The following is a 72,089-nucleotide window of genomic DNA, read 5'->3' as shown; positions in this document are numbered from 1 at the left end:
ATGCACTTTGGTAGAAGAAATAGATGAGCAGACTATTATTTAGATGGATGAAAATTCAAAATTCCAAGGTGCAAAGGGACTTGGGAGTCCTTGTGCAGGATACCCTAAAATTTGACCTCCAGCTTGAGTCAGTAGAAGGTGAATGCCATGTTGTCATTCATTTATAGAGAAATAGCATGTTAGAATAGGGATGCAATGCTGAGTCTCTATAAAGCACTGGTGATACCCCACTTCAAGTACTGTGCAGAGTTTTGGGCACCTTACTTGAGAAAATATGTGCTGGGATTGGAGAGGGTTCAGAGAAGATTTGCTAGAATGATACCAGGAATGAAAGATTAGGATATAGGAAATGATTGTGTTCTGTTGGACTGTACTAGTTTGAGTACAGAAGGATGAGCGAGGGACTTATAGAGGCATTTCAAATGCTGAAAGACCTGGTCAGAGTAGATGTGGCAAGGATGTTTCCCATGGTAGGAGATTCTCAGACAAGAAGGCATAACTTCAGGATAAAAGGGAGTCAATTTAAAAAAGGGATGCAGAAGCATCTCTTTGGTCAGAAGGCCATGTGTCTATGGAACTTGTTGTGGAAGCAACGTCGGTGGGTGTAGAGATTGACAGGTAATTGATTAGTCACGGCATCAAGGGTCATGGGGAAAAAGCTATGGATTGGGGCTGAGTGGATGGATGGCTCAGCTCATGATTAGAATGGTGGAGCAGACTCAATGTGCCAATGGGCCTACGTCTGTTCTTATATCTTGTGATCTAGGGCAGAAGTTTTGTTCACTTGGAGGAAAGTGGATTAATAAAGGCATCGAAGATTTATTTAGGACAAATAACATTTTTAATCAATTTGATAGGATTTTTTTGATGAGGTAACAATAGAGTTGATGAGGGGATTGTAGTCAATGTAATATATGGACTTCCAGAAGGCATTTGATAAGATACTGCATCAGAGGCTTATCAGGAAAGTTGAAGCACATGGATAAAAGTGGCATTGGCAGCATGGATTAAATCACAGGGAACAAAGGATTATAATGAATGGATGTTTTTTTCAGACGGGAGGAAAGTTAATCATGACCTCAACCCCCTGCCACACCCCCCACCCACACCGCCACTCTTGCAATTGAATTCCTGCATCAATATTAATAATTTGGACATGGATTGCAGGCCACAACTTTTGAAAGATGAGTTTGTAGATTTATAGGTGATACAAAACCTGGCAAGGTTATGAACTGTGAAGAGGACGATGATACACTTTGGCAGGATATGCACAGGCTGATAAAATAGGCAGATGAAATTTAAATTGTAGAAATGTGAGGTCATGCATTTGAGTAGAATAAAATGGAGACAATTTAGTACTGTTCTAAATGGAATGTAGTAGCAGAGCAACCAATGGCGGATTAACCATTAGGTTTAGTCGGCTGAAGCCCCTAGGCTTTGGCCTACTTGGTGAAGGGTAGCCTGGTCTTGGTTTATTGTTTCACACTTACTGCGGATCTGTGCGGGTGAAGCTGGTGGCTAGAGTTGGCGACGCACACGGTGGTTTCTGGGAGCCGATAGCAGCGGCATGAAGATTTGCCACTGTGGCATGTGTGATCCTCCACCTTCCCACCAAACAATTTCATTTTTAACATCTAATTTGGTGGGAGAGATGTTAAAAAACTAATAGCTTGGTGGGAAGGTGGAGGATGATTTGGTGGGGGGGGGGGGTATGGGTTGAATTAAAACAGAGCACTCGGATGCAGTTAAATAATTAGTGGCACTTTGGTGGGTGAGGTGGCCTCTCAATCAATCACCTAGCAGTGCCCACAAGAGTGTCATTAACTGCCTATGGGTGCTCTGGGGGAGCTACTTTAATTCAACCCCCACTCCCCAATCCTCCACCTTCCCACCACCAAAATATTAGATTTTTAACATCCAATTCAGTTGGAGAAACATTAAAAATCTAATAGTTTTGTGGGAAGGTGGAGGATTGGGGGGGGGGGAGGTGGGTGGTTGAATATGGTAGAATCCTGCCCGTAATCTCCAGTATGCTGAACACCCTTTGCAGCTGTTTCAACGTCAACACTCTCTCCCAAGTGGCCATGGCTAAGAGATCAGTGGGTTGTACTTGACAGTTGGATGTATAAGCAATGGGGAACATTTAGAAACAACAAGCAGGGAGATGGTCTTTTCCAGCATTGTCAATGCTTGGGAGAAAAGTTGGGGGGGGGCAGGAGGGCTGAAGAATGGAGTCGGGCAAGAGGGTTCAAACCGGGACCAGTTGGAGGGAGCCGACTGGTGTTGGGACTGCGCGTCTGAAGTCACATCGGGGTGGCTCGCAGGAGAAAAAGGGGATGAGGGGAATCTTTCAGGGTGGGGTCCTTGCTAAAGATCAGGCTAGGGCCTGGGTGGTAGTTAATCTGCCACTGAGAGCAACTTGGGGTATACAGATCATTGAAGTAGCAGAGCAGATTGAGAAAGCATTTAATAAGCATTGTATCATTCTGGTGATTATTAAAAAGCTACCTTGTCACATTCTACCTTTATAAAATACAGAGCCAATCTCAACCAGTTGCCTTATTATGAGAAGAATGCAAAGGTATTTTAAAATTCAGCTTTGTTTTATTGTCATTTAATAACATGTACAATATTACACAAAATTGTATTTAGTCTGCTGTAAGGCAAATAATTGTCCAGTGCCTCTTACAGTCAGAGAAATAGAAGCAAAAGAAGGTCCCTTCAGATTCACTGTGTCCATGGATTCGCTTCCACTGCTCCTGTGCCTCCTCAGCCGCACAGACTCGAGTCCAAACTAGAGACTTAAACCTCTGACACAATAGGGTAGCCTTCCATACCTGAGGCCCATCGGAAGACCCTCCAGCCCTTGGCACCTGGTTTTGATAGGGGACAATGTGGGTACTGGGTGATGTTCTGACTGGTAGGGCTCTTTACCACTAGCCAAAATTATGTGTTTCTGTCCATAACGATTTACAAGAAAGACTTTGAGTATGAGGGTTTGGAGTTACATGAGAGGGGCTATGATAATTTTCTTTAAAGAGAAGACCAAGAAATTTGATAGAAGTATCTAAAATGGTGTGGAGTCTGGATTGTGACTGCAGCTTTCTGGAGCTGTTTGGGACTGGAGGTTACAGATATAAAAAGGAAAAAAAAAATGACACTCTTAGTGTTTAGGTGGAATCTGTTATGTGCTGCCTGCAGATATGGTGGAAGTTGGTTCCATTCAGACCTTCTCGAAACATTTGATAAATATATGATGAGAAGATATTTGCAAAGATATAAGCCTGGGGGAGGTTGTTAATTAGAGAGTTCTTTTGTTGCAAACCAGCAAAACACATTGACCTGAATGGTAACTATACTTGATTCTAAAGGATGAAGAGCATAATCATGGGAAAAAATCAAACATAAAACAATCCGTTTGAAGAATCAATTTTATTATTACTTTAGAAAAAAAATCTAATCTATTTTGAAAATGCAGCTGATTTTAACATCTAATTTCCAGAAATTATATTTTCAGAAAGTGATAATTCCATGCATGCTATTTACATTTCATTTTCCAATTCTCTGTGCATGAAAAATAGCATAGCAATTCATTTCTGAAATCTCCAAAACCAAATGCCACTGAGAAGCTGAGGGATTAATTAGCACAACATGCAACACCGTGCACATTTGCATAGGAAATGGAAGTTAACCCAACATGCTCTTCAAAATTCTGAAAATACTATAAACTGTGTGCTGTAAGAAACAATGCCATGGATCTTACACAGGATACCTTTCATAGAACCCTGCACAGGGTGACTCTGTGGCACAGTATGTTATATATATTTCTTAATAATTTTCATACTAATTAAAGCAACAACTATTTATTTACAAGATTTTTCAATTTTTTTGTCATCTTTAGAAATGTGCAAAAAAGGTCATGTAATTTTAACATGCTACTAAGTCCTCAGGGTGTCCAGTACCCCTGGTGAATGAGAAGTTGAAGGAAGGTTTGTTGTTAAAGTTGACTTCTCATTGTAGAGCAAAGCCCTTTCTATAATAGTTTGGCAGGAATAGCCTTACTTGATAATTCTTTAAAAAAATTTAAACAGGCAAGGCATTTGACAAAATATCTGTAATGGTAATACATAGGAACTGCACATAGCCCATCTTCCAATCGAAGTCTTAGCAAATTCACTTCTACGTACCTGAAAATATTATTCAAATTACCAATGAAATAAAATGTAATTTTAAAAAGCATATCTATTTCTAACTAATTTTACTATAATAATCTTTAGATGACTAACCAACTCTTATCACACTGAGGTATTCTCTATGTAGTACAGCATTGGATCATTTCTTTGACCTAACTAGTGGAAGTATTAAATATAAACAAAGTGCTACCATTATACTTGGATTGTAAAGTTTTATTTATACTGAAAAAAATATTTATTGTATAGCACTTTTAGTCCATGGTCCCAATACCTAAAAGGTGAAAATTTTAATTAAAATATTATTTGATATATTTTCCTTAGGCTTTAATTATCCATAAGTTCAACATAATTCACAAGACAACCATAAAATGGGAAACTGTAGTTTTACTGTTCATTTTATTTTGTCTTTGAAACTAGAAATGGAAGATGAGCTACTGACAATGTTATTTTTGAACTGCAATTTTTTTAATCTTATTACCGATTTACATCTATGTGTTGATACTTTTTGCTTTGCTTATAAGATTGGCACTGCTTACAATTAGAGCGACAGTATTCTTTTATCTTTGATCTCATCAGCAAAAATTCAGAATCTACAAAATCATATGATTGTTATGGAGAATTTATATAGCAGAGCAAGCAGATGGTGAATTTTTGCAGTAACTACTTTGGAAGAAAAGATGAGTTCAACTGATTGGAAAAATTACAATAATTCCTAAAAGTAGTTCTATTGTTTATGTTCAAATACGTATAAATTTCATTGGAGAAGTATTTGTTATGAATTTCACCCATTTTAGATTTTGTTTCCTTGGGATAAAGAGGCAGAGATAATCCCACCATCCTTCCATTCTAGACTGATTTTCACGAGACATGCTTGCGAAGAAATGGGCAAATTCTGGTTGGATACTGAATATACATACATTTTAATTTAATTTTCATGAAGCCAGAAGCACAAATGAGTTGTAAATTGGTGTCTAACTTGCGTGTTTTAAGTTAAAATTGGAACCAATATTTGAACTACAGAAATGACCAATTTGAGGAAATCTATAGCTTTCATAACAGTTGATTGAAGGTATCCATGATTGTTCTAGTTCGGGTGCACAGGTTCAATCTGTACCTATACTAACACATACATGAGTGCATGTTGCAGAGTAGTACCACTGTAACATTCCATAGCACAAGACTTAAATGCACAATAACTTGCAACTTTGTTTTTGTTCTGTCAGAAATTGTTCATCCTGTGCCAAGTGTTAATGGTTATTTAATTCTGTTTTGTAGTGATTCTGCATGGTTGGGGTTGATTGTGTGTTGGTACCCATCCATTCTGAGCCAATGTTAGCTTTGACTTTGGCGTTGTGTAATGCCATAGATCACTTGATTTGCATTTCATCTATGGAAAACAGAGCTCATTCATGCATATTTATCATTCACTATCTCTATGGGAGGTCTCTATGATAATATATTTTCTTACTCACAAAAAAAATGCCATGGCATAGTATGGGATCATCTCTAATGGCAGTATATTAAAATATGATGCTCTCAAAATGTTGAGTTACCCCTGTGCAGTACTGGAGGGTGGATTCAATAGCAGTCAAACACTGTGCTCATCTTCAAAGATCATTAAAGTGATCTTCTGAAGTTGCAATTGCTTCACAGTTTTGATCACAAAGTTTAAAATCCAGATAAGAACTTGTCCTGCTGGCAATAGAGTCATAATTACATTTCTGGAATGTATGGATAGATCAATAATTTAATCTCTACATACCTACAAACTTCCATGCTCACCATCGACAGAGTATTCTATTTAATGAAGGCAGCCTAGGTTGCCCTCAGAGGCACAATGATCAAAGATATCTCCAAGCGAATGGAGGTATCCAAATACTGAGTGTGTTGCAGTAAGCCTTCAAAAGCAGAGCTTTGTAATGGAAACTGCACCCAGGATATTGTCTGAATGCTTTGTTGGAATTAATAATTACAGAACATATCTTATCACTGACAAATTTTGGAAAATCTCTAACCGACTGCAAATGGGAGATGCTATCCAAGTAGAATTTCCACTGGTACTGCATTGGCCATTACTGTGGGATAGCTGAGCACTAGGTCTATTGGAAAGAAAAATCAGGAAAACCTTTGTGATGACCCATTTGATTAAATTGAAGAACTGTGGATGCTCAAATCTTTGGGTGAGTTAACAACACATTAGGATAATCAAGCAGCCCAGTATAAGAGAGAGCTGCTAAAATAAGCATTAGATCCATTAGTTATATATCCAGAAAACAGGTACAGCAAGCACCGGTTTCCAGCTCTGTGTTTTTAATGACTAAATATTTAGATTTTTTTGTGTAATTAGAATAATGACAGAGTGCTTTATTTTGATTGATAAACATGTACATGCATGTCATGCAGTCTCAAAGTTTAATGGTTACTATTCAATCTGTTCAATGTAAAAAAAACACTTAAAGGCATGTTGTTGTAACCCTACTAATACAGAAATCCAGCTCGTCTTCAATCTAAGACTGATCAGTAACAGTAAAGGTTACTTCAAATTGTTAAACAATGTTACAAACTTACAAATAATTTTGTGATGTGTTTCTTCTCAATGTCTGACATGCCAGGTCATGCAGCAATTTTGTTTTAATAGCAGTGTTGCAGTTAACTAGCCAGTATTAAAACAGTCACTTGCAAAGAATACAACATATCAGCAATGTTCACATTTTAAAAAAAAGACGATATTAAGGTGCAAAGTATTTTTTTCAAAGTGAGCTTCAATCAGTTGACATGAAAAAGGAAGACTTATAGATGTATCATTTCCTCATTGAGCTACCATTGGTGCATAAGTAGATGTGAATAGAGAATAATGATCAGTGTTTAATACTCACATTTACCTTTTCACTAAAATGAACACACAAATAAATATAACCCATTATTATCAAGGCTTCAAAACTGGCATTTCTCTTTTCTTAAATCCAGTGCCCTGTATGTTAGCATATAGTGCACAGTATATATATTAGGATGAATCAAGCAATATATACACCAGTATTTAATAGTCAGTATATACACCAATATTTAACAAGAAAAATAACAACAACTCACATTTACCCAAGTGCCTTTAACGCAGTGAAACATTCCAAGATGCTTCACTGAGTTACATAAAAAGGGTAGATGACCAAGAGCATGGTCAAAGAGGTAGGCTTTAAGGAGTGTCTTAAAGGAGAAAGGGGCTATAGGAGAAGTCTGAGGGGGGGGGGGGGGGAGTGTCCAAGTTAGGGGCCACACAATTAAAGGTACACCTATTATGATGGAACAGTTGAAAGAAGCCAAATTTACTCCATTATCTCAGAGGGCTGATGAGCTGTGGGAGATTACAGAGATAAAGGAATGCAAATTTAAAAATTTAACCTTGAGGATCCCATTAAATGTGCGCTAATGTAAGTCAGAGAGCAGAAAGCTGATAGGCAATAGTACAGATTGCAACTGATCAAATATGCAACAGAATTTAGGGTGGACCTATTTCACTGAGGATAGAATGATGGGATCCTGCCCAGACCTGTATTGCATTAAACAGAACTTTTTTAAAAATCAAAATATTTTTACATCCCATCTGATACCAAACCCAACCCTTTAAGATTAGTTCATAACTTAAAAGTGCCTTTCCAAAACAAACTAAAAAACCTCTCAGAGGAGTGCAGAGACCAACTTGACAATCAATAATTAAAGAAGAGTGCTGGAGAAATTCAGCAGGTCAAGCAACTTCTCAAGGAAGCAAAGGGATAGAACCAATTTTTTGGGCTTGAAGCCTTCATCAAGGTATGGGCAAAAAGCAGACAGGCACCTGAATAAAAAAAAGAGGAAAGAAGGGGCAGGGGGAATAGCAGAGGCTAATTGGCAAAAGATCATAGATGGATTTAGGTGGGAGAGCAGAAGAGAAGAGCAGAGATGATGGAGAGGGGTCTGACAGAAAATGGAGGTAAACGTAAATGCCATCTCCAACCAGATAATGTCCAAACACAATATTATGGTGTTGTTATTTTAATTTGCAGATGTCCTAGATTTGGCAGTACATGAGGCCATGGACAGATTATGTTGGTGTGGGAATAGGGTGTGGAATTAGTTGACCACAAGGAGGTGTCCATTATTGCAGCTGACAGAGTGAAGGGGCTCAACAAAATGATTTCCCAGTCTATGTCTCTCTGATGTAGAGCAAGTCACAACGGGAGCACCAGAGGAAGTAGATGACTCCTGCAGATTCATGTTAAGTGTGGCTTCACTTAGAAGGACTCTCTGTGGCCCTGAATGGTCGTAAGGGAGGAAGTGTGGACACAAGTGTAGCATTTCTGGTGGTCACAGTGGGGGTGATTAATGGGAAGGGATGAGTGGATGAAGGAGTTCCAGATGGAGCGGTCTCTGCAGAAAGGGAAAGACATGTCTTTTGGAGGGATTACATTATAGGTGTCAGAAATTGCAGAGGATAATATGTTGGTTTCAGAGTCTGGTGGGATGGTAGTTGAGGGCAAGGGAAATCCTATCCTTGTTGCATCTAGGGGTGGGGTGAGGGGGTAGGGCAGATGTGCTGAGTTGATGTCAGCCAAGGGGAAGCCACATTTTTTGAAGGAGCATGACATCTTAGATATTCTGGAATGATTTTGTGTATTGCACTACAATCACAGCATCTACAGACTTTCCTGTTTATGACTAATAAACAGAGTTTGAAATGAATTAGCTCTCCAAAGTAAAGTTATAAATTACAGATCAGGCGCCCAGGTATAATTGAAGCCCAATTTCTCAGACCACAGATGGCAGAATCTGGAGCAAAAAACAAAATGCTGGAGGAACTCAGCAGGTTAAGCAACAAACTGGGTGGAGAGAGCATACTGTGCAAAGAGAACTGACAATACTTGTGCATGAATCACAAACTTAGTTTCCAGGTGTATCAGGTTATTAAGAAGGTGAATGAGATGTTGGCCTTCATTGCTCGAGGGATTGAGCACAAAGGTTCTGTTGCAACTGTATAAGGTACTGGTGATGTCGCACCCAATGTACTGCATGCAGTTCTTGCTTCCTTATTTGAGAAATTATATTCTGTCTTTGGATGCTGTGTAGAGGAGGTTCACCAAGTTGATTCCAAAAATGAAGGGGTTAGCTTATGAGGAAAAACTGAGTCACCTGGGATTATAGTCATTGGAGTTTAGAAGGATGGTTGGTGGAGGTGGGGGGAATCTGATATAGTCATATAAAATTCTGCAAGGAAAGGAATAGATAAGATAGAGACAGGAAAAAGTTTTTTTCCCACTAACAGATGCGATTTGAACTTGGAGATATACTCTCAAGTTTCAGTGGAGCAGATTTAAGTCAGAGATAAGGAGAAACTGCTTCTGCCAGATAGTAGTGAAACTGTGGGATTATCTGCCCAAGAAAGTACGAGAGGCTATCTCATTGAATGCATTTAAGACACAGATAGATTTTTGAAGATGAGGATAATAAATGAATTGTGGCTATTTCAGTTCAAGAACATATCAGAGCTGAGACGAGAGAGTGAAGATGGCCAAAATAAAGAGATAGGGAAGAATGAGACAAAGGGAGGGAGTTGATGTTTGGACTGAGGAGGGCCGAGGGGCCAAGTGGGGCTTCATCTGCTGAACTCCACTCTCATTGCACAATCTATCACCTTCTGGCTCCTGCCTTACCCTTTATGCTCTCCACTTTATATCAGCTATCCTCCCTCTCCAATTGCAGTTCAGATGCTAGTATCAACCCAAAGCATCAACACTTCCTTTGTCCCCATTGATGCAGCTAAGTTCCTCCAATGGTATTCTTGTTCTCAGTGAACAAAGGTTTACTTCACAAATCACTATCATTTCAGTTCGCCTGTACCCTAATTGTCTTAATCCATGCACAAATTTTCCTCAATGATCAAGAAATAATTACTATCTCAAAGGTGGCCTGAGAGAACTTGAATCACCTTGTAAAAGACAAGATTCATACACTTGTATGGTTATCGGATTATAGTCAGCAAATAAGAAACCAAATAAAATCTTAATTACACTGTACATGAAAAAATAATAATCTAGATATGTTGAACATTTCTGAAAATCAGTTCCATTGTCTGAATAAATAAATGTCAGGAATGGAATTGAAGACAATGTTTCTACATTCCACATTTATATCAAGGGGTATAGATGCAAAGGAAAATGAACATCTAGCATCCTGGACAATCTACAGAAACAGTAAACTGAGTCATGCAGAAAAAAAAGCACAAAAATATATTTGACAAGAATATTAAAAAGTTATATGGACCTATTAAAATTGGATCCAAAAAGCTTTTAAGCAAAATAAGGCAATAAAATAATTTATGATAAGAGCCAAAAGTACTAGAGGAAGTATATTAGCATGAAATGAAATGAAAAACAGAGTTGGAATATAAGAGTAATGTTTAAGATCGAGGGTGTAAGCAGTGAAGAACAGGGGCCAGTTCTTGGCCTGAAAGATAGAACAAAATGTAAGGTTTCTAAGTTTGCTATTGATACAAAAATAATTCAAAGGGGATGTTGTGAGGAGGGCATTGTGATTCTACAATGGGATAGAGAGAGAGTGTGTGTGTGTGTGTGTGTGTGTGTGTGTGTGTGTGTGTGTGTGTGTGTGTGTGTGTGTGTGTGTGTGTGTGTGTGTGTGTGTGTCTGTCTGTCTGTCTGTCTGTCTGTCTGTCTGTCTGTCTGTCTGTCTGTCTCGCGCATAATCACAAAAACTTAACAAGTAGGTCCAAGAAGAAATTAACTGAACTCGTGAATTTATTTAGAGAAGATAACATATAATCTACAGAATAATTATTCTTTCTTTGTTAAAATGTGGTCTCCATATTTAAAATGTGAAGATTTGGATATATTGTAAGTGGGGTTTTTTTAAGATGTAAAGGGTTGGCACATTCCACAGCAACTGATAGTTACCAAAAATATGTACTTGCCTATTGTATGGGGGGAGGGATGTAGGGGAGGGGTGGGAGGGGGGTTAGTAGGGGTATAGTTTTTAGTAAGTTTTCTTTGTATGTATTTTAAAATCAATAAATAGAGTTTTCAAAAAAAAAAAAAGGGCAACAAGTTGGATGTTGAGAAATGTTTTCAATAATGGAAACATAGCTTTAAAACAACAGCAAGTCATTTAAAATTGAGATGCATAGAATTTCTTCTCTCAGAGAGGAGAAAATCTCTGGTTTTCTCTTCCCTGAGGGTGGTCAAATTGTGAGAGATATTTAGGTGGAGATTTATAACTACTTTAAAGCTCAAAAGATTGGGGTCATTGGCAACTGGCAAAGTTGAGACCATGAACAATTGGCTCTGATCATGTTGAGTAACAGGTCTGTCTTGAAGCCTTCTCACAATTTCTTGTGTTCTTCATTAAATTAGGGAAAGAAGTCCAAATACAACTGAAACTAAAGCCAAGTGGAAGGGAGAAATTTCAGGTACAGTAAGAACCATGTTATCCAGAATTAAATTAACTGGCAGCCTCAAGCAAGCACCAAAAAAAATTGCAGAAAATAAACAGGTAAAAAATACAGAAGTTTAAAATTGGCATCCCCTCACGGTCAGTTCACCAATCATACAACACTCAATCTCAAGCAACCGGAAAATTCACTTGTCCAGCATTCACGACTCCCCATAGGTGCTGGATACCAGGGGTTTTACTGTATATTAACCATCACTTTGTAGAATCCTCTAGGTTCTGAAATTCTGCCTTTATGTTCAAAAAATATTTTTACGTTGTTTTAAGAGAGGAGGACGAAACCAGGTACCTGCAGATCTGTTAGTTTAAGCTCCATTGGAGTTAGAGACTATTGTCAGTAATAGATGACTGAGAACTTAAGCAAAACAAATCTAATCAGTCTTCGATCACAGTCCACTTTGAATAACCATGTTGCTATTTCTCAGGAAAATAGAAAATGTTGACCATGCATGCCTTCAAAAGCATAAAATCTGGACAAGACACATTTATCAGGAATGAAAAGGTTCAATAGGATTTAGACATATGGCTTTAGGAGACAAATTGGAGTAGGCATTTAGGATCAGATATTTGGCACAATGTGTCATATACTTTGGGTTCCATCTAGAGACCTCAAACTTGCACAATAAATGTTGACAACTTGAATGAAACTAATTTTATTCCTCATTTTTACTACCTCGTTTTAAAAGGTGTCACATAATATTTTTGTAAGACTTGACAATATAGTCAAGAAATACTGCATTAACAATTGTACAGTCAAACCCCCTCTATCCAGCACCTATGGGGTCCACTGCACACCAATAACTCTGCAGATGCAGGATAAATGAAAATTCCTGTTGCTTGGGATTGTGTGTTGTGTGATTGGCAAATTGACCACTAGGGGTTGTCATTTTAAAATTTTGTATTTTTTACCTATTTATTTTCTGCGAATCTTTTTTTTTGCTAGTTCCTTGAGGCTGCCAGTTTTTTGAATGTTAGTTAACATGAATTTTACTGTATTTCATATTTTTAAAAAATGAGTAATGGAGGTATCCAAATCCCCAAAGTACAGATCCCATTGTCCATTATTAAAAAGCATCTTAATTTTAAGGAAGCTAGAGAGAGTATGGTGCTGTTGCTCTGTCATTTAATCAAAAGATAGAGAAATATATGCAACTGAGATGCCTTAGAACTACAACATTTATTGAAGATATTGTCCAGAATGAGTGTACAATAAGATATTAGGAAAATTGGAAGGAAATTGATTTTTTTAAAATTAGATATACAGCACAGTAACAGGCCCTTCAAGCTCAGAAACTGTTGCTGCCCAATTGACCTACAACCCTCATATGTTTGTGGAGGTTAGGAGGAAACCGGAGCACCTGGAGGAAACCCACAGTCATGGGGAGAATGTACAAACTCCTTATAGAAATTGGGGCACGAGCTCTGTAGGAGCATTGTGGTAACCGCTACATTAACCGTGTCTCCCTGAATCATGCGATTGAATGCTTACCACATTATTTGTTGTGTCATTATATAAAAGTGACCCCCCCCCAAACTAGCAATTGGATTGAAGATTTTACTTCTCTCCCCCCCCCCACCCCAAGATGTTATTATACTGTTATTTAAACAATTAAATGTTTACCCATTGAAGCACAAACTGGTTGGCTTGACTCAATGTGTGCAGAAGATGCTTCATGGAGAGATATCTCAATTGCAGATGCCTCTCCATGAAGCAGCCCCCATATCTACACATACAATAAGATTTTAGTTATTTTATTTGAAGGGACATTGAAGGCCTGTTTTAGTGATTGGAGTATATTAGAACAGGACAGTAACCAGAAACTTAGATTAAGTGAGTGAACAAAGTTAAGGAATAAAAAATTGCATGTGTGAACTCAGTTTCATTTGAATTTGAAGACAAAACAGAATATTTTATTTTATAAAGATTGCTCATGAGATTTGTCTTGTATTCCCTTGATTTTAGAAAATGGTGGAATTGGGGTGTTTAAAGCAATGTGGAAATTTATTAATATGATCATGGAAATGACTTCCTCCAGTGGAGAAATGTACAGGTTAAGGGCCAATAATCTTAACATCTAGATGTGTGATAAAGAAAAAAAATTAAAATCAGTTTCTTGATACAAAAGCATTAAAACATGGAACTTTTTATTTACAACTCCCACCCACCACCACATATGGGATGAATGCTCAGATGAAATTAATGCAGTCTTGAGTCAGGTAAGAAACATCAATCATGGTTGATAAATGACATTGGAGTATGATACATCTGAATGATCCCTTGTTTCTAGACATTATGTTTGTTTCTACGATCATCCCTCTCTGTTATTGCAGACAAAATAGTTCCTTCACTTCAACATAGATAAATAATTGATATGCTGCCTTTCAATTGCTGTAGAAATTTCATTCTTCTAATTTTGAAGGCCATCAGCTTGGCACAGGCTTTTTCCCCTTCAGATCTACTTGTTGGTCATCACTTCCAACCCACTGACTGGTTTGCCTTGTGTCTATGTGAAATACATGATGTAATTGAAACTATTGTGTGAATTATTGATGTCACAAAATAGATTCAAAAGTTTGAAACATTCTCAACTCAGAAAATGACACCATTGATCATAGTTCAAAAAATTAAGACTACAACATGGTAACCCCATCATTTGCCTTCGTTCCTGGACAAATGAGATTGAGGAATCCAGACACAAATTCTTTTCTATAGCTTCAAACAATATGACATGAATCTCTAACATAATTTAATGCTGCAAACATATTGTGAAAATGGATGAAGATTACAATTGACTGCATTATGAGAACATCAGATTATACCTGCAGGAATACAAGGAATGACCACGCTGCAGTACACACCAATAACTCTGCTGTGGACTGAGTGGAGAACACCAAGTTCTTTTAGTTTATTTAATTAGTTACCTGTCATGGATACACATCTCCACACTTGTCAGGAAGGTGCAACAGTGATTGCATTTCCTGAGAAGACTGAAGTGCGCAAGGCTACCGGCCATCATTATGCCAACCTTCTACAGGAGGTCTCTTGAGTGAGTCCTGGCCAGCTGCATCACAGTGTGGTGAAGTGGCTGCAGAACAATGGATCAGAGGTCAATCCACAGGATTAGAAAAATGGCAGAGAGGAATACTGGAGTCTCCTCCTCTTCCAACCCCCCCTCCCCCACCACCACCATTGACATGATCCACCAGGGTTGCTATCTGAAGTAAGTATGCAAAAAACTTTGAGGACCACTTCCACCCTACACACACCATCTTTCAGCTGCTCCCGTCGGGAAAGGCATTAAGAAGGTTCAGAGCCAAAACTAGCTGAGGAACAGCTTCTTCCCATGGACAGTGAGAATGCTGAACATCAAAAGGAACAGCTCACGCTAACCATCCAAGACTCTCACATTCAAAAAACAATATTCATTTATTTATTTGTATATATGAATGTATGTCCTGCATGTGCATTGTTTGTCTGTATGTGTGTTATGTGTGGTTGAGTGACTGCATGTTTTGCATTGTGGACTGGAGAATATTGTTTTGTCAGGTTGTAATTGTGCAATCAGATGATAATAAACTTGATTCTGTGTTAACAGATTTATTATGAATCTGATTATTCATATTCTATGAAATACTCTTGAAGCTGTAGGAAATGTCATGTTTAGTTTTGACCATTATATTTGGGGAAGATATAATTGCATTTCATTTATTGAACTAAGAAAATACATGAATAGTTAAATGTGAGGCACATTTTTAAAGTTTGCAATAATATCAGTTAGTACAGAGCTGTATTGTGTGGAGCTATGAATAAAGAACCTTACAACATGAAACTAAAGAAATAGCAAGCTAAAGGTATTATGGACTAATCTCTTCTTACGTAAAAATTGCGCACTATTTTTGATTTAGATTCAGTGAATATTTTGAAAAACAAGGTAGAGAGAAAACTAATTCAACAAGAATGACTGAGCTAAATCTTGGTGGTACAAAGACAAGAAATATCTGCCAACAATGTGAACAAGCAACTGAATAACAAATTGGCCCAGCTGAACTGAATGGTACTTTGCTTCTTCCACATTGCAGTATTCCAAAATTGCAACTAATTTATTAAATACTACAGCAGTAGATCTGCCTTTTGCTGAAAGATCCAGATTAAGGGTCCAATCAAAGACCATCATTTGTATCTTTGCCAGAAGTTTGCTAATAATTAGTCAGAATTCCAGTGAGCCTAGTTTGAAAGATTGTTGAAGATCATTCATTTCCCCAGTGTGTTGCTTTTATCATGATCTTACAATCTATATTTATGTGACCTATTCAGAGTAAAAAGCACCTCCAAATTCAGCATATTTCTAAATGTGCACTTCATTCTGGGAATTGAAGTGGCAATTATTAAATGTATTCATGAAAATGCACTGAGATAATATCATTGCAAATAACGAAACTGGGCCAAAATTTAGATTGAATAGGAAAATAGCAAAATTATTTGATACATGCAATTATTTTGTTCAAATAGCACATTGAAATAAATATATATGTTTAGACATAAATATAAGAAATCATGTAACCTTTTATAGAATATATATAATTTTCCCCAGTATTATTGGTTTGCCTCTAGCCATTTGTTTGCTTTTATACGTCTCCTCCTCCCCTCCTGAATCTTCAGTTAATGGATCAAGTTGCAGCCCAAGTTCCACAATTTTTGCCCCCCTCCACTCACTTGGGCACCATTACGCATTATCAGTTGGCTGAGTTCAAGATCCATTCCGGATTATAAACAGAGGATCTTAGCAAATAGTCCAGTGCAGAACTGCTACATCAAAACTTAGTTTGACCTTTTCTTTCAGATGAATGTAATAGATCTCTTCCTACCCAGGTCAATATTTTATTCTTAACTAAACCTGCTTAAATAGATGCAATACACAAAACACACAGCATCTGCAGACGTTCCTGTTTAACTTGCTTCAATAGATTATTTGACCTTGGTCATTTTCTTTCATTTCTTTAGGGTGGGGCAAGTACTTATACTATGTAATTACTGAACTATAAATTTAAATAAAAATATAATGTTAATTAGAAAAAAATTAAATTTAGACATACAGTACGGTAACAGGCTCTTTTGTCCCATCCAATTGACCTACATTCCCATTACTTTTTGAATAGTGGGAGGAAACTGGAGCCCCTGGAGAAAACCCACACAGATGGGGAAGAACACACAGATTCCTTACAGACAGAGCGGGATTCAAACTCCAGTCCCAGTCATTAGCGCTTTAAGACTGTTGTGCTAACTGCTACATTAACCGTGACGCCCACTACTATATGTAAATGGCTTTGGAATAATGAAATGTTGTGCATCTCAATGTCAGATATAGCACTGACCCAATGAATACATTCCAAGAACATTATCTTCCCTTTTCTATTCTCTTTTTCCCCATCTTCCTTGCCTTCATTCTGCCCTGTACTTCATCCTCCCTCCCTGTTACCCACCAAACAACTCATTCTCGCTGACTGCAAATCTTTAATTACCATGTTTTGTAGCAGATGCTCTGACACCTGAATTCGGATATGTTGCCCTATGCTATCAACGATAAAGAAGATATTCAGCACATGAGGATAGACAACTATAAGTACAAAAAAGAACAAAGAGAGAAAAATAAGACTGTTAATAATGCACTTATTGCATGGGAACATCATGTTCTTTTTGAGCATAGCAAAACTTAACATATGAATACAGATGACCTTGGATTAACCTAGAAAAAGAAATTTCAAAATTATCTACAGCTCCAAATAATTTAACTGGTCAATGATCTGATAGGCTAATAACCTTTACAATGCCAATTTTGAATCCTGTGATATACTCAGCCAGTTGCTTAATCACTGTTGCAAAGTATTTCCCAATGGCCTTACCTTGAATTGAATCGAATTCTATATATCACATCATTTTGTAGGGTTGCTACCACAGAATGAAGGCCTTTCTGTCAAAGTGTGTTCTCTTTAACGGATGTGGGTTGAATAAATGGATATCGCTCTACATATTGTCCTGGTGAGAGGTTTTATCAAATCTGTTGCACCTACTAACTAATATCACTGAACTCTCTAAACATGAAAAATAAAGGAATTAACATTAGCAAGATAATGTACAGCCTGAAATTGTCCTTTATAAATAACACCTTTAAAAAACCATACACATGTAGTAAATGCATAAAAGCTTAATTTATTGTTCTTAAATGTAAATAATATCTTACTTGTAAATAGGTGATTTTTACTGCTCGTCTCATGCAAATTGTGTGTTGTGTATGTAATGGAGAGCTGCATTGAATTCTGGAATCACACGCCGAAGCAAAATTTGTTGAGACAATGGTAGTACAGGGTCGTATTGCAATATCACTTATTGCTAATAAGGAATCGAGTGAAGAGTGTTATGCATTAAAGGAGCTTTGTCACTGCATTGGGAACTTTACGAACAGATTTAAGTGCTAGGAACCCACCTGTACTCAAGGTCCACCTCACCAACTGTAGGGCTAAGTTGGCACTAGACTGAAGGAAGTATTGATTTTTAGCGCCATGTAATATATGTGGTTGTTTTATAGGAAAAAAATATATTGAGGTAGATGTGCTCAGTGACACAGTGACAATAAACCCACAGTATCACAGATCACACTACCATACACTCTTCATATTTACAAAACCAGTAAAGTGTTTGGGAAAACACTTGACCAGACTGTCTCCATTATGAGCAAACTAGCCTGAAAGGGGGATAAAGGCTTTTTGAAAACCACTTTGAGTTGTTGTTTCAATAATAAAATATTAAGAACTGCCTGAATACTTCCCTGCTCACATTTAACGTTGCAAGGCAGGAGATTTGCTTTTTCTAAAAAAAATCTTTTCTCTATCTTGTATTTTTTTTTGTAGGTGAGTAACAACATTTTTCATAGCCTGTGTTGAGAATCATGGCTGTGGCCTCCAGGTGATCCGTGACTCCTTCGTGATTTATACGTGTCCTGATAGGGGTCAGAATATTCCTCCTCCATCAGTGGGTACTGGCCACGGCTGTGCTGAGAACCTGAAGACAAGCGATTCCTATTCTTTCGTGCCCTCTCACTATGACCATTTTCATCAGAGTGCACCAAGCGTGTTCGTTCAACAGGTATGTGCTCACCAGAGTGATTGCTGTTGCTCATCCGCTGCCCCTAGATAATACAAAAGGCAATTAAGTTAGCAGATCTACTCCAAATAACATAAAAATATAGATCACTTAGATAATGTAAAGTAAAAATAATAAATGCTTGAAATACTCGATAGAAATTCTGCCTGGCCAGCAGGAATAAGAATCTCAGGGTTGTATGTGATGTCATGTATGTACTCTGACAACACATTTGAACTTTGGATCAAGTCTACTATCAATGCCTCAAGTTGATTGCTGAGCAGTTGGTGCATTTTCTATTTTTATTTCGGATTTCTGGCATTGTCAGAATTTTGCATTTGGTTTAATATCTATTATTTACAAGAAATTGTTATGTTTAAATCAGACTTTGTTAGTTAAAATCAAACATGCTTGGGAACAGGATTTAACTTGACTACATCAGATGTGGATTGGGATACAATTCTTAGTTTGGTTAATAGCTCTTCATTATGTGCTCGACAGTGTCCATTACAATTCAAAGTGGTACATAGAGCTCATTTGTCTAAGGCTAAATTGTCTTGCTTTTATTCTGATATGACTCCTTAGTGTGACAACTTTATAGTCTTACTCCAATGTAATTAAATTGTTTGACTTGTATCTTTTCCACATTCCTTATATATATTTTTTTAAACCATTGTTTTTCCTTTAAAACTAGTCATATATAGCATCTGCCAATGTGGTTTGGTGTTTGAGTTTTTTCTCCTCCACTATTTTCTTCTTTCCTTTTTTTCTATATTATTAGTTTTTTTTCCCCAAAAAAAGGTATATACTATAAATTATGGATATGATTTACAATTTATGTATGTACAAGTTCTTTATTAAAATCAATACAAATATTTTAAAAAAGAAAGAATTTTGCTTTTGAAGTGTGGACTTCTTAATCAAGAAACCTGCAAGACTTAAATTAGAAATGTGCATGAAATGTGAATGGCATTTATGCTATTCTCTTCAAAGTCCTGTCTTTCCCACGAGAGGCACAAGTACTTAAAATGTTTCTGTCTGGAACCTTGAAGATAGATGATATCTCAATAAGAAAACTACAACAGAATATTTCACTTTTTTTCATAGCAACTATATTTTGGTGAATGTTTCCACCTTTGAAGCACAAAATTCATATAGAAATCCTGAACATAAAAGGAATGCCTTTTCAATAGGACTTTCATTTTGTTAGGTCTGTGGCTGATGTCATTGAAGATTGGGCACATCAGATTGTGGAGGGAGGAATTGGGAAATGCACTTTCAAAAAAGTGACATCACATCAGTGTGTTGATAGAGATCTGATATTTATGTATTCATGATGAATCACTCTCCCTCCGGCAGGTATTTCTGTTACTGAGGTGAAATTATGAGTTAAAACTGGTATCCAACTGATTGCCCACTTCTGTAGTATCTGTTTTGTTGAACCCCTCCCCTATCTTCCAAATAGCCTGCATTGTTAAGAGTAGTCTTGTTCCCCACCACCTCCCTACCCCCACCCCAAGATTGTAGTGGAAGTCTCAAACGACTTTGCCTCTAGATAGAAGTCATTGCAATTCACCTCTGAGGAGTAGAAGTCAGTAAAAACACACAGCTGGAGGGACTCAACTGTCGAACTGTACTTTATATAGCAAATATAAAGATACATAACCAATGTTTTGGTTTTAAGCTGGTTCATTTAAGTGAATTCAGTCACATGAGAGAGGCAAATTAAGTTCAGAAAATTTATGAGGATTTTGCAAACACACATACGTGAGTAGATAGCGGGGAGTCATTTATGAAGGGTTCAGTTGCGTATAAAGTAAAACAGGACAAAGAAATTAGAAATGAAAATGATAAAGTGCAATTCTACAGCACTGCAAGCTTAATTTCACACTCAATTTAATCCGCATTCCAATTTTCTCAATGGTCAACACTAAATTTCACAATTAACTCAGTGCAGATTGTACCTCTCAATCGAAATAACTGGTGGGATGTCAGTGTGTTTTCTGAAAAATTAAGGAAGTGCATTTAACCTTTCCAAACATATGAATACATGAATAACCAGGTATAATTATTATTTCTTTAATGAGATATCCTAATTATAGCTCATTCTCCCTGAGCTTTCTTAAAAATGAGAAGCTTTAAATGCTTGTTAAATGAGAAAGAAGAAATGTTCTTTGCTTATCAAATAGCAGTCAAATGAATTAGGTTCTAGTTAACTGCAGAGTATTTTGTTAAATAAATTTATTGTATCTACACTCCAATAAGCAGCCTGATGCAGACACTGATATGATCCCCATTTCTTTTCTGCTCCATCCACAATCTGAAAGTGCCAGTTTGATGCCTCACCATTAATGTGGATAGAACCGTTACCACTGTCATTTGAAGTTCCTCCATTTACATTTGCCAAGTGGATTGAAACACCCATGACTAAGAGCATGCATTAGTCTTTCGTATTTGCATTAGGAGTGAAGTGTTCTTTTAAGTTGGAGTTGTCCTTCTCTAGAGGCAGGTCTTCCGGTTAGCACTGTAAATTTAACAACATGAACATTTGACATCATCTAGAATGAATGATCATTGGCAATTGGTGAAACTTAATTTGAAATATTTGAGCATATTCACTTCTCATTATTAAAAGCATGGGATGAAATAAGTTCTAAAGTTGGTGACACAGAGGAAACTGCAGATGCTGGAATCTGACACAAAGCACGATCTGCTGGAGGAACCTGGCAGGTCAAACAGCATCAGGGAGACAAAAATGATGGTCGACATTTGGGGCCAAAAGATCCCAAGTTTAATCAAGTGAGTCCCGCTGAGTTCCTCAAGCAGGTTGTGTTTAGGTTCCTAAGTTGTTAACTTGGCCAAATTACCACAACTATCAAGCATTACAATTTTCAGTCTCCTACTTTCAGATCATTGATGATTTTAACAGAATTTTTAAAATTTGTTTCTGGTTTAATCCATATCTGAGCTCTCCAAATATCAGAAATATAAACAAAAGTCTGAATGAATAACTAGTTACCAAAAGGGTACAAATACATAAGAACACAAACAAATCAAAATTATAAACCATTAGGACCTGGAAGTATAACAACGTCCTTCATTGTCACTGGGTCAAAAATCAGGAATTTTGAACACTTGCAATACACTTTCATCATCAGTAGGGTATTGATTCAAGATGACCAATCACTACTACCCTCTCAAAAGAGGCTTGGGATAGGAAACAATTGCATGCTATGCGTGACACTGAATTCCAAAGGAGAATAAAATAATGGACAAGCTTATATTGGATCAGGTGGTTTACCGAATGATAAATTCAAGGGAAGGAGTTGGTCTGGGGCTGAGTGTCTCAGAAATATCACTGGATTAAATCTCTAAGTTTGGAAAACAATTGGTTCTAACATAGGATCACCTGAAAGATACATCAGAAAAAAAAAAGACTGAAATTTCTAAGATCTAATGGAACTCCTAGAACTTCCTCCATCTCTCGAAAAAATGCATTCAGGCCCAGGAGCCAATTTTATTTTTAGAGTCAGAGAACCCTTTGAACAGAATCATTAGCTCTCAACCAAATATGGTACAAGCGGTCCAAACTGTTGAGAAGCTATGGCGATATAATCACCCTTGTGCACAGTACAAATGTAGTTTGATCCTGACGTTATTCAGTATTCTTAGTGCCAGACAAAAGTTCAAATAATTTCCTTTTTGTAAGCAAAATGTGAATCAATAAATAATTTATGGCCTTTATTTTATTGCATGGGTGAGTAGACACAAAGGGTTCTGTGGCATCCTTTCCTATACAATTCTCTTTATTCATTTAGAGTCATATAGCATGGAATAGGCCTTCAGCCTTATTCATCTATGCCAATCAAGTTGGCATTCTGGGTAAGTCCCATTTGCCTGCATTGGGTCCATATTTCTAAGCCCTTCCTATTTATATGTCCGTCTAACTGCCTTTTGAATGGTAATTATATCTGCTTCCATAGGCTTCTCTGGCAGTTTATTGGTTTGTCTGGCAGCTAAGATGTGGATGTCACTGGTAAGGCCAGCATTTATCCCCTTCCCAAAATGTGAGGGGCTTGCTGGGTTATTTTGAAGAGCAGTGAAGTGTCAATGGGATTCCCATATGTCCAGAATTACATGCAAATCAGAGTGTGTTGCGAAACAGCTAACTTTTTCAAACAGGCTGATCATTTATAATATTTGCCTCAGTTAAAACTAGCTTTCTAACTTTAGGTTTATTTCAATAACTCCATTTAAATGTCCAGCTGTTATTGCTGAATTTGAACTGGTCTATGAATACCTCAACAGGAAGTATGTGCCATGTCATGGATTTCAATGGGGGGGACAGGGGTTTGATTGGATGAGTTGTTTTTTTTTAAATTTAAGTACTATTAAACAGAAGGATATCTTTCTGTTTCTTAAAACTAGATCCTAAGAAGTGGTTTATAAGAAGAGTGCACGTAGAGAACTGGAAAGAGCAGCAGACACAAGCCAGAGTTCTTTAAAAAGATTACTTCTTTTTAACTTGTGTGTGGAGTTGACCTATGTCTGAATGAGGAACACCATGTATATAGTTAGTGGATTGATCTTTGCATCTGCATACAAGAATCTGGGGTATTCAGTTATCTGTATTGAAGCAGAGATCATGTCTTGTTTGTCCTGTTAGTTCTACAGGTAACCACAATGTTTGTGTTCATACCTGTAACCCAGAGATAGCTGAAGGATATGTTGACAGTGCAGTACTCCCTAAGTTCCGGCCCAGCAAAGGATTCAGTGGTGCACTGCTGGGCGTGTGCGTTGCACGCCAGTAGGTTTCAAGATACTCTGCCAAATGCTCACACGCATCCTCTAATTGGTTTTCATCCAGGATGACATCAAACATGTCCTGTCAAATGAAGAGAAAAAGTTTAGACTAATTTCTCTAAACCAATTAAAAATATAAACACAGTAATACAAAATGGAATTCAAAATATTAAATTGTACATGAGAATAAGCAAAGTGCAACACCTGTTCAAAGGATCTAATGGTCTTATCTTATGCCACAAATGCCTTCATGTGATCTGAACAATGATTTCAAGTGCTCGTTGGCTCAGAGGGAATTTTAAAATTTCGGTGTTAATTTTGGCGAGAGATTAATTGTTTATTTTCATGTGTAGAATGATGAGATAAGGTGCATCATTTACTGCAATGATTACGTGTGGAAAAAAAATCTATTTGAACAAATTGGCAAAATATTTCAAAAATGTTAGAGGAGTAAAGATTTCTGGGGATAGAAATCTACAAATAATTCAATGTAGTGACACAGGTTAAGACCATAAAAATACAATCTATTTTTGTTCAGTGAAATAATAGAATGGTAAGGAATGAGAGTGGTTTTAGATTTTGATAGATCTCAAATGGATTAATGGGAATAGTTCTCATCTCCTGTTTATCAATAAGGAAATGGGGCCTGGGGAAAAAGGTGCAAAATAGTTTACACGTGTGCCACGTGAAATGAAATATTGTAACTACCAGAAAGTTGTTAAGATTCAAGATTCAACTTGAGATTCTATTTGTTATTCTCCAGAACTGGGAATGCTGTGGGATGAGATGTTTCCTACTTGTGAAGGAGTCATATCAAAAGGCCATAAATAAGACTATCAAAAATAAATAGAAAGGAAATTTAAAAAAATCTTCAGCCACAGACAAATTGAATTAAATAGTGTTGATGCATTCTGAAAACTGGATATGCATGTAAGAAAAAGGGAGAGCAGGATATGTTGATGAAGAAAGGTAGAAAAAGCTGGCCATGAAACATAAATGTGTCATTGGCTAGGTGGTCTGAAAGACCTGTAATTATATTGGAAGATGTATGTCAATTTGTGTAATATCAACAAGACTGCATATAGCACATTTAAATTCCCAATGCACTTAACTGACATGTTGCAAAGGTGAATAAGCTGAAAGATGAGGAACTGGAGGGAAGGTCAATTGAACACTTGTTCAAGGTCAAAGCATACAAGCAGGATCTCAAATCTGAAGAAGGATGTAGAAAGGGACAGGTCTCTAGTGAGGAAGTCAAAGACTGATCACTATCAGTTTAAGGTGCAGTTGTTATTGGTGGATTATTGCACAGACAGTGGAACAAAATTAAGGGTGTGGGAGCGAATGGGAAGTGTGGAAGGCAAATAGAGAACAAGAGGGGATAGAGGATAGAAAATGGAAGTCCAGCAAGGGGAACATTGAGAATAACCATATTTATTACCTTATTAGGTATTATCAGTCTACTTGTTATTCTATTGAACATAATTTTTCCTATCACTTGTAAAATAGATGATTCACAATGATGAATTCAGATGCCGTTCATAAATGATAGCAGTGTGAATACGATTTTCAATTAATTTTAATCCCACTCCACTCACATCAACACTAATTCTCAAAGAGCACAGAGATTCAGAATAATTAATGACAATGTCGTTCTCTCAAGTCAAAATGGTAAAAACTTTGTTGGAAAGAAATCTGAACTGAATGAAGTCACAACCTTAGCCATGAGAGGAAAATAATTATTTAAGCTGCTGGAGCCAAATTCTCAAAACATACTAATATGCAGGAATCAGATCTACTGGAAATGGAGGGAATAGATGCCAGGTTGTAACTTCACACTTTTATCGCTATTTTATCTTGTTCAAGTACTTTTGTCAATCCCAGCAATTGCTGAACGATTACATACTGGAGGGCACTGTGCCAGTTTATCTGCTGCCACCAACTGGACATTGAGGTTTTTACTCTGTGACTTTCCCCTGGACTTTATCAACCTCTGCAGCACCTGGTGAAAATAGAGCAAATGTACCAGTCAACAAAATTAGAACTTAAGATATCGAAGCATTCAGGACATTAAGGTTAGGATCTAAAGGAAGATTAATGTTGTGGTGAACTGTTGAGCTGTTGTATTCCTGATTACCCCTTCCTGTGACTGTACCTGTGGCCCCTCCCTCTTTTGACCTTGTATAAAAGCCTCTAACACCCTGACCCTTCCTCACAAAATAGCATTGTGAATAAAAGCCTGTGGATCAGTGATTCAGTCTCAGCCTCTCGACAGTGCATCAAAGGTTAAGGCAAAAATCAATCTTTCCTTTCACCACAAAAGCATCTCATAAAAATGCAAAGACAGGTATTTTCATTTAATTTCTCACTGCACCTTTGCACTGTCCTCAGCCCAGTTGTTGCATTTTAGAGCATATTTCATTGGCCATGCATTGTACAGCCACACTTACCTTTTGTGTTCATCTCCAATATACGTGTAAAATCCCATTTAAAATCTTCTCCATCTCTTTAGGCTCCATGCCGAGATGGCCACTCTGATTTTCAATAGGACCTATTTTGTCCCTTGCTATCCTTTTGCTCTTCAAATATATGTAGAAACTGCTGAAATTCCTTCACCTTTCCTGGCAGAGCAATCTATGTCTTCTTTTAGCCCTCCTGATTTTCTTCTCGTGCTTTCTTCCATTTCTTGTACTCTCAAGTCCATTGTTTTTTCCTTGCTGCCCATACCTGCTGTGCATGTCCTCCTTCTTCTTAATCAGGGCCTCACTAGCTCTTGAAAACCAAGGTTCCCTATTACTGGTAGTCTTACCTTTAATGACATGAACATACAGACACTGTACTCTCAAAGTGTTATCCTTAACAGACCCATTTACCAGTACATTTTTGCCAGAAAAGTACCTGTTCTAATCTACACTTGCCAATTCCTTTCTGATACCATCAAAATAAACCTTTCTTCAATTTAGAATCTTAACCCGAAGACCTGACTGATCTCTGTGGTGGTACACCACCGGCCTACTGCAGGGGGCAACCTCTGTACCTGCAGGAGTGTAAGGGGACAGGACAACACCTGACCGGTTGTCAATCAGTTGGCCTGAATGGATCAAGCCCCACCCGGTCTGGTGTCAATCACCCTCCAGGATATAAGCCTGCGCTGGCCTCCCGAGGCCTCACTCAGAGTTGCTGCAGCCACAGCCAGCCTGGCTCTGTGGAAGTCTTTGTGAATTAAAGCCTGTTGTACAGTCTTTACCTTGTGTGTGTCTGATTCTGTCCAACAGCACACCACAATCCCTTTCCAGAATTGTCTTAAAACTAATAGCATTATGGATACTATATCCATAGTGTTTCCTTACACACACATCCATCACTATCAATACTTGATAGGAGATCAAGTATTACATTCGCTCTAGTTGAGATCTCTATATATTTATTTAGGAACTTTTCCTGAACATATTTAACTTACTCTGACCTAATGTTTCTCAACCTTTTTTTCCCCTCATTTACATACCACCTTCAGTAATCCCTTAATTAACCACAGAGCACCTATGACATCGGATACCATAGGTCTTCTGTGGTTAGTAAGGGATTACTGAAGGTGGTATGTGAATAGAAAGAAAAAGGTTGAGAATTGCTGTTCAATTCCCACTAACTATTGTGAGATACATAATATAATCCTATAAAAGTGGTCATTCTTTTCTCATTCCTCAGTTCCACCCATATAACCTCAGTGGACGAGCCCTCCAGTCTGTTCTGTCTGAGCACTGCTAGTCCATGACTAGTAACACCTCCTCTCTTTTTTTCCCCTCAGTCTCTACCATGTCTAAAACAACGGAACTCCGGAGCATTGTTATGTGCTGTTATAGTGTGCATTTGCTATCAAATGTGCACTGGATACATCAGGAGATTATTGCTCCTGAACACAATCGTAAGTCGATAACTTCCAGGACGGTCTCTCCTACAGCATGCTGATCTGACGTTTAGCAAGCACAGATGCGGGTACTGCATCGTGTCAGCAAGCTATCGAGCTGTTAGAGCAATCCAACCCACTGTTCTCAGCATTTTGACATTGCCTTTTTTGTTGTTTCTTGTGCAACAGTAGGTGGATGAACTGATTTTTTTTTTGACATACAGCACAGGCCTTTTTTGCCCATGACGTCCAAATACATCCAATTCACCTACATACAGTTATATGGTGTGGCCAGCTATCAATAGATACCTCTCTTTATAGCCTGACTCATCAACATTGCAATTTCTTGTCAAAATACCAACTTATCATGTCAAAATGTTACACACAAATAATAGACGACCATTAGTACTTAACAAACATGATTTTTAATTTTTGTTTTAGCCATACAGCACTGTAACAGGCTAATTCGGCCCTACGAGTCCATGCCGCCCATTTTACACCCCATTAACCTACACCCCAGTACATTTTTGAAGGGTAAGAGGACATTGGAGCCCCCGGAGAAAACTCACGCAGACACGGGGAGAGCATACAAACTCTTTACAGACAGTGTGGGGTTCGAACCAAAGACCGGTCCTGATCGCTGGCACTATAAAATCAAAGGGCTAAAGTTATGTTAACCATGACGCCCTCTTAGGTGTTGTTGACTCAGTCTCCCAAGAATCCAGTGTATAACTCTGGAAAACTGGTGCCCACTTTTACTGGTAGCAGTAATCCGTTCCAGAATGGAGGCTACAGTTCACTGTCCAAGGAATTTTTTTATTCTGAAAATGTTACAGACAGGGTGAGCATTTGGAAACTTGCATACATTTTGAATGGTAGAAGGAAGCTGGAGCACCCAATGGAAACCCACACAGACATGGGAAGAATGTACAAATTCCTTACAGATAGTGTGGGATTCGACCCGATTCCTGCTTGCTGCCACTATAACAGCATTGCGCTAACCACTGCATTAACTGTGCTGCCGTGAATTCTTATTGTTTTCGCTTTTTCTCTTTCCCAAACAAAATAACACTTTATTCAATAAAGGGATAAGGATGTGCGGTTCACCCCAGGAATGAACACAAATGTTTAGTATTTCACTATTAGTGCTATAACTGACTTTACAATCATGTCATTATATTTTGATCTTGAGACATACAATTAACTCAGGAAGACATGAACAAAATATAACCAGGCTGTCGGAGAGTGATCACTTAACTAATTTCTTTTGCTTGTAGACTGGATTCTTTTTAAAAAAATTTAGACATACATGCAGCATGGTAACAGTCATTTCGGCCCCCAAGTCCGCACCTCCCAATTTACATCCCATTAACCTACACCCCTGGCACGATTTGAATGGTGGAAGGAAACTGGAGCCTCCAGAGAAAACCCATGCACATACGGAGAGAACATACAAACTCCTTACAGACAGCGCGGGATTCAAACCCTGGTCCAGTCCCGATCGCTGGAACTGTAAAGGCATTGCACTAACTGTGCCATTTTAAACTTTGAACATTTGATGGTATCTGGAGGCAAAATACTTCACCTGACTGAAGTTACTTTTGGTGTACCTCTTGATTTTTAATATCCTTTCAGTTTCAGCCTTTGCCCTTGGTTTTAATTAAATATTTATATGAGATTAAGTATAACATGAATACTTAATGTTGAAACTGATCTCAGCCACAGTCTATTGGAATCCTTTGATTCTTGTTTTAAACTTATTGATTTTACACCACATTTTAACATCTTCTCTGACTCCTTTTTTTAGTATCAATGTCAACATTGCTAAAGAATTTTCAGAAAGCTAAGCTAAGTTTCCAAATGCTCACCCTGTCTGTAACATTTTCAGAATAAAAAAATTCCTTGGACAGTGAACTGTAGCCTCCATTCTGGAACGGATTACTGCTACCAGTAAAAGTGGGCACCAGTTTTCCAGAGTTATACACTGGATTCTTGGGAGACTGAGTCAACAACACCTAAGAGGGCGTCATGGTTAACATAACTTTAGCTCTTTGCTTTTATAGTGCCAGAGATCAGGACCGGTCTTTGGTTCGAACCCCACACTGTCTGCAAAGAGTTTGTATGTTCTCCCCGTGTCTGCGTGAGTTTTCTCCGGGGGCTCCAATGACCTCTTACCCTTCAAAAATGTACTAGGGTGTAGGTTAATGGGGTGTAAAATGGGCAGCATGGACTCGTAGGGCCGAATTAGCCTGTTACAGTGCGGTATGGCTAAAAAAAATTAAAAATCATGTTTGTTAAGTACTAATGGTCGTCTATTATTTGTGTGTAACATTTTGACATAATAAGTTGGTATTTTGACAAGAAATTGCAATGTTGATGAGTCAGGCTATAAAGAGAGTTACCTATTGATAGCTGGCCACACCATACAACTGAGCACTGAATGTCAGATGCACAGTTTGAGTTGGTAGCACTATTTCTTGAAATAAACACAGAAACAAAAGAACAGTTGGTAGAGAAAATGGTCTTAGCCTGTCATCTGAAACACTGAATCTCACATCACAACAAATAACATGGTTGATTCTCAGCAACTTCTGAAGTGGACGAGCAAGCTGGTCAAATCATCATATCTGATTCAAAATGCAAACATTTCCTCAGAAAAAGTAGAAAAGGGGAAGACATCCTATGTAACCCAACTTTTCAAAAATTATTTATTTTATTAAAAATTCAAGAGAGAATGATCTTTGGACCCAAGCACCAACTTATGAAAAGGTATCGATGTTTAATTGTACTTTCTTTTAACAGACTGAATCAATTGAGTGTAATTTACAAGTAAAACCAATGGTCAAATATTTGCATGTGTTTGCAAAACAAAACAAAGACAAATTCCTCCTCAACTATATTCTGAATAAATCCTGTGGTGTTGTTTCTGTTGTCATGGTTGATAGATTATTCTTCAAAAAAAATTTCAATGAGGTGAATGATACAGCATCAGTTACAATTAAAAACAGTTTGCAGTTACTGAGCTCTCAGTTACAGAAAATCCCCAAATCATTTCACAGAACATGAACTGTGGTTACCAAAACTAATAAAGTTTAGCCCTTGTCCAACAAACAACAATTACAAATGTGGCCAGTTCGAACAACAAGATTGAATATTAAGGAATTTTTAACATCTATGAATATGAATTTCTCATGAAGGGGATAGCAAATAGCAAAGTTTTAATTTGATGTGGACATCATGTTCGCCACAGTCACAGGCTGTTCCTGTGCCCAACTACTCTATCTATATGCACCAATAGAAAATTTAACAAATCTTTAAAAGGAATCTATTACTTGTAAAATCAAACATTTCTGATATATATTTCTTACCAGTATAGTCATCTCACAAACATGACATTGGCCACTCTCTTATCAGTGCACCACACTGGCCAACACCTACCTGCCTTCACCTCTGATGTTGAGACTTCAACATGCAGGGCAACAAGTGAATCACATTGCCATGTCTAAAATACTTTAATGGAGGCAATACAATAAATCCACATTTTAACCGCAGTCAATTTACAACTGATGTATTTTACCTTTGGAGAAGAAACTTTAACATGCACAATGATCGGTGCAAGGGAGGTCTTGATAAGCTGGGCAGGATGATTAATGGTATCCGCATCTAAAACAACCAATTGCAAAGTTCTGGCCAACTCAAAGATTCTCTCAATTTCACTCTGCACTTCAGCTGTTGAAAGAAAAAGTTGGGGAAATCAGCTTCATGCACTCATCTACAAAATAGTTTTAATTCCATTTTGGATACATGTCTATCCAAGGATACAAAGAAAGCAGTATAATTGCCATCAATTGTGTCACCTCAATCATGCTTGGAGCAACTTTACTAACCCACTATATTCCACATCCCAGTGTTGTTGGATTGTTTGTGAGGCCTCCAATGGTGGACTCAGGAAATCCCATCCCTGAAATATACCTGAAACTTTGACAAGTGTCAAACATTACCCCAAATGCCCTCCACACACACATCTTGGCCACTTACAAAAGCTATGAAGAACTTTGAATGCCTTCAAACATCTCGGAATGCTGATGGTGTTTAAAAATAATAAAACTAAACAATTAAAAACATAAAAATCATTAAAAAAAATAATCATAGGAAAAAAATAAAGAGATAACAAGCGAAACAAAACTTAAAAATCCAGAGAGTCTGAGTTTGCTCACTGTGGATGGTATTCTAGAGCAGCCATTCTCAACTTTTTTTTTGGCTATGAGAATTCTGTTCAAATTTTAAATGAGCTCCCTTTCCCTATGAAGCAGACAAATTTAGTTAGTTTCTTCCATATTTCTCTCCTAACGACGAAATAAAAAATATAATTTTTTTTAATGATTTCAGTTTGCGGGTCCCCTTAAATGTGTTGTGTCTCCGGGTGGGGGGGGGGGTGGGGGATGGCGTTCATATGCCCCCCACCTTGAGAATGGCTATTCAAAAAAGATAATAAGAACTATTCAAGAAGGGACCTGGAATGTGAATTTGTGAGGAACAAATGAAGGGCTTACTGTATAATCTTTTGGCCAGGAAGGACAGTCTAGTGTAAAATAATAAGGAATTTTATTTCAGATGAGGCTGGAAGAAGTTATATCACTTTTATATTTTTAAATTGATGCCAGCATGCCCATACTAGTTTGAAAATCTCAAACATAGCAGATTTACATCACAGACCATTGACAGATTCCAAGCTAGGGATTTTTGAATCATTGACAGTTTAAATCTTTATGGTACAAATTTGCTTTAGGCTGCTTTATGCTGAGGGAATTAGATCCAAGCTTTGAAGTTGTTTCAGTTTATTGCATTTTCTTTTGGACATTTAATTCACTTGTAGAGCTCATCAAAAGAACCAAAGACTTGTTGATCCAAACCAAGGCTTTTATTAGCAAAAGACAGGAGCTCTTCACAGGTGGCGACTAGTCCAGAATGATCCGACCTGGCTAGGGACACAACCCTTTAAGGCCCAGGCAATAGGCGTGGCTAAGCTCTCAGCTAATCGCCGTAAGCACAGTCATTACACTCTAGATACTGTAACTATATACATTGGTGATAGGTCTGTACTATCACATCACTCTTACAAGAGAAATCTATGTTGCACTTCCACTGGAAACAGAAACATATTTCAGTGAACATTTCACACAGTGTTACACTTGCAATGTTAATAGACAAGAAGAGGTTGCTCCAAACATACCACGGCAGAGAATCAATATAAAAATGCTTCCTTCCAACCTTCCTTCCTTCCTTCCTTCATTCATTCTTAACCACCTCAACCATCCAACAACCTGCTATATGTGAGGGAGGACCCACTCCAATGACACAGCTACAGCATCAAACTGCATAGTATTGAGAGATACAGTATATCCGACTTTAATCTTTGACTCATATGACCACGTTGTAACTAAGGTTAGACCTATATAGCAATGACCAATTCCGCTCTTGCCTCAACTCATATACTGTTTAGATCTATAGCCTTGTCTTTATTATCTGCCTCCGTAACTATAGAATCCCCTATCATTACAGCTCACCTCTTCTCCTTCCTTCCCTTTTTAAGACCAGACTCTGTACCAGAGACCTAATTGCTGGTAGGTTATCCCTTCCAATATTATCCAAAATGGCATACTTGTTATTGAGGGGAACAGCCACATAGATGCCCTGCACTGCTTGCTTTTTCCCCCTTCTCTCTCCTGACTGTCACCCCTCTACCCTCTTTCTGCCTCCAAAGTGTGATAGTGTCCCTGTAACTCCTGTCTATCTCCCCTCTGCCTCTTGAATGATCCAGAGTTCATCCAACTCCAGCTCAAATTCCTTAACTTGGCTTGTCAGGAGCTACACCTGGATCCACACAGATGAAGTAATCAGGGACACTGCTGGCTTCCCTGATGACCCATATTCTACAAAATAAACATTCCCCTGCCTTGGCTGCCATTCTCACTGTTTATGAATAGAGGAAAAAATATATGGTATCTAAAACCAGCCCTTACCTGCTGAATTATTTTTGTTATTTGAATAGGATAGCCCTTTCTTACTTCAACTCTCCAACACCACTTCAGCCTCTTCTTGCCAGAGCCTGTTGAGCCAAAGCCTTGCCTCTCTGACTCAGCCCACTCTGATAATGACCACTCCTTCGATGACTGCGCCACTAAAATCCCTCACTTTTATAGTGATGTTTGGGTCACCTGACCTCAATTGCCCTTCAACTGTTTAAGATCAATAAACAAGTTTGCATTAATTAGTTCTCCAAGGTAATGAAGTTATACATTGACAGATCAGGCTCCCAGGTATAATTGAAGCCCAATTCTCAGATTGCAGATGCTGGAATCTGGATCAAAAAACAAAATACTGGAGGAAATCAGCAGCAACTGTTGGGGGGGGGGTGTTGGGGGGGGGGGTGGAGGGGGGAGGCGGGGTGGGGGTGGAGGGGGGCGGGAAATGGGTGTTGGATGATGGAAAACATATAGGAATTCCTAAACTCTTACCACATAAATAGAGGATTCACTCTATTTCAATCAGCAAACAACCTTGCGTCATTTTTTGTGTTTTCAACTATCCCTCTCAAAACTCCCAACCTGCCCTCTTCTACCTCGCCCCACACTGCCTGATTCACCTCTTCTCCACAGGTGACCATGACACTGCCTTTGCTCCCATTGTCAGCCCACTCATGTGCATTTGCGCACTTGAGCATCACCTCTGTTTCATCTCCAGCAGCGACTAGACCTACGCAAAGTCCACAAAGGGAATTGGCAGTGCTTGTGCATGAATCACAGAAAGTTAGTTTACAGGTGTGGCGGGTTATTAAGAAGGTGAATGAGATGTTGGCCTTCGTTGCTAGAGGAATAGAGCACAGAGGTCCTGCAGCAACTGTATAGGGTACTGATGAGGCCACACCCACTGCATTGCATGCAGTTCTGGCCTTCATATTTGAGAAATGATACTGTGGCTATGGTGAAAACATCAGTGGAACTCATCAGCATGAGCAAAAGCCACAGCACTAACAAGAAAAAAAATCAGATCACGTGACATGCCCAATGCTCATTTTGAGTAACATAAGTTCAAAGAATTATTTTGACAGTGATTTGGAACTTTCTTTACAATGTGAAAACCACTGAACTCAATTAAGAAAAGGTGTCTCTCATTTGTTTGGGTAATACAAGTTAGCTAATTCACTGGAGTTTTGGAATGTTAGCTGTAATGTGACCAGAACTTAGTAATGAGATGGGAGGTGTGAAATCTTGCCGGAGACGTAACAGATGCACAAAGACTGCGGATGCTAGAATCTTGAGCAAAGAATTACTGGAGCAGCTCAGGAGGTCAGACACCATTTGATGGGTAGAAATAGTCCATTATTGTTTCAGGTCCAGACCCTTTATTGAAACCAAAGAGAGAAGGGGTTGGTATTACATATATTAAAGGGGAACGCACCTGAGGGAGGGGATAAGGGGTGATGGGGTGTAGACAGCATTGGTGAGAAGTGGAGAGACAGGTGGAAAGAAACACCATTAGAAAGGGGTGTGGGGAAAAATGTTAGACAGAAAAAAGTCCAAGAGTAGGTAATCAAAAGATGGAAACAGTGGAACAAATGGAGGTGGGGTATCCTAAAGTTGGAAAAATTGATGTTCATGTCATTAGGTCAAGGCTGTCTGGGGGATAATCATGTGTTGTTCCTCAAGTTTACATTTGGCCTCACCCTAACAATGGATGAGGAAAAGCAGACAAATACGCAAGAATATCTGCAAATATCTGCAGTTGGCAGATGTTGGGGTTTAGTGAAGGAAACAAAAATGCTGGAGAAACTCAGCACACCACACGGCATCCATAGGAAATAAAAGTCAGTCGACATTTCAGGCCTGAGCCCTTCCCTCAGGAATGCCGAAAATCAGACAGAAGTCTAAATAAAAAGGTGTTGGGGGGGGAGGTGAAGGGGGGAAGCACAGAGATGTTTGTTGATGAAGGGTTAAGGCCTAAAATGTTGACTTATTTGGATGTTGCCTGACCTGCTGAGTTCATCTAGCATTTTGTGTGGGACTAAACCAATGGATAAAACACAATCCAATTTTTTGGCAAATTCTTTCATCATCTCTTCCTTTGTTATAGTTCTACTTCTAGTTATACTTTGCAAAATGAATCTACTGCTGCAATTTGGTGGAAAAATGCCAACAATTGAGAAAATGAGAAAGAGACTGATCTAGGTCTAATCCAAAAAAAATGGTTAATGTCTGAACATAAGAAGTTGCAGGACTTGCAGTTGAAGCATTAGAGGAGTTATGTCAGGTGATCAGAAAGGAAATGAATACTGACAAGCGTGAAATTGAAATCAATGAAATTCCCACAAGACACAGCAAAGGCAAGCCCTTTGGAAATCTGACATAGCATTCAAAGAATAGCTAATCATTGCAACTTTAAGTATAACATTTGTACACTCCTCAAATGTGAAGGTGATAATGTTCAATACCTCAAATCATTTTGTTCATCAGAAGATATTTTTTCCACCAAGTTTCAAAACGGTCAAAATAAAATCTGACAAAAGTTTCTGTGGAAAAGCACTGGGCTTTCTCCAAAAGCCTTTTATATCGGTTTTAAATCTGCAGAGTTGAAATATTTTCTGATTTCAGGAAATGTTTCAAGCAATTAATCTTTGGCTTGGCTTCGCGGACGAAGATTTATGGAGGGGGTAAAAAGTCCACGTCAGCTGCAGGCTCGTTTGTGGCTGACAAGTCCGATGCAGGACAGGCAGACACGATTGCAGCGGTTGCAGGGGAAAATTGGTTGGTTGGGGTTGGGTGTTGGGTTTTTCCTCCTTTGCCTTTTGTCAGTGAGGTAGGCTCTGCGGTCTTCTTCAAAGGAGGTTGCTGCCCGCCAAACTGTGAGGCGCCAAGATGCACAGTTTGAGGCGATATCAGCCCACTGGCGTTGGTCAATGTGGCAGGCACCAAGAGATTTCTTTAGGCAGTCCTTGTACCTTTTCTTTGGTGCACCTCTGTCACGGTGGCCAGTGGAGAGCTCGCCATATAACACGATCTTGGGAAGGCGATGGTCCTCCATTCTGGAGACGTGACCCATCCAGCGCAGCTGGATCTTCAGCAGCGTGGACTCGATGCTGTCGACCTCTGCCATCTCGAGTACTTCGACGTTAGGGATGTAAGCGCTCCAATGGATGTTGAGGATGGAGCGGAGACAACGCTGGTGGAAGCGTTCTAGGAGCCGTAGGTGGTGCCGGTAGAGGACCCATGATTCGGAGCCGAACAGGAGTGAGGGTATGACAACGGCTCTGTATACGCTTATCTTTGTGAGGTTTTTCAGTTGGTTGTTTTTCCAGACTCTTTTGTGTAGTCTTCCAAAGGCGCTATTTGCCTTGGCGAGTCTGTTGTCTATCTCATTGTCGATCCTTGCATCTGATGAAATGGTGCAGCCGAGATAGGTAAACTGGTTGACCGTTTTGAGTTTTGTGTGCCCAATGGAGATGTGGGGGGGCTGGTAATCATGGTGGGGAGCTGGCTGATGGAGGACCTCAGTTTTCTTCAGGCTGACTTCCAGGCCAAACATTTTGGCAGTTTCCGCAAAGCAGGACGTCAAGCGCTGAAGAGCTGGCTCTGAATGGGCAACTAAAGCGGCATCGTCTGCAAAGAGTAGTTCACGGACAAGTTTGGAAATGCTTCTATAGATACAGGAATATGAAGGGGGTGGAGGGATATCTATCAAGTGTAAACAAAAGAGCTGCCGTTTGATTTGGACATCATGTTCAGTGCATGATTAGCATGGTGGTTAGTGTAATCCTATGTCAGTGCGGCGGCCCCGATACGGCGGCGGCCCCGATACGGGCAGGAGCAAGGGGGAGACGGCGGCCCCGGCCTCGGTCGAGTGAGGCAGGCGGAGGCCCCGGTCCGGACAGGGAGTGGGAGGCGGTGGCCCCAGTCCGGGCACAGGGAGAGCAGCAGCGGCCCCGGCCCCGGTCCGGGCGAAGGGTAGACGGCGGCGGCCCCGATACGGGCAGGAGCAAGGGGGAGACGGCGGCCCCGGCCTCGGTCGAGTGAGGCAGCCGGAGGCCCCGGTCCGGACAGGGAGTGGGAGGCGGCGGCCCCAGTCCAGGCACAGGGAGAGCAGCAGCGGCCCCGGCCCCGGTCCGGGTGAAGGGTAGACGGCGGCGGCCTCGATCCGGGCAGGAGCAAGGGGGAGACGGCGGCCCCGGCCTCGGTCGAGTGGGGCAGGGGGAGGCCCCGATCCGGGCAGAGAGTGGGAGGCGGCGGCCCAAGCAATTAATAGGTGACAAAGAATTGCTGGAGGAACTCAACAGGTAAAACAACATTGCAGGGATGCTTTGAATTCTGAATTGTTTCTTAGAACTCTGGAGAAGATAAAAATGTCCATCTGAAAGCACTGAGAATATTGAGTATAGTTTCATGTTTACACCACAGAATTATTTCAGAGCAGGATTTCATTCTGTTGGAGTAGTGGAATCCATTCTATTTCACACCAAAAGGCAGATTCTGCAGTCCAAAATCAATAAGTGTGTATTTAAATTTGCTATAAAAACAGAAATATTTGAGGAATTCAGAAGGTCTTGCGGCATCCGTAGGAGGTAAAGATACATAACCAATGATTTGGCCCTGAGCCATTCTTCAAGATATGGTGTTTTGATGATTCAGAAAAAAACAACTTTATTTTAGCCTGCTACAGTTAGCTGGGAAAATGCATGTACCCAGCAGCAGTTGACAAATCAGGCATTACTAATTGGCTAGAACACTTAGCAGTTCCAAATGATGGTGCTCTGCTGTGTGATGATTATATTGATCCACTGCCTCCAGAGGTACCAAGGAAAACACTGCTACCCTCGTTGGATTTCTCAATCCTTTCACGTGGGCATCAGTGACAGAGCTGGTATTTATTGCAAAAAGCCTAATTGCCTCAATCTGAGTGGTTGTGAAACACGAAAGACTGCAGTCACTGTGATTGTAGTAAAAACATGAACAGAAATGCTAGAAAAACATCTGGTCTCGCAGCATCCAGAGGAGGTAAAGATATAGTACCAATGTTTCGGACTTGAACCCTTCATCAAAGTATAAGCAAAATGTAGGCAGGTGCCTGAACAAAGTGTGGGGTAAGGTACACGGGAGGAGCACAGGCTCACAGGCAGGAGGTGATGGGTGGATAAGGAGGGAGGGGAGACAGCCGCAAACAGGGAGGGGGGATAGCTCTATGAATGGAGAGGGGAGGGGGTGTAGAGCTAGAGGAAAGGAGACAGATGGATAGGGAAGGGAGGGAGAATGGGGAGTGGTCTAGTAGAACCTTAGTGGCTCCCTGGATCAATTTAGAAAACAACAAAGAGTTAAACAAACTGGAGTCAATGTAGCCCAGATAAAAATGGTGAAATTTCCCTGAAGGACATTAGTGAAGTAACTAGGGATTTCCACATTTATATAAATAATTCTAAATCTAAATTACTTAGCTCCAGGAAACTGATGTTTGCAGCTAACTATATAACCATATAACCATTTACGGAGCGGAAACAGGCCATGTTGGCCTTTCGAGTCCGCACCGGTTCACAAGAACAACTCCACTAGCTCAAACCTCCTGCTCTCCGCCAATAACCCTCCAACCCCCTCACCTCCACATACACATCCAACCTTCTCTTAAATGACAGAATGGACCCTGCCGCAACTATAGAAATGAATAAATGTATTCCTTTGGAAAAAATAACATATAATTTAAAAAAGTCACATTATTTGAACAAATTTGGGAACCGTAAGGGAAACTTATGCACAAACAAAAATATTATTCCACCCTACCACTGCAGTACTGGAGGCAGCCATAAAATCTCATGCACCTTTCATTAATGCTGTTAAAATCAAAATCAACATACTGCTAATTATGTTATCACCTCTCTGCTTTGCGGATGGATCATTTGCCTTTAAAAACAGATCATTAAGATCCAAATAAGAGTAACATGATGACCATCAAATCACCCAGTACCCCTCTGTGTCACTGGATTCTGGATTCTCTAACCAAAAGATTTTCTAACCAAAAGTCTGGGTTGGTAGCAGAATATCAAGCACTGTCACGCTGTGCCTTGGCCCCTGCTCAGCCGGCTCCTGTTCACTCTACTGACCCATGACTGCAGTGTTAGATTCAGCTCAACAGTGTCATCGAGTTTGAAGATGATACAAAAGTAATTGGCCTCACCAGTAACAATGATGAGTCAGACGAGAGAAGAGATGGAAAACCTTGTGGTATGGTGCAAGAGTAACAACCTGATTCTAAAAGTGGACAAGATGAAGATGATGATCGCGGATTTCAGGAGGACCGGGAATGACCACCCTCCACTACATATCAACAACTCTGTAATGGAGAAAGTGGAGAAAACCAAGTTCCTTGCAGTTAACTTAACTAGTGACCTATCATGGACACTCAACATCTCTTCACTTGACAGGAAGGTGCAACAGTGACTATACTTCCTGAGAACACTGAAGCAGGCAAGGCTACCTATTATATCAATCTTCTACAGGAGTTCTATTGAGACCAGCTTCATCAAATCATACCTGGGACAGATTATCAAAATGCAAAGATACAGATTAGGAAGTAGTCCAAATGAACACCCAGGTAATCAACATCTTCCACAGACAAAACAAGAGCTTAATGCCAAAGTAAGAGTTAAATACCCTGGCTGAAATCAAAACAGAGTTCTGATTGCTGGTCACACCCAAAATCTGAAAAATTCTCTTTTAAAACACTGGTTTAATTTCAGAATTCCCATATTTGTGGACATTGCTTTTGATTTTTGCCATTTTTAATCCTAAAATGGCAAAATGTTACCTGCAATGTTCTTTTAAAGATAACATTGTATTAAATTAAACAGTTACTCTGGACAAATATCTGCTTCACTTTATAATATTCCATGATGCAACAGACCAAGGTATTAAAATTGAAATGATGTTGTATATTCTCTTTCCAGCAGGAAACAAATAAGTTCAAGTCGTACCTATACTGGACCGTGTATTGGACCGCTCCATTATTGTCCTCTTGCTGGGATTATTTAGAACTGATCGCTTGGCTAATGATATGTCTGCTGTCACCCGTGTAATTGATATCCTATAACAATAAAAAAAAACAAGCAATACCTGTTCAGTCAGGCAGTTTTACCAACCGTGGGTTATTTGTTGCCACAGAAATTTAATTTATCTGTCAGTCCTCTGGCATAAAAAGCAGCAAGTTGGAATGGCTGAAAGCACAGAACATTTGCATTGTATTTCCTGGTGAGTGCCCCTTTCTTAATTAATTTCCTATTGTCCTTTAGATATCTGCTAATTATTGATTTACTTTTGCCATAAATTTTGGCATATAAGTTGAGTCATGAAACCTAAAAAAATCTCTTAAAAAATGGGGTTTGACGTATGCTGGATATACTTTTGAAACCTTAAATTCCGGTCAAAATCCAATTCACGCTGATCTAGTGTATAAGATGACCCTTGAAAAACCACAAAAAAAACCCGACTGTGACATATTTTCATGGAGATTTTAATTGAAAATAACAACACATTTAGAACCCTTCAAAACCACTCCCACTATCATCGTCTGAGGCAAAGATGGCGCCAAGCACATCCATACTCTCACTGTTTAAACGGTCATTATATGTGTCCCAGTCTGTATCTGATGAGCGGTTTCAGTTTTGTCGTCAGTGTTTCAAAATAAATAATCTTCCATGCCATCAATTGCAGAAGAGATACTGCACTTTTAAAACAATTTTATTACAATCTCCACTTTAACTTTGTCCCATGTCTTGAGCATGAAGTTACGCAGCATATCAAGTGATGCAGCACACGTTGCCTGCCTTTTGTAAATGAATTTTCTGTAAAACATCCATGTATTCCATTCCTCGTGCACATGGTCTTTGAATGGCTTGTTCAAGCAGACATTGAGAGGTTGCAATATGGACATCAAACCGCCCAGGATAACTGCCATGTAGGTATTACGTAGTGCTAATCTACTTTTAATGTTCTCAGTTAAGTGACTACAAAACATATCCCAGACCAGCAAATTCCATTTTTGCAAAACCATCTGGCCACCTGTTCCACACATTGTCTATCCATAGTTTTACACTATTGTCATCCATCCATACTTTTTCATGAAAATGTACAAAAGTACCTGCAGGGAATTTCATTTTCAGTTTAATTTTGTGTTTGAAGATTACCATGAATTTTAACTTTGTCCTGTCGGCCATGCACGATAATACCATGGTAAACCTGGTCCTTTCGTGGACTGTAATTCTGGTTTGCAGTTTTAACTCCTTTCCATTCCACTGATCTATTGCCTATCATGTCAAAATTCATGGGTTTTTTGTCCATGTTTCTGATATTTGCCTGGAGAAAACTTACCACATTATGATCAAGATCTTTGGTAGTTTCTGTGCAATTTTTGTTTCTTGGCATAATACCAGATTTTTCCTGTTCATGAAATGATTGCACCAGCCTACTGTAGCCTCAAAATCATCACTGAAGTCTGGGTGCGACTTGGTCCACTGCAGTGCCAATGTTCTTATTTTATTTCAGTTGACTATGTAGCAATCTTGCCTTCTGTTCACGTACCCATTCTGCAATGTGATTTTCCAACTCTGGCCAACAAATGATTCCTCTTCTCAAGGAATATTGCCTTTTTGGTATTTTTCTTAAAGTCTCTTCTTTCTTCCTCTAACCTCTTACCAATTTCTCATGCACATCAAATGTTCTCGCAGCAGCCCAGTTGTTGGTTTTCTTGGCCATTTCTAGCACTTTCAACTTAAAACTCGCTTCATATTTTCATCGCAGGTGTGATGTAAGCAATCACCTTCAGCCAATTCCCAGAAGATCAATCTACATGATCTATGGGGGGGTGTGTGGGGGGGAGGGGGGGGTCGATGTATATGCTGGCCAACGGCCCATTTCAGGCTTCGCAAGCTTTGAGGGTTGACTTGTATGCCGGTGAACAGAGCACCTCAGGCAGCCATAAAATGGGGGTCAATTTATGTGCTGGATATATCATAAAATCCTTAAAATGAGGCAGAAAAAGGGGGTGGTGGGGGGGGGGGGTCAACCTATACGCTGAAATATACGATATTTCAAAATGGCAGTTTTTCTCTCCATAATTCCATGTTTTCTTTGCAGTGTTGGACATTAACTTCCAAAATGCTTAAGTTGCACAGGATGCTCTTCTCCATAAAATACACAATTTAAAAGAGAAAAAACTTTTAAATCTGCTTCTTGAAGACAAGTGACAAATTGCAAGATCAGGAAAATAAATGTGGGTATGATTCTGCTTACCTTCCGTCAAACCGGTGCTTTAGGAAATCAAAGAGTGCTTTCTGCATCATGTCTGTCACCTGTGCAGAAAGAAAAGAGGGAAAGGGAAGTATATAAAGAAAAGGAAATTCCTTAAACTCAAATCAAGGAGAATTCCTATATTTTTGTTCACAACTGCTTTTACAAACATTACCGTAAGAAAATAAACTCATAAACTTGTTTTTTTTATTTATTTAGAAGATGTGGCAATGGCCGTAATTATACAGTAGCCCATCTGTAAATGGTGAAAATGAAGTGATTCATTCCACTACCAGGTATTGCCATTTCTTGTTGGGAAGAGAATTTCCATACTTATGCCCATCAATGTTGAGGTTTTGACAATACACATAAAAGGCAGAATTGTGTTCCTTGAAGAGGGATATGTGGGTGATGTTCCAGTTGCATGTAATTTTCCTCCCCCCATAACCACCAAATTGTGAAGCATTATCTAAGAAGCTATTACGAGATGCTGCAAAAATATGGTAGACGATACTGTTATGAGCCCAGAGGACCCTCAAAACCCGGCATCAATAGAAATTCAACAAGACAAATGGTTACTTAATCAAAAGTTTATTTTAATTATCTTTAAACATGAAAACAGGATCAAACTTTAACTTATTGCTATTAACTAACTTAACCCCCTTCTAATTCTAAGTGCACGTGTATGTAATGTGTGTGTAAGTTCAGAAAAGTTCTTTTATTCACAGTCCAATCTCACTCTGTCAATTTCACTGGTATCTCTGTGCATAGAATTTAACATTTATATATCTTCACCAGGCTTTGGTGCTTGAAAGGTAAATGGTTACCACGCAGGGAGGTTCTTGTTGGTTCTCAGAGATTTTTTTTTTCTATTGGATACCCACAACTGATTCCTTCTGATCAGCCACTTCAGTATCTTGTCGAAGAAACTTGCCCCATCAGGGTTTTCCTGATGATAACCTATTTCTTTCAGGTCACCACAGAGTTCCTTTTCTGTTGCCCTTATTTCAAGTGAAACATTATGCAGCCAGTCCTCTCCTCCTGTATGGACCACAAAGGCATTGACCAGGCTGAACTAAGAACTGAAAACCCATCTTCAAAATGTTTTTCTTCTACAAGCTTGACAGCTGCTGAACTGTAGAACTGAATTTTATCTCTCTCTCTCTCTCTCTCTCTCTCTCTCTCTCTCTCTCTCTCTCTCTCTCTCTAACTCAGAGAAAACCACATGATCCCCTTAGAACAGCCAACTGTACTCAGACTGTGGCACTGGACCCAATCTTCTGAATTCATCCATCTATTGTTTTCCAAAACAATAATCCATTACTTTACAGCATGTCCAATGAACACCTACTTATGAAGTACTTATAGGCATTCCCCAAAGTTTTTCCAAAGGCACTGGGAGCCTGGACTGTCTGGCTTGAGCAGAGCTCTGGCATTTTAAATGAGATCTGTTTTGTAGTGTTTGCATGTGACCTACACTTAAAAAATGTATCTCTTTTAAAACATACCTATATACAATATAAAATATAACATTATCTGTCTCAGTACACTGGTGGCAAGGAAGTAAATGTTTAACTTAAAAATGTAGTGGCTTTGTCTTGGGCACTGGTGAATATCTTGTAAGTTGCTGGAGCTGCAGACTTCATTACAGTTAAGGAATCTTCTCTCACATTTATGATTTATAGGTAGGAATCAAGGCATAACTCATTTGCTACAACAAACCCAGCCACTGCTCTACTCACTATACACCAACGACTGTATGGCTTGGTACGATAACACCATCTACAAATTTGCTGACGATACTACGATAATATAAAAATGAGCAATGAGTCAGCATACAGGAGGGAGATTTAAAAATTAACTGAATGTTGCACCTACAACAACCTTGCACCCGGTGTCACCAAAACTGAGGCTGATTGTTGACTTCAGGAAGAAAAACCAGAGATGTATGATCCAGTGATCACTGGGGGATCAGAGGTGGAGAGGGTGAGCAAATTAAAGTTCTTGGGAGTCATTATCTCGGAGGATCTTTCCTGGACTCAACATACTAATGGGATCATAAAGAAAGCGCATCAGTGTCTCTACTTCCTCAGGAGCTTGTGGAGGTTTGGAATGACATCGGAAACCCTGACAAATTTCTACTGATGGTTGGTGGAATGTGTGCTGACTGGCTGTATCACAGTCTGGTATGGGGACACCAATACCACTGGCTGTAAAGCCCTACAAAATGTAGTGAACACAGCCCATTACATTGCAGCAAAACCCTCCTTAAAATCGAGCACATCTACAGGGAATGCTGTTATATCATCAAGGAACAACACTACACATCATGTGCTCTGTTCTCATTGCTACCATCAAGAAAGAGGTATAGGTGTCATAAGACTTGCACAGCCAGGTTCAGAAACAGCTGCTATCCCTCCACTATCAGGTTTCTCAACAACAACTCATTTAGGGGCTCATTTAAGGTTCCTTACTTTGGCACTTTATTCAGATGCCAGAAATCCAGACCACTCAAGAATAAAACTCTTGCCTGAAATCCAGACCACCCAAGAATCCTGATTTCTTAAAAACTCTCAGCTTTTGTGCGCATGCGTGCATGTGCGAGCACCACAGATGCACAGCGGCAACAAGCGACCACGCGGAAGTCATGGAAATATAAGAAATGTAGCCAACTGCTACAAAGAAACACACACACTTGCAATGTGGGGAGGTTAAGCCCTGAGATTTACTGAGGCTGGAAAGGCTCCTTTTATACAGTTGGAGTTCCTGCTATTTGTATGATTGGCTGACATCAGCTGTATGAGTGACAATGGTGGGTGGGAACATTCTTGCATGTGAATACCCTTCTTCCCCAGCCTGTTATTGATCTGTTAGCTGGGCAGTTTGGCCAGTGCCATTTTAGGGCTGCTGGTCTTGTACTCCTCCAGCTTTCAACCGCAGCGGTTCGTTGTGTTAAGGGACATGTTACAGTGCATTATGCAGCTGCTTACTTCCGCACGATGTGCTGGCCCAATATCCGTGGTTGTGGGCTGCCACAGAGATTTTTCTTTGTACTATGTCTTTCATATGAAAAAATGTTTTGTTAATAAACTATCAAAATTTACCCATTTATTCTCCTTAAATTTGAATTTTAAAAGTATTGTCTGAGAATCTGGAATATCTTCTTGCAGATTGGGTCAGTCCAGATTTTTGGACTTTTACTGTACCTTGATAAAGGGCTGAAGCCCAAAACATTGGCCACCCTCTACTTCCTATAGGTGCTGCGTGACCTGCTGAATTTCTCCAGCACTTTTATGCATTGCATTCAACCCAGCGTCTGCAGACTTTCCAGTTTAAAAAAATCATCCCTCGCTATCCTTTTAGCCTTCAATTAGTCCAACTTTAATCTTGTTCAAGAGTTTCACTGCATCCACTTAACTAGTGAATGGAGAATAGTTTAAAAAGCACTATGTACTCAAAAGGACAACAAGGAATAGTGAAGTGCATCAGATATGTTATCCAATTATTTATTTTTTCCATATAGGTGTTACAGTAGCCCAAAGATACCATTGTGCAGATGCCAAAGAGCTGGAGGAACTTAATGGGTCCGGCAGCATCCATGGAAATCAATAGGAAGTAATTAAATTGCCTTTCGTGATTGCTGCCTGCCCTTCTTCTGATTTCCTCCAACACTTTGTGCATTGCTCCAGTTTTCCATTATCTGCAAACTTTTTGTTTACATTCATTGTGACGGTGCAGAGCACAGGCCTTTTAAAACAACTGCGCAGAATGTACGAACGTAAGACCGGGCAGCATGCTTAGTGCAGCAGTTAGCGCAGTGCAGTTACAGCGCCAGCGATTTGAATCCTGTGCTGTCTGTAAGGAGTTTGTATGTTCTCCCCGTGTCTGTGTGGATATTCTTCGGGGGGGGGGGCCTGGTTTCCTCACACTATTCGAAATCTACTGGGGGTGTCATGTCAAAATAGCCTGTTACCGTGCTGTATGTCCCCACTCCTACCCATCATTTACTGTGAACCGGCATCATCTGCTCGTCTGTGACACTGTCAATGTATGACACGCCGTGATCTTTCTCATGTGGACTTGGGCAGAAAACAACGGTTTAGAGAAAGGGCAGAGGTGGAGTTGAGGCAGAAAGTCAGCAATGATCTAATTAAATGGCTAGAGAATCCAGTGGCATTTTTACACAGAAACCGGAATTATTCTGTAAAAAATTAGCATACTTACCTCTGGTGTGTACCGATGTGGTGATTGACAAAGGGGGACATTTAGGGCACTTTTACACAGCCTTCCTGTGTTGCAGAATTTGTCGGAGGGGGAACGCCGTATTCATCAGGTCTGTTTCTTAGAGTCACTGCGGTCATTTTACATTGCAGCCGCTCCGTAAAAATGTATAGGGATCACAATGGAAAAATTATGGGATGGAATTTACATAACAAATCCATCTCAACATTTTTACACTGCCACTGAGATTTTCTGATCTTCTGTGGCTGTGTAAAAGAGCCTCATTGACCTATTCTTGCTCTGTTCTTTTTATATATAAATTCTTATCCGTTACTATCCAAAGCTTTAAATTGCACTTCTGGCATGTAATCTCAGAGCAAAGTCTGAAATGGCTGTTTTTGTGACATTTAATGTTGAAAACCATTTAGATTTAATGTGAAATGAGCTGAAACAAATAAAAAGGGTCAGATCATTGTAATTTGTGTTAAAATGTCAATAACAAAGCAAAACATTAAAGGGTCAGAATAGCACTTTTACAAATTAGTTCTATTCAAGCAATCAGGGAAAGGGGAATAATTTGACAAATTTCTTCGAGTTTTTTGAGACTATTTCAAAGCAAAGCAATGAATAGTAATGCATTTGGATTTCAGAAGGCATTCAATAAGGCACAATACAAAACGTTAATTTAGAACATAAGAGCGTATGGAGTTTGGGGAAACATATCAAGATGGATTGGGGAGTGATAACTAATCAATAAAGAATTGGGATGAATAGATCAAATTTTGAGATAGTTAAGCAAGTAAATAAAAAATTGGCGGATTGAGAATCGCATGGGAAACGAAAGCTTGTCCACTTGGTTGTAAAGAAAACAAAAGCAGAATATTTTTAAAATAGGGAAGACCACAGAATGCTGAGAATCAGAGAAATCAAGATGCCCTCGTACATGGAACTTAAGGCACTTTCAGGTGGCCAAAATCCACTGATGTAAAGTCACATATTATGCCCATATGCGGCTGTCAGGAGGACACTTCAAAGTGCATGCAAGGTGAACTTTGTAACCCTCCTCCAGGAGAGATAAACGCCGGAGCACTGAGGTCCCCCCTGGCACCTGAATGCAGCCGCCTGAAAGCGGCTACTAAGGGGATGACAATCAGCTGGCGAGCACCTGACAGCACCCCACCCCGCTGCTCGTGGCACCTGACTCAGGATGTCAGGGTAGGGGCAGTGGGTGTGGGCTATCAGTGCGGGGGCAGCTGGCGCGGGCTGTCAGGGTTGGGGCAGCCGGCACGGACTGTAGTGGTTGGGGTGGCAGGCACGGGCTGTAATGGTTGGGGCGGCCAGCACGGGCTGTAGTGGTTGGGGCGGCCAGTACGAGCTGTAGTGGTTGGGGCAGCTGGTGTGGGCTGTCAGCGCTGGGGCGGCCGGCGCGGGCTGTAGTGGGGACACATGGGGCTATGGGGAGAGTGCAGAGCTGTGGGATCAGTGTGGGGACTGACATGGAGCTAGTTTAATTGGGGGATAATGTTTGGTGCAGACACTGTGGGCAAACAGGCTGTCCCCATACTGATCCCACTTATGAGGGAAAGATTAATTTGTTGCTTTCCAATGCAGGCACCGAGCACCAAATGTTTGTTGATAATCTGCCCATAGCCACGCAAACCCTTGAGTGCTCAGAGAGGAATCAGACCAGCAGAGAGTTTGAACTAGCAGAGGCATCGGGAGAAATATATAATTACACGGGTCTCAGTGGTGCAGAACAATTTACACATGAACCATTGTCCCCCAATTAAACTAGCCCCATGTCGGTCCCCACACTGATCCCACTGCCGCCCCGGCTCTGACAGCCCACCGCCCCAAACTTGACAGCCCAAAGGAACAGGAGCCGGAGTGCGCTCCAAGGCACCTAACATGCAGCTTTCCCTTTCTGATGGCCAGCACTGCGCTTTTAGTGCTGCCACCTGAATGACCATTTCACAAGTCTAAATCTGCTTCTGCAGGCACATTTTTGGCAGAGAATACACCTGAAGAAGCCTATAGAAAGTTAACAGACAAGAAAACAAGTAATTAGGAAGTCATGTGGAATGTTGGCCTTTATTCAACAACTTACAGGGTGCAGGTGAGACTGCACCAAGAGATTTGCATACAATTTTGGTCTCTGTGTTCAAAGACTGATTTATTTGTATTTGAGGATTTGATTCCTGGAATGTACGCAATTTGGTATATGAAGATAGTTTCAGCACATTGGACTGTCACACTCAATAGAAAAAAAAATCGAGGTGGAGTATTGTGTTTGGTTCTGGTCTCACCATTACAGGAAGGATGTGAAGGCATTAGAAAGGATGGAGAAACAATGGGAATGGTGTAAAACGGACAACATATTTAGGCTCTTAAACATAGCCACTGAGAAGCAAAAAATTTGTGCAAATTTTCTGCTCTGCTGTAAAAATGTCCTGACGGAATTTATTTGCTAAGTTCCATCCTGTAATTTTTCCACAAGACCCCTACACATTTCTATGCAGCACCTGCAGTCTAAATTGACCGTAGGCACTCCGTAAGAAACTGGGCTAATGAATACGATGTTCACCCACCGACTAATTCTGCAACACAAGGCAGTGTAAAAGTGCTTAGAAAAAGTGCTATGTAAATGACCTCTCCAGAAGTAAGTATGCAATTTTTTTTGACAGAAATTTTCCTTTATTTCTGTGTAAAAATCATGAAGAAAAAACACAATGCTGGAGAAACTCAGCAGGTCAAACATTGGAAATGGCATTTTTACACAGAAACTTTGGAATTATTCCAAAAAAAAATTAGCAACTTACCCCCAGTGTGTCCTGATATGATCATTTACACAGGGGCATTTTTAAGGCACTTTTACACAGCCTTCCTGTGTTGCGGAGATGGTCGGAGGGGGAACGTCGTATTCATTAGGCCTATTTCTTACGGAGTGGCTGCAGTTATTTTGCACTTCAGCTGCTCCATAAAAATGTGTAGGAGTCCCAGTGGAAAAATTATGGGATGGATTTTACATAATAAATTCCATCTTAACATTTTAGCACTGCCACTGGACAGGGAATTTTCTGCTCTTCTGTGGCTGTGTAAAAGTGTCTAAAGATAGATGAGAATAGTTCCCATGATGAAGTCCAAAAATTGATTAAAAAGGCTTTGACTGTTTTCTTCACAGAAGAGATTCAGAAGAGATCTGACAGAAATGTCCAAAACGATGAGGTAATAAAGGGGGAGGTGTTTCCATTGATGGAGGGTGTCAAGGACTGGGCATAAAATATAAAGGGGAAGAGAATTAGAAGTGATATATAAGGAAAAGCTTTTTTTTAATGCAGCTTATGATTGATAAAATAAATCTTTAAATCAAAAACATTGCCAGCATTTATAGTGAAGACAGGTCCCATTCTGACAGAGGAGATTCATTTGATAAATTAATGTCTTTTCAATTCTATTTTGAAGTAAGTTTATCGGAAGTTGCTACAAGGCAGCTTTCGAGTCCTTGCTCTGGCAAAATGGCTGCTGTATTATCCACATAACAACAATAAGCACACTTCTAAAAAATACTAACTGTAAAACTTTGGGATTACTGAAAGTCATAGAAGGTACAGGATAAATACTGATCTCTCATGCACCAAACTGAAATTAAATATTTACTAAGACAGCCATATCAGATTATTCATTTTCAAGAACAAATCACTGGTGAGATGCACAATATTAATCCTCAATTTCATTTGTCAATGGAAAAGTCTCAGATTTAATTGTTTCCCATATCCCTCTAATTAGACCCAATTTAAATGACACAGTCAGTAACCAGAAATAATCTCAGACAAAAACCATGAAAATAACATTATTGTGCCAGATTCAAACACCCATTCAAATGAAAATCTATAATTTATATCTCTGCGTGAAATTTTATCTCAGCTTTCTGAAGTGAGCTTCAGCCAGTGACTCCCTGGAGGAAGTTACTATATCCGTAACTTGTAATTCAAACGCAGGTCACTTAAAAGCACTTGTATCTCTTTGAATAATAATCAATTTATAAATCATTCCCAGCAGGAGTGTCTAAATGCTACCCCAGAGTTACAGATCATCTCTGAGCTAGAGCTAATGGACCCTTTGAGTCCAGGCTGTTCAGCTTTGCTTTCTCAATGTATTCTGAATTTTCATTCACAGAACGGAAGTGGACACCCTCATTTATCTCACATTAATGTCTATCTACCATAGTTTTTCCCCAATTGTTAGATCTAAAAATTTAATCCTTTAATCATCCAAGTGGATCTTAAAACCGGGGGTGCAGTGTTGCTGGAGCTCACCAGAGCGCTGCTCCAGCACCTCCTTGTCGCTGTTTTTGCTGAGTTCTAACACCTAAAAAAATTAGCACTGTGCCCCTGCTTAAAACTAAATGCTTAGAAATTCCTTCTTTTGAAGATAATGAAAGTGTTAATGCCTTTGCTACACAAGATACAACCATCATGCAAGTTAGAATTCTACTGAACTTAAGAGCTTTTCCACAAAATATTTTTTTTGTTAACTTTAGCAGTCTAAAGTACATGAATCAAACATAAATAGCTGATCAATAGACTGGCGATTTTCAGTGATCTTTCTGTTTACTTATTCTTGCTTTGAACAACTTATAATACATTTATGGATTTTAGACTCAATGTTGGGAAAATAGAGAAAAGAATTAATGTAATTACTGCCCATGTGGTCATTTACATCAGGCACCTTTTTAGACTGTAAGTACCCTGTGTGGTACAGGCCCAGTGGTTGGACGTGTAGTAGAGTGGATGAACATCAACAAATTTTTCCAGATTGATTTACACTGCAGGCTTCTTCCAAAAGGTTGTAGGGGTCCTGTAGGATAAATCGTGGAGCAGGAATTGCCTCAAAATTCCTGCACATTCCTTTTAAGACTGCCCACGTAGTGACAAAATTCCTTGATTGTGCTGTTACCTGCCTGCAGTCTAAAAACCATAATTGAAAAGTGTACCAAAATTTGAGCTCAAAGTAGGGGGTCGCATTATACACAAGGTTATTATTTTAACAATTTTTTTCTGCCAGGTTAAATGACCAGTAAGATTATCAATAGCTGCCTACATTGATGGCAGCACGACTAGGTTGGACGGGGTGGGAGAGATGGCAGCACGACGTGGGCGGGCGGAGAGAGACGGCAGCGTGACTTGGGTGGGCGAGGGGGAAGAGAGACAGCAGCGCGACTTGGGCGGGCGAGGGGGAAGACAGATGGCAGCGCAAATCGGGTAGGCGAGGGGGGGAGAGATGGCAACGCAACGTGGGCGGTGGAGATAGACAGCAGCGTGACTCGAGTGGGCGAGGGGGAAGAGAGATGCCAGCGCGAATCGGGCAGACGAGGGGGAGAGATTTTGGGCCAATAAAAGGGGGGTCGTACAGGGTAAAAAATTTTGTCCCTTTTCCCCCTCAAAAATGGGGGGTCACATTGCACTCGAAATGCATTATACATGCATATTTATGGTAATTACTATGAAATGTATTTATCAATGTATACAATCAGGAATCTTTCACATCTCCAGCACATAATCTGCTGCAATTTGGATTCATTTATCTTGAGACAGCAGAAGTGTGCACCCAAATGGCAAAACAAAAGGGAACCTTTGAGGTGTTGATTAACAGTTTATTTTTAAATTCATTCCTGGGGTTTGACAAACAAAATGACTTGCATGGAAATTTCAGTGGGCAGGTTTAACGCAGTCCTGCGCATCTTGGATCAGCTGCAGGCTAAAATGGGTATATCTCTTTCTCTCGAATACTGTTTTAACATAGAAATAAAGGAAAAATTCTGTAAAAATATTTGCATTCTTGCCTTCCTACGTTGCAGAGTTTGTCGGAGGGTGAACATTATATTCATTATCCCAGTTTCTTATGGAGTAAGTGCCTGCGGTCAATTTAGACGGCAGGTGCTCTGTAAAAATATGTGGGTGTCTTGGAAAAATTACGGGATGAAATTTATCCAAGTCAGGACATTTTTACACTGCTAGCGGAGCAGAAAATTTGTGCAAATTTTCTTCCTCTTAGCAGCTGTGTAAAAGTGCCTTATGACGTCAGTGAACCATTTAGGTTTTTACTAGCCTTTTGGTACAAAACTCAAAACGGTCAACCAGTTTACCTATCTCGGCTGCACCATTTCATCAGATGCAAGGATCGACAATAAGATAGACAACAGACTCGCCAAGGCAAATAGTGCCTTTGGAAGACTACACAAAAGAGTCTGGAAAAACTTCCAACTGAAAAACCTCACAAAGATTAGCGTATACAGAGCCGTTGTCATACCCACACTCCTGTTCGGCTCCGAATCATGGGTCCTTTACCGACATCACCTATGGCTCCTAGAACGCTTCCACCAGCGTTGTCTCTGCTCCATCCTCAACATTCATTGGAGCGACTTCATCTCCAACATCGAAGTACTCGAGATGGCAGAGGCCGACAAATCCACGCTGCTGAAGATCAAACTGCGCTGGGTAGGTCACGTCTCCAGAATGGAGGACCATTGCCTTCCCAAGATCGTGTTATATGGCGAGCTCTCCACTGGCCACCGAGATAGAGGTGCACCAAAGAGGTACAAGGACTGCCTAAAGAAAGCTCTTGGTGCCTGCCACATTGACCACCACCAGTGGGCTGATATCGCCTCAAACCATGCATCTTGGCGCCTCACAGTTCAGCGGGCAGCAACCTCCTTTGAAGAAGACTGCAGAGCCCAGCTCACTGACAAAAGACAAAGAAGGAAAAACCCAACACCCAACCCCAACCAACCAATTTTCCCTTGCAACCGCTGCAACCGTGTCTGCCTGTCCCGCATCAGACTTGTCAGCCACAAACGAGCCTGCAGCTGATGTGGACATGACCCCTCCATAAATCTTCATCTGCGAAGCCAAGCCAAAGAAAAGAGGTACTTTCAGATGATCTCTGGTCATCAGATTAAATTTTTCTTATTGCATATGCTGTCTTCATTTATTGCTAACCTTAATAATTTCAAGCGTGTCATCGGTGAGCGTAACTTTCTATTCCATTACATTTAATGAACTGAATTTAAAATTGTTCAGCTGCTAAGTGTCTCAAGCTTGTTAGCCCAGAATTTTGGATTACTACTCTAGTAATGGCAACAATGTACCTTTCTTTATGGGTACCCCAAATAAATTGTTATGTTCATCAAATTGGCTGGATCTTGCTAGATAGAGAAAATATCAAAATTAAGTTAAAAGTGATTCTAATCTATTCAAATATATGATTTTTGGATGTGCAAATAAATTTAAAATGATCAGTTAAAATGATTTATCAATTATCGTCCTATTGCATCTGGCATGACTGTAATGTCACAAGATCAAACAATAATTTGCAATGCCGTCAGGTATGTGAGAACTGAACAAATGTTGTTGCAAATGTTATAAACTGCACAAATTCATATTAAACTAATCTTAAGAATAATGTGACCCAGCATTGTTCCTTACCTCATAACCCTTCAATGATGGGCCCACCAACACAACTGGCCTCATGGAAGGCACCACATCATAAGGAGGAATGTGTTCAGTCTGCAATAATTAGAAATAAGAATGAAGCATTAGAATTCTCAGTAATTCCTCACTGAAAGTAAGCTATTATCTTATTTTACAGGTAATATTGCTGTAGAGGGAAGTACCTGCACTGTTTATTTCTGATTGTTCCCTTCAACATTATAATAGGTTAACTCAAGAAGACAATTTTTTCAAGTGTGGCTCTGTCACAAAAATGGTACCCATGTATCCTAAAATCCAGCAGAGTTTCCAAAGAGAACAAATTCAAACCTGAATACCGTGTAGTCTGAGTGGTCAGAGCAAAGTTTACTGTTATTCAAGTATTTTAAGAAGTGACTATTACAAAAACTCTCCTTTAATACCAATGATCTTCAATGGACGTGGATGGAATGTGACATTAAAAAAAAATGGTCACCAGCTCTGGTCCTTCAAATAAATGCGGTTGCAGACAAGAGAAGATTATTACTGGGTTACTTGGATGAATCATTTGGTTAAGTTGAATCTCATTTTAAAATAAAAGGCTTGAAAATGCCTGTTCAAGTTGTATCCACAGGTTCAACTGCAAAATAACAGACTGCAACTTTGAATGCATAGCATTGTTTCCACTTGAACACAGTCCAATTTGGCACTTAATATGCACACACCTAATCCACTCAGGAAGAGTGAAAAATATCATGTTGTTAGAACATCCAGCGTGATTGCCTGAAATTGACCTGCTCATACAAGTTCAAGCCTAATAATTATTTGAGTCACATTTTTGGGAAATATGTTTGTGATAGACAGCAACATATACCTTGTGAGGCATTGCCAGTATGAACAGGCAAATGAAGCCAAACCAACACAAAGATCCATAGGATGTTGCCATCCACATTGTAAGCCTGAAATTACTTTTTACTATCTGCCCCACTGGAAAGACCAGATATTTCTACCATAGAATCATCATTCAACTCTTTCTCTGCCTCAAATCGGAGAGCTTTATTGTCTCTAGACTCCCCTATTTGCAATGTGCTTCTTTCTTCACATGCCCTATAATTTTGGACTTGCTGTCCTAGTTCCAACTTTGAAGAAGGCTATTCATCCACATCTCTCAGTGTGTTGACCAACATTAGCTCCCAATGGCTTGAATTAAAATGGTTTTCCTTGTTTCTAAAAGCCTCCATGACCTGACGCCTTTGTACTTTTAAAATCTACTCCAGTAGATTGATGTATCTCATGCTTTGAGATACATATGGCCAGTCTGTTATGACTTCTTGATCAGTCATGAGTTTACTTCATCCTAATTGGCAGCCATAAATTAAACTGTCAAGGCTTTCTGATCTTGAAATCCCTCCCAAAATGTCTCTTCTTCTTTACGTCTCTTTCCTTCTTTTAAAAAGTTAGCTAACACCTACCTCTTTACCAAGGTTTCACTTCTCAAATTTGTTTGATTATTATGCTCATGTTAGGTACTATGTCACATTTTAACTAATTTTTCTTAATTTTCTGTGCTTGATCATCCAGAAAAAAAATTCTGGTTCAAAAGTGAATTAATTGCACTCAGTATGGATGGTTAGATTCTCCAGATACTGAAATGTATTTTGGATAATAATAATTAATATTCCAATGTACTTAGCTAATTAAATAATTTGGATGGGAATATATACAAAGGTGGAAACTACATGCATTCTCAGTGTTTTCATTTTTTTAAAGGGTGGGAGCAAACTGGAGCACCCAGGGAAAACTCACGCAGACACAAGGAGCACAGACAAATTCCTTACAGTCAGCGCAGGCTTTGAACCCCGGTCGCTGGCGCTCTAACAATATAAGTCTTATATTGGAAACTTTGACAATTATTATAAAATATATAAATTTTAATTTTAAATTTAGACATACAGCATGGTTACAGGCCATTCCAGCCCATGAGTCAGTGCCACTCAATTGCACCCAACTGATCTACAACCTCCCCTACATTTTTTTAAAGGGTGGGAGCAAACTGGAGCACCCAGGGAAAACTCACGCAGACACAAGGAGCGCAGACAAATTCCTTACAGTCAGCGCAGGCTTTGAACCCCGGTCGCTGGCGCTCTAACAATATTGAGCTAACCGCTATGCTAACTATATATATTGACAAATGAATGCAAATTTTACTAAATATTGCTTAAAGAGATTCCATGACTATCATGTCCAACATGACACAATATTCCAAATGAAAGGAGGAAATTCTCTTGAATTCTCTCTTTAAATTCAGAATACTTCTGTTCTCCTTTTTTTTTTTCTTTCTTTGGCTTGGCTTCGCGGACGAAGATTTATGGAGAGGGTAAAAAGTCCACGTCAGCTGCAGGCTCGTTTGTGGCTGACAAGTCCGATGCGGGACAGGCAGACACGATTGCAGCGGTTGCAAGGGAAAATTGGTTGGTTGGGGTTGGGTGTTGGGTTTTTCCTCCTTTGCCTTTTGTCAGTGAGGTGGGCTCTGCGGTCTTCTTCAAAGGAGGTTGCTGCCCGCCAAACTGTGAGGCGCCAAGATGCACGGTTTGAGGCGTTATCAGCCCACTGGCGGTGGTCAATGTGGCAGGCACCAAGAGATTTCTTTAGGCAGTCCTTGTACCTTTTCTTTGGTGCACCTCTGTCACGGTGGCCAGTGAAGAGCTCGCCATATAATACGATCTTGGGAAGGCGATGGTCCTCCATTCTGGAGACGTGACCCATCCAGCGCAGCTGGATCTTCAGCAGCGTGGACTCGATGCTGTCGACCTCTGCCATCTCGAGTACTTCGACGTTTGGGGTGTAAGCGCTCCAATGGATGTTGAGGATGGAGCGGAGACAACGCTGGTGGAAGCGTTCTAGGAGCCGTAGGTGGTGCCGGTAGAGGACCCATGATTCGGAGCCGAACAGGAGTGTGGGTATGACAACGGCTCTGTATACGCTTATCTTTGTGAGGTTTTTCAGTTGGTTGTTTTTCCAGACTCTTTTGTGTAGTCTTCCAAAGGCGCTATTTGCCTTGGCGAGTCTGTTGTCTATCTCATTGTCGATCCTTGCATCTGATGAAATGGTGCAGCCGAGATAGGTAAACTGGTTGACCGTTTTGAGTTTTGTGTGCCCGATGGAGATGTGGGGGGGCTGGTAGTCATGGTGGGGAGCTGGCTGATGGAGGACCTCAGTTTTCTTCAGGCTGACTTCCAGGCCAAACATTTTGGCCAACAATATTCCAAATGAAAGGAGGAAATTCTCTTGAATTTTCTCTTTAAATTCAGAATACTTCTGTTCTCCAATTATTTATTAACTGGCATACGCATTTCCGTTTTCTTTAAAGGTAATGCTATATGGTAATGACCATCAATATGTTTAACAGAATTTGAAACTAAATCCAGAAACTGCTTGTCCTCCTTTGAAAGTTCTTAAATATCTGTGAGACATTCAGGAAGATCAATTTTAACTGTTGTTCCCACAGATTATTAAGTTTCATAAGTGAAATTCAGTTGACATTCACATTCAACGACGCCTAATCATTCATTTTTCCTTCTCATGGTCCATTAATTGTCCATCCAAGCAATGTTCTTATAGCACAAGGACAATCATTTTGACTCCTTATTACTTCTAGAGGTTCAAGATACATCTAATCCAATTAACATCTGAATCTTGGCATCAATCTTTTAGATGAGCCCACTGTTTGATATCATCCTGATATGGAATATTCTCCTTATTCAAAGGTAGTCTTCTGAGTAGTACACCTGGAAGATTGCAATTCATTGCTATTCAATCCAGCAATCTCTAAACCTGAAACTATGTTAGTTTCATTGTTCTTTTCATCATTAATTGTCTTCAATAAGACCTGTGATCTTTTTCCATGAAGATTGTTTATTCATGAATTCAACAGTACAAAATGATGGGGTACTTCCTGGATCAAGAAATGTGTAGGTCTTCAGTATGAAGCTCCCGTTTTTAGCTTTAACCTGCACAGGAATTATTAAGCGGGCTTTGTCACCATCCCCAGTAAGATTGTTTGTCTGAACTGAAGCTGAAGCATACCTTTTGACTGTCTTTAGTCTTGGATTCAGGTGATTTGACAACCTTCTCAACTTTACTTCATTGAGTATGCAGTAACTTGGGACGCTTTAAACTGTATATATCACAATTGAGTCACTTATTACAAGTTTTGCTGGTGTGTCCTTTACACAAGCAGGCAAAACATATTCCATTCTTCTTTTAAAGGTTAATTTCTTGTCATGGACTTTTTCTCCAATCATTAACATCTTATCTTCACAATACAAACAGCTTTCCTGAACAGTCTGATCTTCTTTTTCCTTTGTTTCCTTGTTCTTGTGCTTGTATCTGACACAGCAGTAACAAAGGTACTTCCCTTTGGTTTCTGTTGAGACATTGGCTTAGACTTTTTTACATTTTTAGGAACTATTGAAGTATCCTTAATATTTCCAAATACTGGTACAGTGTTAACAGGCACATGCCATTTCAAAAATTGTACAACATCCTCAAAAGTACCGTCCCTTCCAGAAAGAATATTAAGCTCTACAACTTTGGTTCTCCATAAATCCTTCAGCTTATAAGGCTGATTATTATTTAAATTAATTGACAAATTAGCAAGCAAATTTAGCTCTTGCAAATATACACTACTTCCCATTGACCTACAACATGCTCTCTGAAAGAGTACATATGCTTGTAAAGCCTTTATGCCTTGTAATTTTATTGCTGACCAAGAAAAAATCTTCTATGTGGGCGCTTGTGATTTTATGTGCATTGCCATAATGATGATATAATAATTTTTTTGCCCTTTTAAAACCTTGTTTTTGGATCCATATATTGGCAACTTTTGACTAACTCCTTCACCTGTCCTCCAGTTTACTGCTCCTCGTAATATAGATGATCTATGGCATTTTTACTATTACCTTCAATGTGATGTCCAAAGGATTTAATAAACGTCAGATATTGTAAAAGATCGCCATTAAAAACTAGAATTTCCTGGTTTTCCAGCAACATGAAGAGAGATCAGTGGTTGAGTATGATCAACTCACATGGTTGAATTTTATTGAAATACCTTCCTTTCAGGAAGATCCTTATATTGTGTGATCTGGAGAGATTGAATGTAGCCAGCTCTTTCCATAGGGTTGGTCGCTGTCATTTGAGCACTCGCAGAGACAACCATGGTCCTTGCTCAAGTATATTTGTTTCTTGTGACTGCAGTACCCATGGCTCTGGTGGAATGTTAGCTGCTAGCCAGTTGGGATTGTCATTTTGAATGATAGATCTTGCAGAAGCCTGAGCTAATGCTTTTACTCTGGCCATATTCATAGCACTTTGTTCCTCAAGCTCGAGTCTTTTCTTTTCTCTGTTCAATAATCTATTTTGTTCTTCACTAGCCATTTGTAACCTTTTTAAGTTACTCTTCTTGCTCCAATTTCCGTTTCTTGAATTCAGCTTCTTGTCTCAGTTTGCTAATTCCTGATTTGAACCTCCCTATTCTCTAAAGTATATCTTTTCTCCAACCACTGTTGTTGTGCACAGACAGTAGCCAAGTCTGCTTGCATCTTAGCTTGCATAGATGATATGCTTGAAGCACGCGAAGCTGTACTTGCTCTAGATGCCTTTGAAGACTTTTTCCTGCGTTCATAACCTTGGAAATAGTATCATCAGGATCTGAATGAGTCTCTATCTTCTGCATTTCACGAGGTACAAACAAAAATCTAAGAATTCGACAATAGTATTTGACAAACCTTTGCTCTTTGTGTATTTACTTTGTAAAGATAAGAACAGGAAATGGGAGTAGGAGACATTCCACCCTGCTCTGACATTTTGTAAGAAAATGGTTAACATTTTACCTGAGAACATGGCACTGTACAGCACAGGAACAGGCCCATTGGCCCACAGAGTGCCAAACACAAAGCCACATTAAAATAATTCTCTTCACCCTGCATATGATCCATATACCTCTATTCACTGTATTCATGTGTTTATCTAAAAGCCCCATAAACATTAGTGTCATGTCATTATCCACCACAACTCCTGGCCGTCTGTTCAAGGCACCTGCCACTCTCTGTGTATAAAGAAACTTGCAATGCACATATCCTTGAAAATTTCCACCTCTAACCATAAAAGCATTATTTGTACTTTCCATCATTAAAGATTCAAGAAATCTAAAGTGTAAAATGATCCTTTAGATCATCTTGGAGCATAATGCTGCACTAACCTGTCAAGTCAATCCAATGTCAACTGCTTCTGAAGTGAGAGGAATCATGAGACTAAATAGCCAAATGTCTGCCTGAAGTGCTGAGGGTTCACTACACGAACTCTACATGCACCACTCTTGTAATTTTGCATGTGGTCATTTTTTTTAAAAGCAGCTCACTTGACAAAGTGCAATTGGCTAATTGGTCATCTGTTATGCAGTGTGGAAGAACAGTTTAGAAGTGATCTTTCAAATAAAAAATTTACATTTCATTTATTAGAACTGGAGATGTTCCCCATTCCAGATCTGCCCCAAAAATGCTTTTAATCTATAATATTTTTCCTCTAGTTTCTTACATTCAAAGTATCCCTCTCTCTTTTAATGGCCTCAATTGATTTATAACTATGTCCTTCAGAGATAGTTCATTCTGCAGGGACACCATCTTCAGATTCAAATCTTGGCTTCTGAGTTGCTCTGAATTACATATTTTTAAATTATTATCTTCTCAAAATTTGGAATTCTCTGCTGCAGGGAAGAGTTGCTCCCAAATGATCTTCATAAGTATCTTATCACTGGGAAATGGTTGACAAGTATGGTTCCACTGAAATCTAAAGTGCAACACTGAGAGTGAAATTCATCTTTGGTGATCAGGCCATGAGTCTAGGATGCCAACAACACATTCAGATAACCTATTGGTTAGTTAAAAGAGTAACCATTGCAATGCAAGATTAAGGTGTGATGCAACATTGCATGATTAGATAAGACAGAACCTTATCATCCCTTAATATAAATTTGTTCCATGTGAGAGGGCACATTTTCTCTGCTTACTTTAATGAAGTGCTAATGGATTTCAACATATTATTAGTGAAATCAGAAAATTTGACAAAAACACAAGAGATACCGCTGTACAAGTAATTTTAACCTTTATCTTGAGGACTGAATACTGAGCACACACTTTCTTCCTGATTTTAGATTGCTCTTCTGAGCCATCTCAAAAATACAAGAAACTCGTAATTTTTAAAAATATATAAATTACACTCTCATCTGATATTTTAAGGAGAAATGGTCATGGAGCAACTAGGCTGGAGGTGAGAAACCCGACAACCAAGGAGTCAGGATCCAATAGCGGCTCTGAAAAAGTTTGTGTGCAAAATAAACCAACCCATTCATTTTGATGAGTTTATGCGATGACATGACAGTACATTGCCTTGTTCAATATTTCCAATCAAAGAGGGCACCTTACTCATTTATCACCTTTTATCTTCATGGGTTTATAATCTGTGCAACACAGATTCACCATTCATTTCAATGGGTTTTCAATTTGCTACCCTGCAGTACTTTTATCTTAAACAGTTATTTCATAGGCTTTATGATTTTCCTGCACATCACTTTCACCTTTTTATCATTTCAATTGCTTTACAATTGGCTATTTTACTTTTTATTTTGGGTCTTCAATCTGGCAGTGCAATACACATTCAGTTCCATTTATTTGGTTTGTTATCTTGATGGTAAAACAAAAATTTGTTATCTTGATGGTAAAACAAAAATTCAGTTCTATTTATTTAAAGTGTTCCCCCTCCCCCTCTTTATTCATGGGATCTCAAACCTTAGCATATTGCATATTCAGCTCTCTCTATTCAAATGTTTTACAACCTCATACCAAACTGAAATGTTTTCATGAATATCTTCACACCCACATCCAAAAAATAATTGTTTATAAGATTTATTTGCGTGGCAACATGCTTAAATTATTTACATCTGTAAGTTGTTGGTAATGGCCAAATCTTCCAGACTGTGATAATGTTACATTATTGCAAAGCAGGCAAATCACATAACTTTCCCATCCAAAAAGAACTCAGGGCTACAGACTGAGAAAGCATCATATTCTTGCTTACACAACCCAGCCACCCTTGTTTTTATTTAAAGTGAGAAATAAACCTTAATAATATGCACATTTAATGAACAAACAAAAATCAATCTCATTAAAGAACCAACTTTCTGAGTCTTTTTAATCTCTTTACAAATTTGGTGTTGAATCAGCTTTGAAAACAAAAATGATTTTGTTTCTTTGCCAGATTTTCTTGGAATTTTATTTCATTTCCTCAAACCTCCACTGGATGCAGCTTAAACATAATTTTATGAACAAGTTGTTCACAATTTGTACTTGGTTCCTCTCCAGCCCAGATCACAGGAATACTAGATTTCGTCACAAATTTCAACCAAATCTTACTTGATTCTGAAAATCCCTTCTGTTCTGATTTACCCATAACTAATGTTCTCCATTCCAGCCATCATACTAGTGAATGAGTTTCTCTAGCACATTTGTGTTCTGCATAAGACTCTGGGATCTGTAGATTTTCTTGTCTACATCCTGGTGAATCCCCTCTGCGCTCTCTCCCGTGCAAACACACGAGTAGTGGGGACAGAGCAATATTGCTCACTTGAAATTCTTGTCCTGAATTCTTTAGTTGTACTTCAATAGAAGGGATGCCTAACTTTGAATGCCAGACGCCTCCGTTGCTTTAAAGAGGTGTATCAGTCGTGGATCTGTCTGTCTTAATTTCCAAAGGTTTTCCAAATGCTTCATTCTCAAATAGTAAAGCATTGCACTCATTCCTTGTGAGTACTTCTCTTCCCAATCATCAATCACACATCTATGGCATTACTTGATGCTTTCATACCCAATTTCAGCTCACATTTTATATTATAATCAATGAGGATCATTTCATTTGCTAATTTTTTTTGTGTTCCTCAGAAGCACTTGGTTCTACACCCATCTCATGTTGTGGAAAAAAAATTCACGAAGTTTGAAGTTATTTTCCATTCATGCTATCTGGTTGAACTTTCTATTGTGTTTTGGCTATATAGAGTAGCAGTATAAATTGGCATGTTAACATAAAGGCTGTTAATACATTTGCTCAAAAGTCCGTCTCTTTATTGCTATTAGTGTTTGTAGCATGGATCTATACAACCCCTGTCCCTCACTGTCTGAATGAAATTCTAAAATGTAAAGACTTCCATGTTATTTTGAATTTTCAATTAAATTGCCTTTCTTGCTTTTGCTCTGCATCTGCAGGTTGTGGAAATGTGACCGACCATTTGGCGAATTAAGTTCTTGGATATTCCAAACATTAACCTGTTCTACATAGACCTCACATTGATCAAGGTTCCTCTCTCTGGTGAACACTGAAGCAAAGTATTCATTAAGGACCTCCCCTCCCTCCACTGCATCCAGGCACACGTTCCCCTCTTAAACCTAAGCAGGCCAACCTTTACTCTCATTATCCTTCTGTTTGTCATGTACATGCAGAATGTCTTGGGGTTTTCCTTAATCCTAATTGACAAGATCTTCTCATGACTCCTTCTCACTCTCCTAAGACCCTTCTTATCTCTTCCGAACTACCTTGTAATTCTCATGAGCCTTACCTAATTTTTGCTTCCTAAACCTTCTGTCAGCTTCCTTCTTCCTGTTGAATAGCTATCTCACCTCTCTTGTCAACCATGGTTTCTTTACCCTACCAGCTTTTCCCTATCTCAGAGCATCAAACCTATCCAGAACCCTCCGCAAGTAGTATCTTAACAACCTCCACATTTCTGCTGTGCATTTCCCAAAGACCATCTCTTCCAATTTACTCTCCCAAGTTCCTGCCTCATCTGATCATAATTATCCCTTCCCCAATTAAACACTTGCCCATTTTGTATGCTCTGATCCTTGTCTATGGCTATGCTATAGGTCAGGGAGCATTGTTCACTCTCCCTCAAATGCTCATCCTTCAAGAGGTCTGTCACCTGATTTGGTTCATTGCCCAGTACAAGATCCAGTATGGCCTCTCCTCACACTCTATCAGGAATCCTTCCTGGACACACCTAATAATTCTAGCCCATCTAACTCTTTTGCACTTCTGAAAACAATGTTCTCTCAGATTGTTGGGAAGCTATTTTGATCAGATAAAAATGTTCTGTGCAAGTAAGTATATCAGGCTTTGCTGACTCCACATGTCTGATTTAATTTGTTCCTGCAGCAGCCCACACACAAATCTATTGCAGAAGTTACAATCGAAAACTGCTATGCAAACGAAGCCTCATCCTGTTTGTGACTCTTTGTCCTAAACTTGCAGTTTCCAAGTAGTTTTAATATTTTGGATCAAAATAATTTTACAGGTTTTGAGCAACATCTTTGAACAAGTCACTGTGTTGTAACTTGTGAGATTTATAACTGTGCCAGATATTCCTTGCCAATTTCTATCAGTGCAGTATGGTTAACATAGCAGTTAGCACAATGCTGTTGCAATGCCAGCAACCCGGCTGTCTGTAAGGAGTTTGCGTATTTTCCCTGTGTCCTGCACTTTCCTCTGGATGCTTTGCTTTCCTCCAACCCTCCAAAAATGTATAGACTTTGTAGGCTTGTTTAGAACATGAGCTAAATGTTTCCTGAGCTCAGTCAAACTGGTCTATGCTCTCAATTCAGCCTATTAAACAACCATAATTCTCCCCACCTAATCAAATCTAGCATAATTAAACCAAATGTGTGTGTGTGTCTGTGTGTGTGTGTGTGTATATGAGAGAGAGATGGTCCAGTGATAAGGCAACACCATTACCCATCACCACTACTGCTTGTCATATTGTGAATGATGGTCTTTGATAAAGAAGAAAATACAAATCAAACTTGATGCGAGAAATTCACTTGCCAACTGGAGGTGATGACTTAGCAGTCTCCAAAAAATACATAAACCATGACACCAATGTGTGATCTTGCATAGCCATGAAAACAGATAATTTTTTTTTTGTTGAGATTTTAAGCTGATGAGCAAATTAAATGTTCTAGAATCTTTGTGAAACTGTTACGTTCTTAAAATGCAGACACGCTGTATAACTATCCTGTTCAATAGGAATAGAAACATAAACACACACACAGAAACATCATGCTCATTTTGGAAGATGGGTGAAACTCAAAAATCTACAGATGTTGTGATTGTAGTAAAAACACACTGAAATGCTGGAGGAACTCAGCTGGTCTCAGCATTCACAGGAGATAATATATTGCTGACGTTTCACGCCTAAACCCTTCTTCAAGGAATAGGCAAAGAATAAACAGGAAAAAGGACATTTCAAAATAGAGACAGAGCTGGCTGGGGGATAATGATAAGGGGAGAAGAGATAGACAAAGCTGGGGGAAGGCGATAGGGGAAAAAGTGGTGGTTGGTTAGGTGGGGGGGGGGTGGTGGTGGTGGTATTAATGAAACCCAGAGGTTTATATTAATGCCATCTGGTTGGAGGATGCCCAGATGGAAGATGAGGTGTTGTTCCTCCAATTTGCTGGTGGTCTCAGTCTATCAGTGCATGAGACCATGGACTGACATGTCAGCAAGAGAGTGGGGTGGGGAATTAAATGGGTGGCCACTGGGAGATCCAAGCTGTTGGGAAGATACACGGCAGGTAAAACACTCATTTCCTTTGTCCGAAGGATTTACCACCTGATTTCTACAACACGCATCTAACTTTGTCCAATAGATCTGATACTTTACAATACATGCTCAGATATCCTTACCCAATGGTTTAATATGTTTGATGTGTTTCTTTTCAATTCACCCTCTTTATCTAATAGGTTTACAATCTGATACTGTACCACAGACATCTTATCTCACTATTTCTTATACAATTTCAGTGATGCTGACAGCTTGAGCATAACTGAAAAATAACCACTCATCATACTGATTCTCATTTTAACAACAGGATACAATACAGACTCACCACTTTTTGCTTCTGCTTTGCTGCAAAGGAAAAGGAACAGTTTTAAGAACAAAGTGCTGGATAATCTACCTAAATTCAACAGCATATCTCAAACATTTGAATACGAAAAGTGACATCTGTTTAAAATCTCCCTAATCTAAAAATATACCCACAGTACAACAATTGATAATAATTAAATTATGAAAATTATGCCATGATTATTGACATCTTTTATATTTAATACAGATATATGCTCTTTCTCTTCAGCAAATACAAAGACATAAACATAACAAAGATGAAATAACACATGAATAAAAATAAGAAATGTATCTAACAAATGGCCATGAAATGTATTTCTTTCTGAAGAGGATGCCCGGCCTTTTGAGTGTTGCTAATATTTTCCTGTTTTCCTTTCAGATTTCCAGTATCTGCATTTTTTTTAGATTCAAACAAAAGCAGAATGCAGGTAGTCCTTAATTGCTGACCTACAGGAGTTACGTCCACCCGCAAATACAACCAAAATTATTTTTTTAAATCTTTAATAAAAATACTGTACAAGTACATATTTTGTATTAAAAGTCCTGTATGCAGTGGTCCTCACTCCCGGTGGCAGCTCCCTGTTCCCTGTGACAGCCCAAAGGCCCTGTTCGCCATCGGCAGCCCAAAGTCCCTGTTCCCAGTGGCAACCCGAGGTTCCCGTTCCCTGCGGAACTCTAAGGTCCTCAGTCCCTGACTTACAACCAATCCTTTGGTCCCCATTATGGTCCGAAGTCAGAGACTACCTGTTTGAATCAGATAGCCTTGGCATTAGTTTTAGACTCAATCTGAATTTGAACGTGTTCACTCAACTGAGATGCAAACATAATTCTGCAAAGGAGCAAAAAAAAAAAATTTTTTTTGGAGAGTGCTTCAAGTTCAGAACATATGATAAACTATTTGAACTTCACTTGCATGGCTCATTGCACTTTCCAAACTCCTTAATGCCTTACTTACTTTGTTATGCCATACAGAGTGATCAGGTATAATACCCACAATGTAAATGTGAGCAGAGCACTTGCATGTCCAATATTCCAGGTATGATTAAATAGCAAGAACAAATTCACCTGAAGGAGAGGGAGAATGCCACGTACCAGATACCATGTCACCAAGGCTGGAAGAAGAGTTCCCACTGGACTTCCTGATAACAATAAAAACCAAATAATTATTAAGAGCGAGTAACATTTTATTGATTATCAATGCACGATCTTTTTATTGAAATTTTTTTCAATTTCTCCATGACTTTATATGATGAAAGTAATTAATAAGCAATATAAGGATTGACAATGAAAGTTTGATCACTTATGAGACCTAAAGTTTTCAATCTCTTTCTCATATTATTCAGTCTTTAAGTCCATAAGATATAGGAGCAGAAATAGGCCATTCTTCCCATCCAATCTGCTCCAACATTCAATCATGAGCTGATGTTTTAGATGTGGTGAAGAGGAAGGAAATTTTACATTCAACATGGTTATATTCTAAATTGAGACCTTTTTGGGACAATCTATGAACTTTCTTAGAACAGATTACAGGAATTAAATTTCCACTAAGTCCAGAATTATTTTTTACTGGGTAAAAATATTACAGGGATAAAACCTAAATTTAAACTATCTAAACATCAAATAGAATTTGTTAAAATTGCATTGGTAGTGGCTAGAAAATCTAGAGCAGTTGCATAGAAGTCTGATTCACATCGAGGTATAGCACATTGGAATGCAGAGATACAAGATTTCCCCTTGAGAAAATTACCTAAAATTTAAGAAATAAGTTTGACTTTTTTTTACAAGTCTGGCTTTATTTGCAACTCTCAGGTGTACATTTTAGCTGTGTCCTTCCTAATCCTTGAGATTTGCATTGATCTTCTCCAAATAAAATTAAATAAAGTATGAATTTATGATTCATAGAGTGTGAAGCACTTTTCAGCAATCCATTCTGCTTTCTTTTCTTTATCGTTTTCTTGCTTTCTTTCTTTATCTATCCTTTTCTTTCGAGTCTTTCTTGATTGGGTAGGGTTGGGGGTTTGAGGTATAACCATCATGGCATAAATACTGGATTTACTTCTGTACTTGTACATTTTTTTAATGTTTTGTAATTGACTGCATGTATGGTGAAAGATTTTAAATAAACTATTTTTTAAAAATTATGAGTTGATCCATTTTCCCACTCTGCCCTATTGCCCGGCCTTCTCCCCATAATCTTTGATGCCCTGGCTAATCATGAACCTGTCAATCTCTCCCTTAAAATATACCCAAATGACTTGGCATCTACAACTGCCTGTGGCAACAAATTCCAGATTAACACCCTCTGTTTTAAGAAATTCCTTTGCATCTCTGTTGTAAGTGGAAACCCTTCATTACTGAAAATTGTGCCCTCTTTGTCCTAGACTCTGCCACCATGGGGAAACAACATTTCTATATCTACTCATCTATGCCATTCAACATTCAAAATGTTTCAATGAGATTCCCTCATCATTCTCCTATTGATGTTGTATGACTTGTTGTATTACTTACAGCATTAAAAAAAATTGTAACATATTTTTTACAAATGAAGGTAAATAATTTTAAAAATGCAATTAAAATTGTAATCTATTAAATCTATGATACATTAAAGCAGGAGTAGGTTACTTAGCACTGTCAACCTCCTCATTAGTTAATTCATGGATTGTCATTGGTTATACCAACTCTAAGCACTAAACTGAAAGTGTCACCATCATTAGTGGGTCTGGAATCATATAGATGTCAGACTAGGTAAAGAGAGCAAATTTCCTTCTCTGATGGATGTTACACAATCTAGTAGTTTAATGGCAAATATCACTGAGATTAACTATAATTCCAGTTTTATTTAATTATTTGAACAAATTCCTTATGTGCCATTGTGTCTGGCTTTTGAATGAGCTTATTGTAACCTTCTGCAAAATTAGGAAGAGAGAGAGCTAAATGCATTGGTGTGTACCAAGTACTGATTGAACTCGCGCTCTGCCGAAACCAATGGAATTGAATGTGAGGAAGTGAGTATTACCACTGGTTGTCACACAGTTTAGCTCAAGCAATCTAAGACGGATTTCTACCCCAAAGAAATTCACTAGAATTCCCTATTGTTACAAGATCAAACCGGCAACCACAAAGAAGGCATATCACACAGGGGTAAAGATGAACAATTACTTTATTAACAAAAAATTCACCTTCAAACTTTAATTCAAAATCCCCCCTTTTATAACAATGCCCACTGATTTCTATCTAAATTTCTATAACGGTGTAAAACTAATAAATTCCCCAGCCTAAATATAACATATGTAATTAAAGCCTAAGTTATATTTCCAACCAGCCCACAGAAAAACTTAGATACAAAACACACAAGACTCACAAAACTTCGATCTCAACTGAAGCAGAGATCATAAACAAAATTCAGTTTGTTTGGTAAACTGAAGCCAAAAGATCTTTGAGAGAGGGAGAGGGAGAGGGAGAGAGAGAGAGAGAGAGAGAGAGAGAGAGAGACAGAGAGAGAGAGAGAGAGAGAGAGAGAGAGAGAGAGAGCACAAAATTCAAAGTTGTCTTGTGTTGCTTGCAGAGAAAGGAATCACTGGTTTGGTCCGGATCCTTCTGCTGTCTTCAGAATGTTCATCCTTTTTGAAATCCCAGCATTTCAAACTCTCCTCCAGAGACTCATGCTCTGGGCCTTCTTCCAATCCACAGCATCCCCAGTGGTGGTTTATCATCCAAGTCCAGAAATGTTTAGATCATTTTCTGCACATGCTCAGTCCGTCTCCCACTCTCTCAGCAGTCCATCCTCACCTTGGCTCTCTAAGGCAAACTGTCACTCTTTAACATAAAACCACACAACACATAACTCTGTAACATTTCTTTGGCTTGGCTTCGCGGACGAAGATTTATGGAGGGGGTAAAAAAGTCCACGTCAGCTGCAGGCTCGTTTGTGGCTGACCAGTCCGATGCGGGACAGGCAGACACGATTGCAGCGGTTGCAAGGGAAAATTGGTTGGTTGGGGTTGGGTGTTGGGTTTTTCCTCCTTTGCCTTTTGTCAGTGAGGTGGGCTCTGCGGTCTTCTTCAAAGGAGGCTGCTGCCCGCCAAACTGTGAGGCGCCAAGATGCACGGTTTGAGGCGTTATCAGCCCACTGGCGGTGGTCAATGTGGCAGGCACCAAGAGATTTCTTTAGGCAGTCCTTGTACCTTTTCTTTGGTGCACCTCTGTCACGGTGGCCAGTGGAGAGCTCGCCATATAATACGATCTTGGGAAGGCGATGGTCCTCCATTCTGGAGACGTGACCCATCCAGCGCAGCTGGATCTTCAGCAGCGTGGACTCGATGCTGTCGACCTCTGCCATCTCGAGTACCTCGACGTTAGGGGTGTGAGCGCTCCAATGGATGTTGAGGATGGAGCGGAGACAACGCTGGTGGAAGCGTTCTAGGAGCCGTAGGTGGTGCCGGTAGAGGACCCATGATTCGGAGCCGAACAGGAGTGTGGGTATGACAACGGCTCTGTATACGCTTATCTTTGTGAGGTTTTTCAGTTGGTTGTTTTTCCAGACTCTTTTGTGTAGTCTTCCAAAGGCGCTATTTGCCTTGGCGAGTCTGTTGTCTATCTCATTGTCGATCCTTGCATCTGATGAAATGGTGCAGCCGAGATAGGTAAACTGGTTGACCGTTTTGAGTTTTGTGTGCCCGATGGAGATGTGGGGGGGCTGGTAGTCATGGTGGGGACCTGGAAGTCAGCCTGAAGAAAACTGAGGTCCTCCATCAGCCAGCTCCCCACCATGACTACTCTGTAACATTATGTTGATGTCAAATTTATTTTTCTCCTTTTTGCTTTTATCATTCATGTGGTACAGACATTATGCTGGACATTATCAATATAAATATACAGTTTATACCAGCTACAAATTGGGCACAACTTCTGAATTTTGGTTCTATTTAAGCTGATGGAAAAAAATTTAAAGGGCATTCCTCAGAAAATCACTCGTTTGCAAGCTTGTTCACCATAAGTAAACATGGACAAATTTCTACCCCAATACAGTATTTAGTAAATTATTGTAGATTTGGGTAGATTTTCAACAACTGCAAACAAAATTTTTAAACTACAGTTATATATTTTGCCCCGAGTTTTGATCTTGGGATAAGAAAGAAAATATAGTTATGGAAATCAAACGTCTCTCCACAGTTTTTTTACAGCCATATGTTACAAAAGCAATCACTCCAAAGTTATAAACAGTTCAGCTTTGACAGGGACTAACCAACTGAGGAACAACCACACAGAAAAAAAAACAAGAGTAAACGTGATTGAGATACATAGATTCACTGAAACTGCAAGAATATATTCCTGACTGCGCTGATCAATTGCAGTTCATCAGTGAGAAACTAAATCAGCATGAGTAACCATATAATTATTATATTATTGCACAGGAACATCTTTTAGGGGAAGAAAATCTCATCTTTACTGATTTAGACACTTCCACAGTAATGTGCTTGACTCTTAATCTCACTCTAAACTGACTAGCAAGCTGGCTGTTTGCTGCACCATTCTATGTGACCA

General features: G+C 39.3%; 1 protein-coding gene across 1 annotated transcript; it reads right to left on the bottom strand.

The window, feature by feature from the left end:
• Window positions 1-18,607: 18,607 nt before the first annotated feature.
• Window positions 18,608-66,543, bottom strand: cacnb4a (calcium channel, voltage-dependent, beta 4a subunit). Its single transcript, XM_069930503.1, has 8 exons — window positions 66,529-66,543; window positions 54,558-54,638; window positions 42,856-42,914; window positions 40,542-40,651; window positions 31,107-31,258; window positions 25,532-25,627; window positions 23,522-23,707; window positions 18,608-18,868 (listed from the first exon to the last, which is right to left on the bottom strand). The coding sequence occupies exons 2-8, from the start codon at window positions 54,600-54,602 to the stop codon at window positions 18,608-18,610; spliced, it is 909 nt and encodes a 302-aa protein (XP_069786604.1). The 5' UTR covers window positions 54,603-54,638; window positions 66,529-66,543.
• Between the last annotated feature and the right edge of the window lie 5,546 nt (window positions 66,544-72,089).

Source organism: Narcine bancroftii, chromosome 4, assembly GCF_036971445.1.
Source record: "Narcine bancroftii isolate sNarBan1 chromosome 4, sNarBan1.hap1, whole genome shotgun sequence".
Taxonomy (NCBI): Eukaryota; Metazoa; Chordata; class Chondrichthyes; order Torpediniformes; family Narcinidae; genus Narcine; species Narcine bancroftii.
The sequence above is the reverse complement of the archived record's forward strand: the minus strand, read 5'-3'. Positions and strand labels throughout refer to the sequence as shown.

Excerpts from the sequence above, each read along its gene's own strand:
- cacnb4a (XM_069930503.1), bottom strand. The coding sequence starts at position 54,602 with ATGAGGCCAGTTGTGTTGGTGGGCCCATCATTGAAGGGTTATGAG. Across the intron at positions 25,628-31,106 it reads TTAAAGTTTCTTCTCCAAAG|GTGCTGCAGAGGTTGATAAA; the intron begins GTAAAATACATC and ends TATTTTCACCAG. Across the intron at positions 18,869-23,521 it reads CAGCTATCTCTGGGTTACAG|GGGCAGCGGATGAGCAACAG; the intron begins GTATGAACACAA and ends TGTATTATCTAG.